Genomic DNA, 60,827 nt, shown 5'->3' on the forward strand with positions numbered 1-60,827 from the left:
ATCCATTATCCATTCACTTTCCCTACTCACCCATCTATTCACCACATATCCATCCGTCTGTCTGTCTGTCTGTCTGTCTATCTATCTATCTATCCATCCATCCATCCATCTGTCCATCCATTCATCCATCCATTCACCTTACCTACTCACCCATCTATCCAACATGTATCTATCCATCCATTTATTTATCCATCTGTCTGTCCACCCATCCATCCACCCACCCATGTATGCACTCAGACATGCATGTATTGATACTAAGCATTTCTTGTGATCCAGGACTGGTATGCATCTCCTTCCCCACCCCCATGGAAAGAAAACTGGCCAGAGCTGCTCCTTGTCCTTAAGGGACTAAAAGCTGAGTGGAACAGACACCTTGCACCTGTCTCGTGTTCAAGGACTGCCCTGAACATCATCTTATTTGATGACCACGGCCAGTATTGTTATTACAGGTTAACGATTGAGATTAGGGCTCAGAGAGGTTAAGTGAATTGCCTGAGGTCACACAGCTGCATGTCCATTCACTTGTCTGTCCCTATGATAAGGGCTGATATTCATTTTACGTGCTCAAATCCATCCAGAATGTCAAGGTGAAAATGGATTTTCAAATCTGTCCTTCAGAAATAAGCTTTTTTTTAAAAAAAAAAAGAAAGAAAGAAAGAAAAGAAAGGGAAGGGACGAATAAGGAAAGTTATTTTTCCATCTTGCTTAGATGGGGACAGTTTTGAATTTATTTTTTCAGATTGAACAATCGTTCCTCAAATGGATAGTGATAGGTGATCTAAAAAATAATCTTTAAAAACGTTGCTGGGTTGGCCATTTCCTCCGGGTGACATAACTCAGTGTGACAGAATGCATTTAAATTCACGGGATGGAAACAGCCAGGAGTGCAGCACGGGAGGCATTTGTGTGGGCTGCAGGCTCGGCTCCTTAACCCTCTCCACTCGTCAGCCTCCCTCTCTCCGAAAGGTCCACTGTGGGGTGGCAGGACCTTCACTTCCTTCAGCCCACTTGCCTGTGCAGCCACTGATGGAGCCTCGGGTAGCTCTGTTTGCTGGCAATGGAACCCAAAGCCGCACACGCGTGCTAGGCATGCGCTCCAGTGCCCGCCTGTACCACCAACCCGGGGTATTCCTTCTTAGCAGCGGGCAACTGGTGGGTCAGAGCAGAGAGCCCTGACTCCTTAAAGACCTCAGGGGAGCGCGGTGGGACCTTTCTGACGCTGGTACTATCTGTCTATTCTTGTGGGCACCGGAAGTGCAGAGGGGAGGGGCGCATCCAGGTGAGGCCAATGGGCTCCAGGGGAGATGTCCGCTGGGGCTCCAGTAAACAGTGCAGTGTGATTTTGGACACCTCCCTCCCTGGCTGCCCCACAGCCACTGCGAGTGAGTGGAGTGAGCCACTCAAGGTCTTGCAGCTTCTTTTGTGGGATGTATAGCCCTGTTTCCCACTGTGTGTACAGTTTTCTGCATTTTTATGTACCTGTGGTGTGCCCATGTGTGCAGGTAGAGGCCAGAGGAGGATATTGGTACCTTCTTCTATTGCTCTCTGCCTATTTTCTTTAGATATGGTCTCTCACGGAACCGAGGACTCCCCGCTTTTCAGCTAGGCTGGCTGCCCAGTGAGCCGCCTGGAAATTCCTGTTAGTATTACAGGTGTGCATGGCTATCCTTGGCTTTTTAAAGTCGGTGCGAATGTGTGGAATCCGAACTTGGGTCCTTGCGCCTGAGCTGCAAGCGTTCTTACCCTCGGAGTCATCTCCACAGCCCTTCATACACCACTTGATGGTAGCATTCAGGAGGCAGAGGCAGGAGGGCCAGAAAATCATTCTCAATTGCGTAGTGAATATCAGGCCAGGAGCGGGTATACCAGATCTTGTCTTTGAAAAACAAAAGAAAACAAAAAAACTTCAGTTTTTGTTTTGGATTCAATGGCCCAGCTTGAGTGCTAAGAGTCGGGAGGCTGAGAGCAAGAGGGCGGGATGGGATCCTGGTGAGCCTCGTAGCACGGGGTTGAGGCACTGTCTCTCGAGCAGAAGAAACCAGGGAGACGCTGGCTTGGAGTTCTCGCTCTTACCTTTCCAGCACCTCACCTTTTTTTTTCTTTAAAATTTTTATTAATTTATCATCATCATCATTATCATTATCATCATCATCATCTCTCTCTCTCTCTCTCTCTCTCTCTCTCTCTCTCTCTCTCTGTGTAGGTATGTGAGTGTGCAAAGATGTGTGTATTGAGGTCAGAGGACACTTCATAGCTGTGGCACTCTTTATGGGGATTCTTGAGGTTGAACTCAGGTCATAAGATTTGCATATATTTACCACCAAACCTTCTTGCTGGTTCCTGGCAACGTGTTTTTCTTTGTTAAGACAAAGACAGTTTCACAGGGAGTTTTGAGATGCAGCGAGCTGATAGGTTTGTGCCGATGGATAGCATTGAGCATATGCAGTCATTATCAAGGGGCCTCAACAAGGAGGCTGATGTGAGAAGACTTGTAACTCAGGAGCTCCCCTTGTAGCACGAAGGGAAATCCAGCTGCGTGCAGACAAGGAAAGCAGATTTAACATCCAACAAACCACAGCTCCCCCGGGGGTGAGATGACAGCCACTTAGAACCAGAGGAAGCAGGGGGAGATGTAAGGAGGGGTTGCAGGGTGGCCATCTTGAAACAGCAGAGTGTCACATTCCCGGTCCCTAAGCAAAAGTGGTTAGTTCAATTTGGGACCAGCTGAATTTCAGACCTAGGTGATGCACTAAAGCGCAGGGACTGAGCAGGGAGATGAGACGGGACTGCAATTAAATGTAACACCCAGGCAGCAGGAGAGGCACGGGATGGGACGGGCGACCATGAGGAGTGAGTGCGAGGAGTCTGAACGGTCAGGAGCTTCAGAGACTTGGGTCTGAGTGTCCACCACAGGCCAGTCCTGCAGGCTGGGGAGAGTGAGCTGGCTTCTCAGAGGCTGTTTTGGATCTGCAGGATGTGGTTCATTTCTCGTGCACTGAGAGACAGTGTGTCTGAAATCAAGCACAGAGCACAGTCAGTACTCAGCACCGTCAGTACCCAGAGCACAGTCAGCAACCATCCCCTACCTGCTATCTCCTATCCTCAGTCATCACACATGCTTGTCCTGGTTCTGGTCCCCCCTTCCCCTCCCATCTAGAGCATGTCACAGGCCTGCATGTGCCAGCCACCCAGGTGCACCCGAGCAGCCCAGGACCAGGTGGAGCACAGCTGCCAAACGCTGGAAGAGTTGGCTTGTGGTATGATCATGGTCCCAGAGCCTCCTGTGTTCTTGGAGTTTCTACGATCAGAGCCTGAGCCCAGGCAGTCACAAGGAGTCACACTGAGCCCCAGGTCTCCTCAGTAGGTCAATTAAACAAACAAGTAATGGTGAGATGCAGAGAGACAGAGATACAGAGAGAGACAGAGAGACAGACAGAGAAAGAGAGACAGAGAGACAGAGAAAGAGAGAGACAGAGAAAGAGAGACACAGACAGAGACAGAGAGACAGAAATAGAGAAAGATAGAGAGTGAGGCAGGGAGGGAGAGAAGGAGGAAGGGAGAGAGAGAGTTTCAATGTGGTCATAACTGGGAAAAGGAAGTCTATTTTTAGGGGTCCTAACATGAGGTTCAGGTTTAAATAAAAGACAAGTGCGGTGTCTAGCTAAGTGGTCCTGGTCAAAGCTCCTGCCTGTCTGCAGTCTGCAGTCTGCAGTCTTACAAGTCTGTAAATCTTTTTTTTTTTTTTTTTTTTTTTTGGTTTTTCGAGACAGGGTTTCTCTGTATAGCCCTGGCTGTCCTGGAACTCACTTTGTAGACCAGCCTGGCCTCGAACTCCTCTGCCTCCCAAGTGCTGGGATTAAAGGCGTGCGCGACACCGCCCGGCTTAAGTCTGTACATCTTAACAAGCTGCCAGAACTGTGTGAAATCTCTCTTGAAGTCAAGCTCTCTCTCTGACTGGCACCAGGCTGAAGGTTTTCCCTTTCCCAGCAGGAGAACCCCAAGAGGAAATGCACTGTCTTCCGGTGGAGAATGAGGTGGCTCTGCCCGTGCAGCGCTCTATGGCTGATGTTTCCAGCCACCAGCTGGGGGCTGAAGAGAACAAATGTGTAAATCAAGTAACGGAGAGGAATGTTGCCCTGGCTTGTGTTCCTCAGCCAGTCCAGTCTGTCTCTGTTGTCACATGGTACACCTCCCTGCCTATGGGTCTGCTCTTGTAAGGACCAGTCCAGGTGGCGTCAGGCACCCACGTGACTCCACTCGGCGCCCAGCCAGACTAAGCACAGCCCAGTGACCCTGTTTCCAGCTGAGATGAGATTCTCAGTTCCCACAGTGAACGCTGTGACAGCTCTTCTCTGAGGACACAATTTGATCTGGAATATACTTCTAATAGTTCTTCCTTTATAATTTGTGGAGGGGCAGGTAAGATCTCCCCGGAGGAGAGAGGGGGTTAATCACAGTTCCCTGTGTTGTTAGCAAACAGTTCTCTGACTTTAGGAAATACATGTTCTCTCAGGTAAGTGCAATCTCCTGGGGCAGGCCGTCCTTCACTGATGCCCCCTCCCATCGTAAGAACAGGCACAAAGAGAAGAGCAAGAACCCACTGAGCAGGGGAGCAGAGATGATGCAGAGCATTGCTGGGGGCGGGAATGGGGTGAGGCTGTTGCTATTGGTGGCACATGCACAATTATAAACAAAGACACACACACACAAAGGAGGCCAGCGGCAGAGGTACCCACATCCTCTGGAATTCTTGTTCCTTGTGTGTGTGTGTGTGTGTGTGTGTATGTACACATGTGCATGCATTCATGCAGATGCAAAAATACAAGTTCTGGTGTCATCTTTAGGAATGTTGTCCACCTCCTTTAGGCAGGCTCTCTCTTTGGCCCAAAGCTCACCAACTAGGCTGGGTTGGCTGGCCAAGCCCCAGGAGTCTTTACCTGTCACAATAGTGCAGGACTATAAGCACACACCACAATGCCTGCCTTTTTAAATGTGGCTTATGGAGGTGATTGGACTTAGGCCCTCCTGTTTTTAAGGCGGGTGCTTTATAGACTTAGCTGGTTTTGTTTGTTTGGTTTTGTTTAGTTTCGAACAAAATCTCAATCATTTATATTTACCAGTGAAGATTCGGGAGCCAGATGTTGGGGCGAAAGCCTGCTACTTCAGAGACAGAGAAAGCACCCAGCTGACCTTCCTCTTCAGCCGACATCCCAGAAGGAATCCACCCTCACATCAGCTCAAAAAACCTCCTTCAAACTGAATGTCCCCCTCTTCTACTTCCTGTGAGCCTCTCTATCCATCCCCCTGACTCCCTCTTCCTCTCTATGGTTTCATCTTAATCCTATGTTCACTTCCTGTCAGCTGGTTGCTCGCTCTGTCTTCTGACCTATGGTTGGACTTATTTAATCCTGCTTACGATATTCAAGTAGAAGGCTCTTGGGTTAAAGGTATGTGTTAAAGCTGAGGCCCACCACAACTAAAAACAGGGTTTTCCAGTAAATAACACAAGCCCGGGGTTCACAGTGTGATGATCAAATATCCTGCAACACCTGGCTGGAGGTGCTCTCTAGGAGAGACTAGATCACAGGGATTCTGACCCCATCAGTGAACAAGTCCATTGATGAGTGCGCACCTGACTGGGATGCTAGGGGCAGTATCAAGCTGGAGGAAGTCACCGGGGACAAGCCTTTGAAGGGCACACCTTGTCTGGGAACCCTTCCTCTCACGCCGTGTCTGCTTCCTTGCACCACAGAGCATCTCTGCTCTGCTGTCTGTTCCCACCATGTTTTGCCTCTCTGTGGGCGGTCTTCACCTCATAGGTCTTCAGTCTCTTTATTTAGCATCAGTAACATTTTCATTGTAGAACCTTTCACTTCCTCCGGCTGGTTTATTCCTATGTTTTCTTTTGTGAATGGGCTTATTTTCTTTATTTTTTAAATTAATGTGTTTATCATTGGTATATAAAAAGTTATTGATTTTCATATGTTGGCTTTGTATCTTTCTACTCTGCTGAACATATTTTTCAGATCTGAGATCTAAGTATGAGAATCACATCCTCTGTAAGAAGAAATACTTTGAGTTCTTTCTTTTCTCTTACTGTGTTCTTTCTATTTCTTGTCTTACTGCTCTGGCTAAGAATCCTATACTATTTTGAGTAAAAGTGGAGCGGGTGAATAACTTTGCCACGTTCTTGATTCCAGTGGAAATAGGCTTGTCATAGGCAGCCTTTACTATGTTGATGTTTATTCCTTCTAGGTTCTTTAGGGCTTCTTTAATATCCTGAAGGATGTTAAGTTTGACCAACAGCCTCCTCTGCATCCATTGAAGTTATCATATGGTTTCTGTCTCTGAGTCGGCTTATGTGATACATTGTAGTTATTAATTTGTACATGCTGAATCAATCTGAAAGGAAGCCAACTAGATCCTAGTGTATGATTTATTTATTTTTAATCTTATGTGTTTTGGCATTTTTCCTGTGTGTATGTCTTTGTACCATGTATATGCCTGACGCCTGTGAAGGGCCAGAAGAGGGCACTGGGTTTCCTGGAACTGAAGTGGCTGGCAATTTTGACAACCCCCCCACCCCCCCCACCCCCCCACCCCCCCGTAGGTGCTGGAAATTGAACCTGGGTCCTCTGGAAGAGCAGCCAGTGCTCTTAATTGCTGAGCCATTTCTCTAGCCCCAGTGTATGATTTTTTTTTTTTTTTACAAAAATGCATTGTCGACTTGAGTTTGCAAGCATTTTATAAGGAATTTTTGTATCTATGTCCATCAGTGAAATTGGTGTGTTGTGGGGTAACCCTTCTTGTGCACAGTGTAAAGGCTGTCTTTGTAGTATTCAAATGGTGATTTCTGTCCTGGCAGAGTTGAATACTGGCTGGCCTCTGGATGGTTCATCCCCTGCCTCAGTATTTTGTAAACATATACCTTCATCACCCTCTGGCTTAAAGAAGAGCTGATGGACAATACTGAGGTAGGACAGGGAGGTGGAACTTCCTGGAAGAGAGAAAGGGACTATGGGAAGAATCTGGTGCAGAAATTTTTCCCAGTGTGACACGGAGGTGGAGGGAACCGGTGCTGGGACCAAGTGAGAGTTAACAGGCTGCGTGGTAGATGTGGACTGGAATGTTCAGGCTGATGTAAGTTAGATGAGCTAGCTGGGAGATGTCCGGGCTGATGTAAGTTAGATGAGCTAGCTGGGAGATGTCCAGGCTGATGTAAGTTAGATGAGCTAGCTGGGAGATGCCCAGCTCTAGCATCTAAGCTTTTGTAAGTAAGGTTCTGTGCCATTACTCGGGAGCTGGCAGATCTGAGACAGTCTGGCAACAGCCTGTATGTTTTTGTTCTTGTGTCTTTATCTCCTTTAGGTACCAGCTATAGTGGCTTTACAGACTGACTTAATATCATCCCCTTCCCTGTCTGTCTCCTGGAATACTTTCTGGAGCGCTGTTCTTAGTTATTCTCTAAAGGTCTGATAGAATTCAGCAGTGAACCGGTCTGGTCCTGGGCTTTCTGTTGTTGATGGCAGGTCGCTTCTGCTGTTTCAATCCTCTTGTTTCATGTACGTTGACTTAAGATATTTTCATCTTTTTGGCTTAATCTTGGTGAGTTGTTCGTGTCTAGTAATGGGTCCATTTCTTCTAGACTTCTAACTCATTGGGATATGTTTTCAAAGTACTCTATAGAGATGCTCTGACATCTGTTGGCATCCACTGTATAACCTCCCCCTTTACTTCTACTTGTATTTATTTATTCATTTTGGGTCTTTGAGGCAGATCCTCGTGTGGCATAGGCTAACCTCCAACTCAGTAAAGATTATTTGGATTTCTGATGCATTTGTCTTTACCCTCCAACTTTGGGGTAGCATGGATGTACTCCAAAATGCCCAGCTTCTAATCTTATTAGTTTGCCTTTTCCTCCTCTTTTATTCGGTTAATTTGGTTAAGAGTTTGTCAGTGTTCCTTATCTTATCAAAAAAATAACTCTTTGTTCTTTTAGTTTCCGATTCATTCATTTGTGTTCTTGTCCTTATTATCTGTCTACTAGTTTTAGGTTTGGCTTGTTTGCATTTTTTTTTCTCTAAAAAAATGAGTTGAATTATTAGGTTGCTTATGTGAGTTCTTGCTGATTTTTAAAATGTTTTTATTACCACCTATTAATTATAGACAATAATGGCTTTCATTACTGCATTCTCAAGCAGGTGTATAATGTGTTTCTAGCATAGCCATTCCCCGTTGGTCCCTCCAATTCCTGCTAATCCTCCTCCTCTTTGCAATTAGGCCTGTTCTATTCTCTCGTGTGTGTGTGTGTGTGTGTGTGTGTGTGTGTGTGTGTGTGTGTGTGTGCTCGAGGGCAAGTGTGTGCATGAGTAAGCAAGTGAGAGAGATCCAGCGGTTTTCATAAAGTTGTTTACAGGAGCATGAGTGAGGGTTTGTCTATAGCACTGAAGAAAATCTCTCTCTCACACCCCAGTCAACCTGCAACTGGTATAAACCCTCAGGGAGCGGTGGGGCCCATGACTCTCTCTCCTCTTCATGAGCGGTGTTGATGGGCCTGGTCTTCTGCAAATGTTTTGCAGGTAACATCAAACGCTATGAGTTCAAGAGTGCAATAGTTGTGCCATGGCCAGAGTCAGCCTTCCACACTACTCCTGCTGACCCCTCTTTCCTGCCTTTCCACGGTTTCTGCCCTTTCTTCTGTTATGTTCGCCTGGGAGGAGGTAATACAGATGTGCCAATTGTGGCTGGGCATGCAACAGTTACTTATTCTCGGTAGTTTGACCAATTATGAGCCTGTTGCATTCATCGCTGGCAGCTACAAAAAAGTTTTCCTGACAAAAGATGATAATAGTTCTAATTGATGGAGAACAATATAGTCGTTTAAAAGGCAACTCGATAGCTACATTGTATCCATTGTATCCATTTAGAGGAAAAAAACCAAACCAAAACAAAAACCAACCAACCAACCAACCAAAAAAAAAAAAAAAAAAAAAAAAAACCAAAACAACAACAACAAAAAAACCCAAAAAACAAACAGAACAAACAAACAAATCTGCAGTAGCTTCCCTACCAGCGCTATGAAGAACTCCTTCTATAGGGACTTCTGTCCATGTTTACAGAACCAGACTTTGAATTCCTTCCTGGAGACTAGGTATCTAATCCTAGCAGAAAACGGTTGGTTACCCCTATAACGGATTTGCCACTATTGCAACAGTGTGTTCACCCTGCTTGGTCATTTTGTGTTGTTGGTATGAAAGCTTTACAGCCTAATACGATTGTTGATAGCTCCTCCCCAGCAGCCTTCACAGCCCTCTCATCATTGAGTGCCAGCCCCCAGGGAGGATGCTTCCAGAACTGGCCCAGCTTGTTTTCTCTGTATCCTGTGACTCAATATGTGTGGCATCTTCAAAGCTCTTGTTGATCACTTAATGTAGGTTCTCATAGATATGGACTACCCTCTTAAAATTGCCTCTGATATACCCCAAAGGTTCTCTGTTCATTTGTATTTGATTTTGGGGCTTTCAAACTTTCCTGATTTCTTCAGTGTTCCACTGAGCATTCTGGTATATACTGCTCATTGTCCGTATTTGTGTACTTTCTTATAGATTGCCTTATTATTGATTTATTACATTATGATCTGATAAGATACAAAGAATGATCTTTATATCTCTCAAGACTTACTTTATGTCTTAAAATGCTATCTATTTCAGAGAAAGTTCCATGGGCTGTTGAGAAGGATGTCCGTTCTGTAGTTGTTGGATACAGTACTCTCTGTAGATGTCTTTTAAATCTATCTCATCTGCATGTGAAACTTCTTAATCCTTTTGAAAACAATTGTTAAGTTATTTTTCAGAGCCAGGCATAGTGGTGCAAATCTTTACTCTCAGCTCTTGAAAAGCAGAGGCAGACAAACCTCTATGAGTTCCAGGATAGCCTGGTTACACAGAATGTTCTAGGATAGCCAGGGCTACATAGAGAGACTCTGTCTCAACTCTCTAGCATGCTCAGAAACTCCTAAATGCTGGATATTAACTTTAAAAAATCCTTGCCAATTTGATAAGCAAAAGAAGTTGTCTCAATATTTTAAGTTGTATTTCTGATGTGATTAGCTCTTTTAAAATGTGGTACGTGCTAGCTTTATTTTTTGCTTTTTAATTTATTATTATTATGTTGTGTGTTGATGTATGTGTGGGATTTATACATGGCATGACTTCATGGATCTGGTTCTCTGCCTCGATTTCTGCATGGATTCCAGGTAAAGGGTGTTAAGTTTCCCTGTAAGCACCTTTACCCAGAGAGCTAGCTATCTGGTCCGCAGTTTTTATTATTAACTAATAATAACAAAATGTCTTTATGGGCTACAGTGTTATGTCTCTGGCACTTTCCTACCTTACAGACTGATGAACTCAGGGTCCATAGGTTCATATATCATCTTAAACATTTATTATTCTTCATGTTGAGAGCATCTTCTTCCCTAGCACTTTTGAATTAAATTGCCTAACAATTAAATGCACACTGTTTCTCCCCCCACCCCCCTGAGTGACAGAACAGCAGGACTTGTAGCTCTCAGGTGGCTGTGAATTTGTCCTCAATGACAAATTTCTTCATGTCTGTTAGTTACTTTTATTTTCTTCTGCAGGCTGAATGTCCTGTCCTCTGTTCCCTGGGGACATTGACAGTGGAATGTTGCCTTCTTTGTTTTGATGGAGAAGAAATGCTAGAAATTATGTCTTTGTTATATGGCAAATACTTTTTTTGAACTCAAGTTTTGTTCATGGTGGCTCCTGCTCTACGGAAGGTTGGCAGAGTGATGTTGAAGGTGTTTGTTTCCCCATTGGGAGTATCTCCTGAGCTTTCTACTTTTCTTACTTGCAGCGCCTTTCTTTCCTGGTTGCAGAAAAAGATTACTCTATATTTTATTCTAATTTCCATGTCTTAATTAAAATAATAATTCTTTGATTCTTTCAGGATTTATTGTGATATGTGGTGGGAGGCCTGGGATTTTTTTTCCCTGCCTCAAACTGTGAATGAATTGTTCCTGCATCCTTTATTGGGCATCTTCCAAAACTTCCCATTAATTTAAATGCCACTTTAATGGATACTAAATTCTAACAGGCACTGGGGTGTGTCTGCAGGCTTCTTACTCTTTCCAAGTGATGTCTCTTCATCTATATCATTTTTTAGTAATTATTATTTTATAGCCCATTTCATAGGTGGTAGATAAAATGTATTATTTATATTTGTTAAAAATTTACTATTTGCATCGTTTATTTCTCCATTCATAGTTTAGACTCAGGTTTTTATAAGTTTCAGTCTGTTGCTAGCTGAGGTTTAATTGCAATTCCATTAAGCTTGCATATGACTTTGAGAGAATCAATAGTTCGTAGCACTCTTTTCACTGTTTCATGTGCAGGTGTGTGTTGTTACTGCTCAGGGCTCACTTACAACTCTGCAAAGTCTTGACCTGCTGCAAATGCTTCTGCTTGGGCCTCAGAGACTGTACTGGTAGGGAGAAAATCAGTCAGTCTTTCCATCCGTCCATCCATCTATCCATCCATCCATCCATCCATCCATCCATTATCTGTCATCTATCTAGCTATCATATATTTATAATCTATCATCTACTTATGTGTCAACAATCAATCATCTGTCATCTGTTCATCATCTATTGATCCTGTATTATGCATTCATCTATCAAACAATTATCTATCATCTATTAATAAATTATCATCTAATATCTATCTACCTATAATCTATCAGTAAACTTTATCTATTATCATTGATCTATTATATATCATCTATATATGTACCAATCATCTATCTATCTGTAGATCAATTCTCATCTGTCTGTCTGTCTGTCATTTATCTGTCTATCTACCATTACAGTTATTTCCAGTTGGGAACATCTGGAGCAATTCTGTCTTGGGGGGATGCTTGGCAGTGTGTGGAGATAGCTTTATCTGTCACAGCTGGAGACCAGCAACTGGTATTTGGTGGGCAGAGGCCTGTGATGTTACTAAATATCTTACAGTGACCAGTCCAATGGCTATATGAGGCTGTCCCCTGATGTCCACACAATGGCCAAAACATTCATGTACCCATATGTACACACATGAGCAGGCAAACACACACACACACTGTTATACAAACACACACATTTGGCTTAATCTTCCTCCACTGGTGGGTATTGTGTTGATTTAGTTTTTTGGCAACTGAGAATAATGCTGTTATGAACATGGATATAGAAATAGCTTCTTGAGGGCTGGAGACGTGGCTCAGCAGTTAAAGGCATTTGCTACACAAACATGAGAACCAGGGTTATGATCCCGGCACCCCTGTGAAAGCCAGACACGGCCCCACACACACCTGCAGCCCCGCCACTGAGTGGGGCAGAGACAAGAGAATGCTTCCGGTTTGCTGGCTTCCAGCTTAGCTGAAAACAGGAGCATGAGGCTCAGTATGAGAGACATTGCCTCAAAGGAACAAGGCGGGGTGTACAGTAGGAAATCTGATGCCGTTCTGTAGCCTCTGTGCACACACAAGCACACATATACACACCCCACATACAAACAATTCTTCCCCTCTTTCTCTCTCCCCTGGCCTCAGCATCTCATTTGCATGGGTGATGAGGAGCATTGCTAGGGCACACAGCAGTTCTGGGTTCAGCGCTCTGAGGAACCACAGCACTGTTTCCACCTGCAGAGCTTGTGGGCTCTGGTTTCTCTACATCTTCAGGGCCTGCTTATCATCCCACCTCATTGTAACGTTTTGAATCACCCTGAGCATCTTTCTAGGTGTGTGTGGGGCAGCCACGTATCATTTCTGTAGACATGCCTGTTTAAGCCTGTTCATTTCTGAATCTGACTTTTTCTGACTTAGGTGCTCTTTATTACATTTGTCTGTTTGTTTGATGTGGAGGACACTTGTACCAAGCTATGCATATATGGAGGTCAGAGGACAATACATGGAGTCAGTTCTGTACTCCTGCTAGGTGGTTCCTGGGCATCAAACTCAGGCTGTCAGGCTTTCAAACAAGTAACTTTACCCTCTGAGCCATCTCACTAGCCCAAGTCCTAAGCTTTTGAACCTGAACTTTAAAGCATCGCCCTGCTAGGGCTGAGACTGTAGCCCTGTGGTAGGGTACTTACCTAGGACGTATGATATATGATGTATGACTCAATTCCAGTACTGCAAAAAAAAAATCACAACAACAAAACAAAACAAAAGACAAACAGAAAACCCCCACAAAGTGAAGTAAAATAAAACAACAGAATGGGGTGTATATATATCATGTTGCATTTTCCTTTTTATTAAACTTCTTCATTTTAACTGCTGGGTGACATATCCATACCTCTACTTATCCTCCCTATTGGACACTTGGAGGATTTCCTTGTTATTGTGACAGAGCTGCAGTGAGGGTCCCTGCTTGTTTCTATGGACCAGTTTTTAAGTAGTCATGATACAATTTTTCTTTAGCCAGTCTGAGTTCTCTAGAAAGACAGTATTGTCACAGAGACAAACACTCCTTTTGTTCTCTCAAGAGTTGTGAGTCCAACCTGTTTCCAGTCATTTGCTCTGCTTGGAAATTCCAGAACAATGGTACACGACAGCAGGGACAATGACCATCCTTATTTTGTCACTGACAGTGATGAGCTGGCCTTCTGAACTTGTTTGGGTTAGATGGTCTGGCCCTTTGGGTTGAGATAAATGTTATTTTTCATATTTTAAGGTATGATCTCTTTGTGTTTGAGTTTGTTTTAATGATTTTTTTTTATAGATTAATGTCATCATCTGGATTATTATAGTAACGACTTCTTATTATTTAGTTTGGAGATGAGTAGGTTGATACCCAGCCCCGCGTGGCCTGGAGGTCACTAGGTAAAGTAGGCTGGCCTTGAACCTGTAGTGCCCTCCTGACTCCTCTGAAGGGGGCGGGGCTAAAGGCATGTGTCACTCACCTGCAGAGGTAAACTTTTACTATCCCAGCAGCTCTGTAGTTCTGAATGTATCTTTCTGGTAACTGGCTGCAGCGTTGTATTGCCTGGGTCTTCTTTAGTGCTTTCTGTACGTGGGAGACAGTAATGATGATTGGCTTAGATGAGTCATCTCCGACTTAAGTCAGAGTGACAGGAGCTTTCCTTGTTTTAAGAGGACATTATTGAGATAATTTGCATTTAGTGAAATGCACAAGGCTTAAGCATATGGCATGATGAATTTAGACAAATATGCACAGCACAGACTCTACCACTAAATCAAGACACGGGGTGTTGTTACAGACCGGGGAAGCTGCCTGGTGGCCCTCCCACTCATCCCCTAGCCATCTCCATGGGATGGGGAGATGGCTCAGTGGATAAAGAACTTGTGTACCAGGATCAGAGTTTGGATTCTTAGAAACCATGGAAAGCCGGGTGGGTGTGGCAGCTCACGTGTAATCCCAGCACTTGGGAAGCAGGGGAGGAGGTTCCTTGGGGCAAGCTGCCTAGTTAGACTAGTAGACACACATGTACCCATACGCATTTGAACACACATACACATGTGTGCATATATCATGCATGTATTCCTTTAAAAGCATTAACCACTTCTCTGATTTCTGTCAACAGGAATTTATTTGTTGCTCAAGGGCATCATGTAAATGGCCTCTGTTTGTCTCTGCGATTGGCTTCTTCCATCCCACATGACTTTGAGATGTCTTCAGAGCACCATGTCAATAGTCTTTTTAGCTCTGTGAAATGAGCCGATAAGATTTTTCACCTTTTTTTTTATAACTCCCTGAAGGTTTTTTCACGTGGAAATGATTTGCTGTGTGGAAGGCTGAGGTAACTCATCCAGGAGCTCACGGGAGGCGGGAGCCACCAGTGAAGACATCTCTTAGTCAGTTCCTTTACACTGTCCCTCTGGGTGGGACTGCTCAATCCAGGTAGACCATTTGTCCTTAAGACAATTTTTGGTACGTGATATCTTTCCAGAATATAATCCATCCCATTGCGGTTTTGAGATTATAAGCACACGATTATACTGAGTCCTCTCCGAGTGTTAGGAACTATGATTTCCCCTTTTATAACATTTATGCTTCCCTTAATGAGAAATGCAGGTTGGGTCGTTTTTTTTTTTTTTTTTTTTTTTTTTTTTTGTCTTGTTTTGTTTTTTGTTTTGTTTTTTTTAAATGAGCTCTGAAATTTTTGTAGCTCTACTTCTTAGTGACTGTTATGGTTACAAATCAATATGATTACTATCAGTAATGTGTGTTCTATGCCCCTTCCATTCTGGATCCTAAAGTTATTATTTTCATATCTTTATGTGTGCTTTGTGTGTGTGTGTGAGTTGCATGTCCACGTGTGTGAGCGTGGGCATGGGCATTAGGTGCGGAAGCCAACATCAGGTCCTTGCTTTTCACCTTGTTTGATACTGACCGGGTTTCTTTGTCCCTCACCTCTGGATTCGCTGGATTCTGGATACTCTCTTGTCTCTGTCTCCCCATCTTGCTATAGGAACGCTGAGATTACAGACATGTGTCACTGCCTTCAGCATTACATAAGCCCTGGGGATCCGAACTCAGGTTCTCCTGTGTCCCCGTCAAGTCATCTCATCAGACCCTAGTGTATTGATTTAAGATAAAAATAAAAAACGCCAGCAGGCTGCTATTCCTTCTGGAAGCCCTGCTGAAGAATCCTTTGTATGCGTATGCATGCATGTGCATATGTGCTTGCGCACATATACATACATGCCCCTGTGTGAGTCACAGGGCCAGAGGCTAACTTCAGGTTTATTCCTCTGGAGCCTTCTACCTTTGTTTTGAAGCAGGGTCACTTTAATGGGACTCGAAGGTATCTGAGGGTACCTGACTAGGTTAAGATGACTGACCAGGGAGCCCGGGGCTTCTCCCTTCACCAGTCCCAGGGCTGGGATTGCAAGTGCACACCACCACACCCAGCTTTCATGAGCATGCTGGAGTGGAGCTCAGCTCTTCCTGCCTCAGTGACACTAACTGGCTGAGGTATCTCCCAGCCCCAACTCTTGCCTGCCAACTCATCCCTTTGCGTTCCAGTCTCTGCTCTCTCAGACCCATTTCTTTGTTTTCGGCTGTATTTTCAGCTTCTTTTCTCTGGATACTTTTATCTTTTGTATACTTCTATTTTCTTTATATCATTAGTTTTTGTTTTAGTTAAAGTACAAGGTGACGGGTTCCACATTTCATTTTCTTCCTTCCTTCCTTCCTTCCTTCCTTCCTTCCTTCCTTCCTTCCTTCCTTCCTTTCTTTTTTATTTAAGATTTATTTATTTTATGTAAGTACACTGTAGCTGTCTTCAGACACTCCAGAAGAGGGTGTCAGATCTTGTTACAGATGGTTGCTCTCTCCAGCCCTGCTCACTCGGCCCCGCTCACTCTTTCCCAAAGGTTTATTTATTTATTATATGTAAGTACACTGTGACTGTTTTCAGACACACCAGAAGAGGGCGTCAGATCTCATTACAGATGGTTGTGAGCCACCATGTGGTTGCTGGGAATTGAACTCAGGACCTCTGGAAGAGCAGGCAGTGCTCTTAACCACTGAGCCATCTGTCCAGCCCCACAGTTCATGTTCATGCATACTTTGTTTTGTTGATCCTCTTGCCCCCTCCTGGTCCCACCGCTCTCAGGATCAGCCCTCCTCTTCCTCCGTTAGCCTGCCTATGCTTTCAGGTCACGTGGATTCTGTTTCCCTCCTTTCCACCCCAGCTCTTAAGACCTGTTCCTGATCATGGTCCCCTTTCTAGCCTATGGCCCCCAATATACACATATATAAAAATTAAAGTCTAGACTCCACATACAGGAGGACGCATGTGACATTTGCCTTTCCAAGCCCGGGATACTTTACTGAAAATAGTAATTTCCAGGCCCATCCGTTTCCCTGTAAATGTCACAGTTTCATTTTTTTTATAGCTAGATAAAATTCTATCACATATATATGTACCATGTTTTTTTTTTTTTTTTTTTTTTTCATCTATCTGTTGATGGGCACCTAGGTTGGTTCCATTTCCTGGCTAATGTAAATATTGCAGCATACTTATTACGATTATCATATTTGGTGTTCTTTGAGACAGGGTCTTGTTATGTAGCCTAGGCTGGCCTTCAACTTCAACGAAAGAGGTCCTTTTGCCTCATTTCCAAAATGCTGAGATTAGATATATGTGTTATTACCACGATGGCCTACTTTAATCTTTTATAGAAAAATTGAAAACATAGTTTAAAAATATTTGTTATTTTCACTTTTCTATTACAAAAGTGTGTGAATTTAAAACCTTATTATAATTATAGTAATTGCATTAAGCCAGTCTCAGAAAGACAAATATTGTCTATTTTGTCTCACACGTGGTTCCTAGACTTTATAAAGCTACATACAATCCTATGTGTATCTATGATATGAAAGTAGAAACGAAATTATCTAGGGGAATAAAGGAGACTAACCAGAGGGGAAGATGGCAGAAGGGGAGAGTGGTGGGGGGAGGCATGGGGGAAAATGTGCTCAGTGTGTGGAGACTAACGGGGCGGGGGGGGGGATGGAGGAAGATGGGGGAGGGGAGAGTAGAGGTGTGGGGGCATAGGGGAAGCATGCTCAGTGCTCAGTGTTTTCTTACAGAAAAGTCTTTACATAACAGAGCTCTGTGTACAATGAATCTACACAAAGGAAAGTAGAAAGAGAAAAAGAAAAAGTATTTTTAGTTGTTTTGCTTGAATTAGGATTCAAATAAGGCTCCCACGTTCAGCTCACTGGATTGTGTCTTGTAGCTCTTTCCTTGCTTTTGAGTCATTGGGGGAACCACGCCTTTTGTTCCCAATGCTTCTTCTATTTAAACATAAATTAACGAGGGTTGTGGACACGGCTCAGCAGCTAAAGCACTTACTACACGCATGAGAGGTCTGGAGTTTGGGTCCCGAGAGCCCACTTAAATGCCAGGTGGGCATGGTAAAGCTTGCAGGTGATTCCAGCCTTGGAAGGCAGAGGCAGGGGGTCCTTGGAGCAAGCTGGCTATTGGGAGTAGCCATGCTGCCAAGCCCTGGGTTTGTCTGAGAGACCCTGCTTCAAAGAACAGAGGAAGGGTGATCGAGGAGGATTCCTGACATTAATCCTGGGCCTCGCACACAGGCACATGCTTAGAAACAGTACATAGAAGCAAAGGCAGAAAACGGGAGAGAAAAGGACAGGAAAACGAGTGGAACAACAGGAGCGTCAAGACGCAGACAAAAGGAGCTGAAGGATGAGGACGTGAAAATCCGAACGGGAAACATCACAGGCGTCATTTGGGGAGGATGTGCAGAGGGGTGTGGCCCTAGCAAATGCTTAATGAAATAGAGCCACACAGTGTTACCTGTATGGGGGCGGGGGGAAAGGGAGATATGCACGTATGTGTACATGCATGTATGTACCTGTATGTGTTTGGTGTAGGACACAGAGTCTGCCTCATTCCTCCAAGGCATGGTATCTTGCCAAACTTGGGGTTTGCTCTTTTTTTTTCCTGGCTGGTCTGGCTGGTCAGTGAACCCCAGAGATGCCCTGTCTCCACATCTCCAGGGCTGCGATCACAGGTTCACTCTGCTGTGCTTGGGCATTTACATGGGTGCTGGGGATTCGAACTTGGGTTTTCATTCTTATGCAGGAAGAGCTGTTAGCCACTGAGCTGTCTCCTTCTTTTCCCATGCCTTTGAAAAGGTTTGTTTGGTTGTTTGTTTGTTTGGTTTGGTTTGGTTTTCAATAAGGATCATACATCTGAAAGTTTGGCTTACTTAGAAGAAACTTGATGCCAAGGTTGTGCAGAGCAAGTTAGTTAGTGACTTGCATATGGCCTGGCTGCAAACCAAGAGACTCCCACCTTGTGTGATAACAGGACAGGGACAGATGGGCCCCCACTGAAAGCTTGTCAGTAGAAACATAGCAGCCCACTCTTGAAAGTATGAAGAAGGAAAACATATTACTTACTATATATATATAGTTCCTTCCTTTCTTTTTGTTTTTTCTTTCTGTTTGTTTTTGTTTTTTGAGACAGGGCTTCTCTGTATAGCTCTAGCTGTCCTGGAACTCTGTAGACTAGTCTAGCCTCAAACTTAGAGATCCAACTGCCTCTTCCTCCCAAGTGCTGAGATTAAAGGCGTGTGTCACCACTGTCCAGCCATATTAATTACTTTTTTATTTAATTTTATTTATTTATTTTTGTTTTTTCAAGACAGGGTTTCTCTGTATAGCCCTGGCTGTCCTGGAACCCACTCTGTAGACCAGACTAGCCTCTGCCTCCCAAGTGCTGGGATTAAAGGCGTGTGCCACCACGCCCGGCTATTAATTACTTTTCTATTTCTGCGATAAAACACCGTGACTAAGGCAACCTACAGTAGGAAGGCTTTATTTGGGCTTACGATTTCAGAAGGATGAGGGTCTATCACCATCACAGTATGGAAAGCATGACAACAGGGCGGCATGGCTCTAGGAGAAGCTGAGAGCACACTTCTTGAATGGCAAGCACAAAGCAGAAGAAACTGGAAATGGCATGGGTGGTTAAACTCTCCAGGCCTACTTTCAACTAGGCCAGACTTCCTAAACTCACACAGCACCACCAGGCAGCCCACTCTGCAAAGCGTACAGAAGGAGAGCATATTACTTACTATGTTTGTCTTTCTTTCTTTACTTCTTTCTGTTGTTTTATTTATATTTTTTGAGACAGGTTTCTCTGTACAGTTCTGGCTGTCCTGGAACTCACTCCATAGACCAGGCTGGCCTCGAACTCAGAGATCCACCTGCCTCTGCCTCCCAAGTGCTGGAGACCAAATGTGTAAGATTATGGGGACATTTTTCATTCAAACCATCATGCTTATGACAAATGTATTACTTATTATGTGTGTGTTTTTGAGACTGGTCTTATTGTGTAGCCCAGACTGTCCTTGAACTTATAATTTTCCTACCTCAGCTTCTTTATTACTTTATTGAATTTGTTTTGGGAGTTATGTAATTTATAAAGCACTATCCCTAAGGTGATGAGATCATTCAATTAGTGTGTGTGTGTGTGTGTGTGTGTGTGTGTGTGTGTGTGTGCATGTGTGTGTGTGTGTGCGTGTGTGTGTGCATGTGTGCATGTGTGTGCGTGTGTGTGTGTGTGCGTATGTGCATGTGTGTGCGTGTGTGTGTGTGTGTATGTGTATGTATGTGTGTATATATATCTGTTTGTGTGTGCACCTGTGTGTGTATGTGCATGTGTGTATGTGCGTGTACATGCATGTGTGTGTATGTGTGTGTATATGTATACTTGTGCCTACAGGTACACCTTCACATGTGTGCACACATGAGGACTCAGAGGTCTATGGTCTATGCTGAGTGTGTTTTTCAATCATTCTCTACTCTTTTGAGACAAGCTCTCTTACTGAGCATGGAATTCACCTATTCAGCTAGACCGTCTTGCTACAGAGTCCCAGAGACCCGCTTGTCTCCACCACCTCAGAGCTGGGACTATTGGAGTGCTCAGCTCCACTCAGTGTTTTCACACGAGTAACACATGCGATCACAAACCCTGCAAGGCAGACAGTGAGCTCTGAGAGCCCAAGTTCAGAATCTACTGGGGCTGGGATTTACATGGAAGGCTCTGGTTCTTTCAGCCTTGCCCTCATGGTCATCTCATGGTCACAGGATGTCCGAAAGACAAGGTGAAGAACACAGGGGGCAACGAGCCAATGGCAAAGGATGACATGTGCCAGCTGAGTCTCCACTGTGTTTAGTGACACTTTTCTAACACCCACTCAGTAGGTTTTTTTTTTTTTTTCACACCAATCACTTGCCAGACTTGGCTGTGTGGCCTCCCCTCTTGGCAAAGCAGCCAGCAAGGGTAGCATTTTAGCAGGGTATATCGAGTGGTACCAATGTTCTGTTGGGAAGCAGATTGGAGTGGGTACCAGGTTGTCTCTGTGGAAGGTGGGAGCCAAAGCAGGCGACATGTGCTAACCAGACACTGTTTACACGGATGGCTGAGTCTCCCTTCTCTTGGCTTTGGAGGCTGTGAATTATTTCCCTGGAATGGGATTCAGCTTTCAACATAATGCATGTATTTAATATTTAAATACCATGAGTTAGCTGGCTTTTTTTTTTCCTCTCCCCAAGTCAAAATTATGAGGATGAGACCAAATCTTGTTAAGATATAATCTGAGTTGCTCTGCTAATAAAAATAAATTAATAGGGGTCTGGGGAGATGGCTCAGTTGGTAAAGAGCTTGCTGTACAAACACGACGACTGCCTGAGTTCAGTTCTCCAGTGCCTATGTGAAAGGCAGGCGTGGCGGTGCGCAGCCACACTGCGGCACTGGGAAGGAGGGGACTAGAGGATCCCGGGGGCTCACTGCTCAGCCATCCTAGCCGACTCAGTGAGTTCCAGGTTTGGTAAGATGCTGTCAATCAAAAAAAAAAAGGCATAGGACTGGGAAGATGGCTAAGTAGGCAAAGGACTAGCTATACAAGCCCGAGAAGCTGAGTTTGGATCCACAGTATAGGTGGCAGTACACTAATCTCAGCACTGAGACAGGAGGATGCTGGGGACTCAGGGGCCAGCCAGACTAGCCAAACAGTGAGCTCTGGGTTCAATGAGAGAATCTGTCTTAAAAATTAAGATGGAGATAGAGGAAGATGCAGGTTTAGGCTTTTAAAAACTTACTTTAATTATTGTTCTTTAATGCTTCAACCATCTTTCTAGCCCATGACCCACCTGAAGTGGGGGAGGGGGAAGGTTATTAGGAAACAGGGCTTGTGGACCTATTTAGAAATAGTTCTTTGGGGTGATTCCAATCTTCACTGTTAGCAGTTCAATCCATTCACAAACACCAAACATGAATCAGTAGCAGTGGGGTGATCTAGAAGAAACCACGAGTCTCTGCCAATCTGCATGAGTCCACAGTAGTGGCAAGAAGCAGCCGGAATACCACCAGAAGTTCTTTGCCTTTCTCTCTACAGAGTCAGGATAAGTGAAGATCAGTGAAGAAAGCAAGGCTAAGCAAAGCAAAAGTGTCGTCAGCGAAGGGTTGCAAGGCGAACCAATGCAAGAGCATTGCCCACTGTCGCTTGGGTTAGACTTACACTTTCCCCATACATCATGTGCCTTCTAAAGCATCCACTCCAGCAAAACATCACATGCCCTCTCCCCAGGCAGCTCCCAGCAGAACACCATGTATCTGTTCTCAGCAAAACATCCTCTCATTCATTTCTAGGAAAACATCACATGACACAACTGAGCCTCTAAGGAAACCAGAGATTCCCACTTCAGGAGTCACACGACGTTGGCCTCTGGCATGCACACCTGTAGACACATGTATGTGCACGCACACACATACCCAAGTGACGGCATTTAGGTTTTAAAAACTCCCTACAAGTGCTTACCCATCCGTTTCCAGACTTTTCTTTCCATGCTGCTTTTCTTTCCTTCTCATTCTCAACTCATCATTTCAACTGCTGTCACTTTTCTTTTCTTTCCAGAGCTGAGGATCGAACCCAGGGCCTTACACTTGCTAGGCAAACGCTCTACCGTTGAGCTAAATCCTCAACACTGCTGTCTCTTCTGATGGACACTTTGGCCCACAGAATGCTGGAGAGAACTCGTAGTTGGAACTACTCATGCTGCAGAAGGGGAAACTGAGGCACAAGGAGTCAGGGAACTCTCTGATAAGTACTAAGTCCTTTACCCTCCTGTTTTTTCCAAAGCTGGGATTTAGATAGAAGTCTCTGATTGTATTAGCCCTGCCCCTTTAGATGGAAGTCTCTATCATTCACAGTCACTCCAAGGCCAGAGGATGTCTGCAGCATGGGATGAAAGTCACACATATGAAGAACTAAAGTCAAAAGATGGTATGTGCCAGCCCAGCCTGTTCTGTGCATAGTGACACTTTCCTGAAGACCACCCAGCAGTTCTGATGTGGTCACCTCAGAAGGCCAGTCTGTGTTTCATTAGAATCTCCATTCAGATGTTGGGAGAAGCCTTTGTTCGACTCTGGGAAGGAAGAACTAAGCTTAGCTAGGGAGGTCGCCAGCCAGAGGGTGTGGTTTTGCCTTGTACAGCCATTGTGGAGGATGCTCTAACAACTCTACTCACACTTGCTGAGCCCCCTGACTTCAGGGAAGGAAAAAAAGAGAGGGGGCGGGGAGGGAGAAAACAGCCTTTAATCCCAGCACTTGGGAGACAGAGGCAGGTGGATCCCTGTGAATTTGAGGCCCGTCTGGTCTACAGAGTGAGTTCCAGGACAGCCAGGGCTACAAAGATGAGCCCTGTCTCAATAAACCAAACCAAAACAAAAGTAAATCAAGAAAAAGAAAAACTCCTTTTTCTGTATTGTCAGGCATCCCTGAGGATTATACCTATTAAATTGTTATTGGTCCAGCCTTACCAGTCACCTCTGTTTGGAGCAGATGTCAAATCATGCATCTAAGACTTACTTATGAGGGCATGGAGGGTAAATCTAGACTCTGTAGTGTCCTGAGGCTTCATGGTCTAAGGCAGGTTAAGTCCCTCCTGGTGAAAGTCTTGGGTTTTGGAAAGATGTAACAAACCTTGTTGGAGCCAGAATTCTCTTCCTTTTAAAAATCGTTTTAAAATTTGCCATGTATGTGCCTGTGCCAAAGTGCATGGGTGGAGGTCAGTGGACAACTTTGGGGAGTTGGTTCTATCTATGTGTTTTCTGGGAGTCAAGCTCAGGCCATAAGATTTGGTAACAAGTATCATTACCTGCTTGGTGGTCTTGCTGGCCCTGGACCTAGGACTTTCTGCAGGTAGATTCAACTGTGTGGAAGGAAGCTTGGCTAGTCTTCAGGCGCTGGGGACTCTAAGACCACGCTCCATAAGAATGCCTATGGAGCTTGTCCAGGGTGCTGGATAGATTTCTGTCATCTTGACACAAGTTAGAGTCACCTGAGAGGAGGGAACTCCAGTTGAGAAAATGCCACTAGAGGCTCCTGCTGTAGGCAAGCCTGTAATGTAGGGCATTTCCTTAAATTAGTGATTGATGGAAGATGACCCAGCTCACTATAGGTGGTGCCACCCTTGGCTGGTGGTTTTGGGTGCTAGAAGAAAGCAGGCTGAGCAAGCCAGTAAGCAACATCCCCCCATGGCTTCTGTGTCAGTTCCTGCCCTGAATTCCTGCACTGACTTCTCTCAGTGATGGACTGTTACCTGGATGTATAAGCTAAAAACAAAAACAACAACAACAACAACAACACCCCCAACTCTTTCCTCTCAGAGTTGCTTTTGGTCATGGCGTTTTTATTACAGAAAGAGAACCCCATAAAAGACACCCAGCTTATCTGTGTAGTCAGTTTGTCACATTTCCACATGTGTCCTTGAGTTGTCTCCATGGTCAGACTGGGCAAAGGCTGGGGACCAGACAAGGAGTCTACTCTGTCTTATTTGGCAGCAGTACACTACTATAGGGGTGGCAACGGGTGTTGGTTTAGTTGAAACACAGAGGGTCCTCCTGCCTCAGGCAACTCAGCTCAATCACCTGCTTCAACAGGAAGAAGGGAAGAACTCAGGTCCTAGTGCAGGACCAAGAGGTTTCAAGAAATCCAAATACCCACCCCAGCCGCACAGCACCCCATAGCACGCAGGATTGGCTGAAGCATTCCATCAGCCTGCACTTGCCGGAGCTTGGGGGCTGGGGCGAGGGGAGAGCAATGTTGTCACTTTAATTGCATTGGCATAAATATTTGATATTCAATAAATTAGATCTGGAGCAAGGAAAACATTCTTGCAAATGGATTTTTTACCTGGAGCCCAGCCCCATTAGCAGAGGAGAGGAGGGCAGCCTGCCCCAGGGCCGGTAATTAACTCAAGTGGAGCAGAACTAAGCATTTCTGACAGCCTTCCTGGTCTAGAATTAACTGTCATCTCAGAGGGAAAAAGAAACTGTATTGTCACATTAAGGTTTTCGCGAGGCTCGGCTGCCACTGCTGGGCTGGGCTCCATCTCCTCCTGATGCCCTAAGATGTGTTTTCATCATTAGAGACAAGTTTAAAAGCGACTAATGATGTATTTTATATCCACGTACCTGAATCACAGACTTCACCAAAAGAGAAGACATTAGCATGGTAATTCAATTTTTTTTCCTCCCTTTTGGCAGATGTAATGAAACAAGATGCGGTGGGTGCCGTTAGAAGTCACAACACTGTGATATTTGAAGATAGCACCGTCTGGATTTTTTTCCCCTCCTCTCCGTATCAGGACTTGCCTATAATGAGCAATAGCTCAGCCCGTGTCTGTCTTCACTATCTCCCCTTCACCCCCACCCCCAACCAGCGTTTATGAAAGTAGCAATTGCTTCTGAGAAAAAGAAAACCGCTGGAGCTTGAAGCTCCTGCTGGAAGCCACTGCTTGCCTCAGTCTGTGGAAACCCAGACGCTAGAAATCGGAGTTTTGCCGCGCTTCACCTTGCCAACGTGTGCTCGGGAGTTTTATTTTTATAAGGTCAGAGAGTTCTCTGCAAGACTCAGCACACTGGCTGGAGAGGGATGGCTGCATGCCCCCCCCCTCTCTTTCTGTGTGTGTATGTGAGCTGTGTGGGCAGGTGTGAGTTGTGTAGCTGTTTACACAGGCTACACACACCTGAATCTCCTGGGTTCGGCCCCCTTTTGTTAGTTATTGGCACCATTTCGCCCCTGAGTCTCTAGAGGCTCTCCTTTCTTTCTATCTGGCTGGCCCTCACCTTGGCCTGGACACTGCCTTCTGTCTGCCTTTACTCCCTGTGCCATGGAAGGTGTGACGCTGTGACTTCCCCACCCCCAGTTTTCCTCCTGGTGTGAATCTGTGACCCTTGCCACTTCCCACCAGCTTTCTTCCTGGCACCCCAGCAAGTGGCTCCCTGACCTTGGCTGCTCATTAGAATCTTGAGATCCTGTGTTGAATAAACCAGAACACACATCATGGGGTCTAGTCAGCTTGGACGTTCTTTTGGGTGACTTCCCCTTTGAGTCTTAGAAAACACCAATCTTGACCACACCCCTTGGATTTCTTCTCCACCTCAGCTCTTCCCCTGGTTAACTTCCAGGGTCCTCTAAGACCCACCGAGACGTTACATTCTCTGTGAAGCCTTCCCTAACTCCTGTAGTCTGAATTACGAGTATTTACCCATCCATCCACCCAACCATCTATCCATCCACCTATCATCTAGCTAGCTAGCCATCCATCCATTCATCCCTCTCTTCAGCAAGTACTGAGTGCTTTCTGGTATCTTGTGTTGGGTCATGGAGACAACTTAGCAGAAAGAGATTTGAGGAGTCTCTGGCATGGCTTAGGGAGACAGGAAAGGGTCTCTAGAGAAAATGGAATTTGGGGGTGATCTGAAGGCTTGCAGGAGTTAGCTATAGAAGGGGTGAGGGCAGATAAAGGATTGAGTTGTGTCATAGGGGAAGGGTTAGAGGAAGGAGTGAGGTTCTGCCCCTTACAGCATGGTGTATCTGCGAGCAGAAGCTACTCAGTGTGCATTAGTTCAGTGAAAAGCCACGGCTAAAGGGCTAGTGGGAGTCTGTGGAACACAGTGGGTGAAAAATCAGAGGGTAGAGAGGATGATGGGGCGTCTCCTTGTGCTTCCCAGAGAATATAGGTAAAGAGGAAGCACAGAGCCAAAGAGGAAATGAGTATTCCCATTTCCCAGATGCAGAAAATGGATAGCTAGTATGTCTAGCAGGAGATTGTCAGGGCTGGCATGAACACAGGCAGGTGGCTCTGGAGTACACATGTTCAGCCAATGAACCATGCAGCCTTGGCCCAAGCTACTGCCTAACCAGAGCTGGATGCTCCTCTGTGCTCTCTCTTAGCAGCCAAGCTCTGGCTTGGGTCTGACTCCTCAGGCTATAGGAGACTGGGGGACCAGGGAGAACTGAAGAAAGATTTGAATTTGCAATAACATTCAAGAGGAAGGAATTTCAGTAGGAAATATTTTTTTTAAAGGGAGTTGAGAGTCTTTTGAAGAATAACAAGTCTTCTACATTGAAGGATACAAGGGCCGTGCCAGTGAGCCTTTCTTGAGTGCTGAGCCTGACGGTGCAGCCTTGAGTCCCGGTGCCTCCCTCTGTCACTGCTACCTATGTTCCCAGACTTTGGAAGCCATCTCAGATGCCTCGCCCCTCATCTCCATGTTTTACGAAGGTTTCACTTACAAGTGGTAAAACGCACCGGTTTAAGCATTGAGTGTTACAACTGGTTTTTTAAACAGTAAATCCTGGGTGTTTTTGTTTTTGTTTAATCCGGAGTTTCCATGTTCTCTACACCTGTTTTTCCTTGATGTTAATGTCTCTCCCATTACCATAATACACATGCATGGTACGTAAGACACTTGCATGGGCACGTGGTTAGGAGCAGAGTTCCAGACTGCATTTGGATTTTACTAGCTTCTCCATGTGCAGCTCTGTCTGTTTCAGGACCCCAGGCTGCATTCAGATCTCATGACTTCTTAGCCTTGTCTGCTCTGTGACAGTTCTCCGTCTCTTCACTTGTTGTGATCTCGACAGCCATTTTTGCCAAGTGTATCTCCATTGGGGGTTAACTGGTGTTTTGTTTGAGATCAGACTGGAGTTACGGGTTACGGGGAGGAGACACAGACATCGGGAGCACATGGTGTCCACGTGACTTCCACTGGGGATCCAGAGCACTTTTGTATGTTTTCATGTGTGTGCAGATATACATGTGTGTGCTGCTGCCCGTGTATACTGGTCAGTTTTTATTATCCAGTTGAAACGAGTCACCTAGGAAGGAGTGATCTCAACTGAGGAGTTGCCTCCATCAGATCAGCCTATGGTCGTGCCCGCGGTTTTCTGGACTGCTAATTGATAGAGCAGCCCAGTGTGAGTGGTGCTGTCCAGGCAGGTGGTCCTGGCTTGTATAAGAAAGCTGACTGAGCATGCTCTGTAGGAGCCGGTGTGCAGCGGGTTTCTGAGTTAAGTCCCTGCCTTGAGTTTCTGCCCTGACTGACCTGGAACTATCAGATGAAATAAATGCTTCTCTATCCCAGTTTTGTCTGGTCATGGTGCTTTTCCCAGCAACAGAAATCGAAATGGAACTATGCGCATGCGTGAGCCTGAGGTGCCCTGAGGACAACCTTAGGTGTTCCCCAATCACAATCCCCTCCCTCCCTCCCTCCCTCCCTCCCTCCCTCCCTTCCTTCCTCTCTTTTTCTCTTTCTCTCTCTTTCTAAATAGATTTTTATTTACTTTTATTTTATGTGTATGAGTGTTTAGCGTGCATGAATAGTGTGTGCACCATCTGCATGCAGTGCCTGAGGAGGCCAGAAGGGGGCGTTGGGTCCTCTGGAGCTAGAGTTACAAATGGCTTTTAGCTGCCATGTGGGTGCTGGGCAATGAAATGATGCTCTTAACCTCTGAGCCCAGGCCCTAGGTTTTGTTTCAGCTTACTTGCTTGCTTGCTTGCTTGCTTGCTTGCTTGCTTGCTTGCTTGCTTGCTTGCTTGCTTTGAGACCGGGTCACACTATGTAGCCTCGGTTGGTGCTTTCAGGGTTCCTCTGATTTGAGTGCTGGGATTAAAGGGGCGTGTTACCATGTCAGCCCCACCTTGTTTCCTGAGACGGACAGGCAAGGCTGTCCGGCCAGGGAGCCCTAAGGATCCATCCATTTCTGTCTCCCAGTGCTGGGATTACAGGCGCAGGCCACCATATTCAGCTTTCACGTGCGTTCTGGAGATCCCAAGGCAAGCGCTTTACTGGTTGGAGCACTCCTTAGCTCCAGTTTCAGTTTTTCTGAAGCTCTTGCTAGGTAGCTCAGACTGCCCTCAGACTTTTGGTCCTCCTGCTTTCCCCTCCCACCACCACGCCCAGTTGGATGACACACCTGCACATGCCATCACTCAAAGCTCGATGAAGGAGATTTCCAGCTTTATCCAGAAAGGTTATAGAATCTTCCTAGATTTCCCACGTGTTTCTCCCCATCCAGTCTCTGCCCCTGCACAGATAACTGCTGTGTACTTTTCTCCCGCTATGAATGGCCTTGATTGTGGGTGAGCTGCATAGGGGAGGAATCTTTCTCTCTCTCTCTCTCTCTCTCTCTCTCTCTCTCTCTCTCTCTCTCTCTCACACACACACACACACACACACACACACACACCCTCTCGTTCACCTGCTGTTTTGGTTGTCTCAACTTTTGAACAGCAGAGTGCTTTTGAGACACACCCCAGAGCTGATGGACATGTGGGTAGGCCCAGCCCTGTCAGGGCTGTTATAGATGGAGTTGCCTAATACACTCCTGTGCACTTTCTTTGTGGACATTTTGTGCTTTTTGACTTGGAGAGCCCAAGAGGTGGGGGAAACTTTCACCTCTTCTCTTTAGCTCCCCTCCCTCTCGCTCCTGAAGACTTTCTAAAAATACCTGCCTTCGTGCTCTCTGCAAATGGATGACGGAAGAATAAAAGCCTTTAAGAGGAGCAGAGGAAAAAGCTCTTGCTAGGAGCCAGACATTTTGTGCATCAGCACATCTCAGCTTAGGCTCCTGATAGTGTGGCACTGTCCAGGTCCTTGTGTCCATTCTGTCCCTCCTCACTGGGCTGAGGGGCTCCATTCTATACTCCTGACCACCCCCAGAGCCTTCGCTATGCTTTGGCAAGAGAGGTCTTTCCAAAAAAGTAGCCAAGCTCCAAATGGCCATGTGGCATTGCATCCCGCCCCCAAAGCTTTCTTCTCTCTTAGGAAGACCCTGCAAGCCCACCAGCTTGCCTCATCCTCCACACCCCGGGCTCATCCCAGCTTTAGTGTCTGCATTGACTCTTTCCTCTCCCAGGGAGGTCTGTGTGGCACACTCTGGTTCTTAAGGACTCTGTTCTGTTGTGTCTCTGGGGAGGCCTTCCCTGACCACAGTCCAGGAGTCAGTCCCTCTCCCCCGTCCCCGACCCATTCCCCCTCCCCCTCCCCCATGCTGCTTTCTGTTCTTATGGGTATGCCTTTTCTGAACCTTTCAGATGAGTAGGATTATACAATATGTAGCTTTTAGCCTCTGGCTTGTTCCTCTATCTCCTTCCATCCCCCTCTCCCTCCTTCCTTTATCCTTTATTCCTTCTATAATCTGTCTGTCTGTCTGTCTGTCTGTCTGTCTGTCTGTCTGTCTGTCTGTCTATCCCCCCACCCCTTTGACAAGCTAGGGATGGAACCCATGGCCTCATACACATTATACAAGGGCTCTAACCCCGAACCTCATCCTCAGTGCTGTGCCTGGCTACTTTAATGAACCAAAATGCTTCCAGAGCCCAACCAAGGCAGAGTACAGCCAGCACCCAGTCCTTTCTATGACTGATAGTATCCTACCACACAGCTGTGATAGTATTCTTCACCCATTAACAAATAAATCCACTCTGGAGCTCTCGTGAGCTTACTGCTCTGGGTGTTTTCGCCTTTGTTTCTATTCTCATGGATGTGTGCATAGGATGAGACTCCTTAGTCATGCAGCAGTTCTAGGTTTATCTTTTGGAGCAACTGCCAAAGTGCATCCAGAGCAGCTACACGATTCTACATTCTGACTGCCAGTGTGTGCGCCCATTGCCATGTCCTTGTCGACACTTGTTATTCTCTGTCTTGTTTTTAGCCACCTGAGTGGGTGAAACTGTTTCCCACTGAGCTTTTGGTTTGTATTTCCCTGGTGACTCATGGTGCCAACCGTCTTTTCAAATGTGCTTCCTGGCCATTGTAGAAATGCTCATTGAGACCTTATGTTCATTTCTAAAATTAGACTGCTGATCTTTTTGGTTTTTAGTTATAATGCTTTCAAGTATTCCAAATATTTGTCCCTATGAGATATGACTTACAAATATCTTTTCCTATTCTGTAGGATTGTATTGTTCTGTTTCTTGTAGATAGAAACTCTTAAAACTTGGGTCTAAGTCTTTCTGAAGTCTATTATTTATTTATTTTAATAGAAAAAAATTATGCAGTATATTCTGATCACACCCTTCCTCTCCCGCAACTCCTCCCGGGTCCTCCCCACCTCTCCACCCAGAACGCAAAACCAGAAAACAAAATATCTAAGCAAAATACCCGGAAAGAAAACAGAATGCCCCCAACAACGCAATGCATGGCGTCTAATTTTCGTTAAAAATACATTACTCGCACATTTGATGCTCTTTCTTTTTTAAAGAAGGGTTCTTTTAAAATTTCTATTTCTGTGTGTCTCTGTGGACGTACGGTGCTGGCGAAAGGCTTCAGCTCCTCTAGCGATGGCGTCCCAAGTGGCTGTGAACGCCCGCGCGGAACTCAGCTCTTCTGGAGGAGCAGTGCATGGACCTAACTGCTCTCGTTTTGTCTCTAAGAAGCTGTGGTCTAGTCCAAGGCTACACAGACTTATGCTTAACTTCCTTCTAAGAGTTGAAACTTACAGCTCTCATCCGTTTCAAATGAGTCCCCTTACACAGAGAAAAGCAGGGGCTTGGCTTCATCCTTTTGTTGGTGGATAGCAAGTGATCTTAGCTTTTGTTAGAAAAGAGTATTTTCAGGCTGGTGAGATGGCTTAGAGGCTCTGCCACCAAGTCTGATGATCTGGGTTTGATACCCAGCCCCGCATGGTGGAAGGAGAGAACCCACTTCTATTAGCTGTCCTTTGACCTACACAAGTGTATTGTGGCATCATACACACACACAGATACACACACACACAGACACACACACACACGCACGCGCACACACACACACAAACTATATGCACATAGATAAAGAAAACATTCCAGCACTGATGCTGGGTGGCTTACCACCATAATTCCATTCCCAAGGGACCCAGTGCTTTCTCTGGGACTTTGCAGGTGTGTTCTCTCTCTCTCTCTCTCTCTCTCTCTCTCTCTCTCACACACACACACACACACACACACACACACACACACGCACACACACACACACATAAATAAATAAAAAATAAATAAACAAACGAATGAATACATCTTAAAGGTTAATCTTGTGATAACTTTACAGGGATCGGCAGATGGGTTAAGTTATGACAATTCTCTAAGAGAAGAGCTCTGTGAAAGTGCTGGCTTGCTCCAGCTTTTCCAGTGTCTGTTGCTCTCTTTGAAATTCAGCTTTTTAAAAGATAAATTTCAGGGCCTGGGGAGATGGCTCAGTTGTAAGCACAAGGACCTAAATTCAGATTCTCCAGCACACCACACACACACACACACACACACACACACACACACACACACACTCACACAATGCCAACCATGGTGGCATTGAACCCTCAGTTCCAGTTCTTAGTGTCAAAGAGGGAGGCAGAGACAGGAGATCCTTGGAGCCCCTTGGCCAGCCAGCCAGCTTTGCTAGGTCAGCTCAGTGAGAGACCCCGTCTCAAAACAATAAGGGAACAGTTAAGGAAGATACCCAGTGTTGACCTCTGGCCTTCATATGCACATCTATATATGTGCATACATACCTACACAGACATGGGCACTATATACATTAATGTACCCATTAGCATGTGCATACACACACACAGGCTCACACATGGACACACATTACAGCACTTGCTGAGCTGCATTCCCCAGCCCTGGCTTATGGTCTTTTGTTATAGCAGCCCAAGTGGGCTGGAGATACAGGCAGGGTCTGTCTATCTATCTATCTATCTATCTATCTATCTATCTATCTATCTATCTATCTATCTATCTATAATTTATTTATATGTGTGTATTGGCACATGTGCATGCCACAGCAGGTGTGTAGAGGCCAGAGAACAATCTTCAGGGGTTGACTGTCTCCTTTTATCATGTGGTTCTGTAGACTGTACTCAGGGGTCATCAGGCCTGGTGGGAGGCACCTTTACTCATTGGACCGGAAAGCTGGCCCAGCCTCAGCGTCTCTAGTTACCCTGACTCTGGTGCATGCGCAAGACCTAGGGGGCCCGCGAGTACAGCCGGATCGCGATCATCGCGTATGAGAGAGCCTTCCGCTCTGTGCCGCCAGCTTTGCCCGGTCTATTTGGGTAAGAGCGGCTTGGGATCAATTATGGATGAGGCTCTGCAGGAGAGGAGTAAGAGGGCTGTTGTCTACTTTGAAAAATTAATGGGAGCTGATTAATACGGAGCACAGACCCTTCTTCCTCAGCACAGAGAAGCTGCGGTCTCGGCAGGAGCTGGGGCGGGGGCAGCATCCTGCGTGTCTGTGTGCTGCGGGGTTCCACTCTAGACTCCTCTGAAGGAAACTGTCCCGTTGACCCACAGGGACGCTGAAGCTCATCAGACCTGAACAGTTTGCCCAAAGAACATAATAGTGAGGGTGCTCACTTATTACCATTTGTAATTTACGATGTTTAATATAGAAAATTAAAGCATTTACACAAGCTGATATGTAAATAGAATGTAACTTTTTTATGAGACAAAGTCTGAAGCAACCCAGGTTGGCCTCAAATTTATCTGAGGCTAGACTTGAACTCGTGATCCCCCTGAGTGCTGACACTGTAGACACGCACCATCACATCCGTTTTGTCTCCTCCATGTCCATAAGGAAGGGGTTGTCCCTGCTTCCTCTCTGTGTATATGTCCGTGTCGTGTATGTTCATGGATGTGTAGGCTTGTGTTCGAGCAGGTGCCTGTGCGTGCATGTGTGTGTGTTCACCTGTGGAGGTCATAGGTCAATATCAGGTGCCTCTTTCAGTTGCCCTCCACTTTAGTTTCTGTAGTTGTATCCCTCACTGAACCTGGAACTCACTAGTTTGACTAGGATGGCCATCCAGTGATCTCTGAGGCTCCTCCTGTCTGTGCCTTGCCGATGCTTTTTACACGGGGTGGTGGGAACCGAACTCAGGTCTTCATGCTTCTGTGGCAATTAACCCTCTGAGCATCTTCCCAGAACTCCTGCTTCCTTCTGACTTACCATTTTAAGTTTTTCATCTGCTGGGAATCAAACCTAGGGCCTTGCCATGTTAGGCAAGTTCTCTACTACCAAGCCCGTATGAGGTAGGTACTCTACTACTGACCCCACACTAGGTAAGCACTCTACTACTGAGCCGCAGCCCCCTTTTCTCTAAGAACACGCTTTAAGGCCTCGGAGAAACTGAGGTCCTGTTTAAGTGGGGACATCGCTTTCCCCTGTGGAGTTCGTTCCAGCTTCTCAGCTGGCTGGCTCCCTCTGACGTGTTCCCTTGGATCTGGCTCTCTGCATGGAACCTGACCCCAAGACCCACCTCCAAAGCAGCCCTCGATCCGCAGGCTGTTGCAGCCGGATCATTATTCTGGGTCCTCCCACTCTGTGATATCAACCCATCCGACTTTATGAAGAATTGGAAACTGTACAATCCATTAAGCTTTGTCTCGTGTCTCAAGCATCTTCCAGATAGTGGGGCCTCACGACTGGAAGAGCACGGGAGGAAAAGGTGGGACCCTTCCCCTCAACTTCAGCTGGGTGATTGAGGGCAGGCTGGGGCTCAGGAAGCCTTTTTGGTTTGGAGATGACTAATCTGGCTCTGGCCTGAGAATAATTCCAGTCTGGCTGGCTGGACGGCCCGTTTCCATGGCGACGGTTGTTATTGGTAACTGAATAAGCATCTCAGAGAACAGCATCTCTGGAGTTGATGGTTTTCCCTTCCAGTTGGAATTGAGAGGAGCCAGGCTTGTGCTGACGATCCTCTGCGCGGACTCATTGCTGCAGTGTGAGGTCTGCCGAGCCGAAGCCACCTTTCCGTTTCTCCTCTGAATTCTGCCTCCACAGAAGATGGCACAGAGTAACTTGTTCTCTGTTTTCTAGTGTCTTCAGAGATGCTGAGGAACACAGGGACATCCAGAACTTGAACCCTGACTTGGCTGGTCCTGAGTTGCTTGCTTTGTTGCTGCCCTGCCTCTGTCCCCCCTCCCTCCCCCCCACACCTGGTTCCCCCCCCCCCCCCCCAGCACACCCAGAAGCCTTATCAGACCCTTCCCAGTGACACTGTCAGCCTGCTCGGTTATGTGTGGGGACAGTTAGCATATCCCATAGTGACTCCTAGCCCAGAGGCTATGCTAGAAAGGGCTATTCAGGGAGACTCCCTTAGATGAGGTGGCCCCATAGTTATCAGGGAAGCAAGGCACAGGGAAGCTGCAGAGATCTGATAGCAAGGTCCTGACTCAAATCCCTTGTGGTCCCCTCTACGTTTCTTCTCCCTCCCAGTGGAGTGGACCTGTGTGCTGGAATGGCAGCCAGACCATGAGGCAGAAGGCGTGGACTCTTCTCCCCCTCTCTCTCCCCCCTCCCTGTCTCCTTCTCTCCATCCCCCCTCCCTTCTTCTCTCCATCTCCCTTTCTTCCTCCCCTCTCATCTTGCTCTGCAAAAATCACTTCAGCCCTGTTCCCCTTGTTGCTTTCCCCGTGAACTGGAGTATCGGTCAGGCTCTGAAGCCCGTGGGGAGTGGCAGCTACACTTCCGTTCCGGAAGCTCCTATGGCAAGAAAAAGAAGCCATGTGGTGCTGGCTGGCCACCTCCGTTCAACCTGTAGTACACTTCTTTGGATGGGCATTCATCTGGACCTGTCTCAATGGCTTCTGGTGGACCTGTCGCCTCCTCCCACTGTGAAAGTGCCTGTCCTGAGCTCTGGGACCCTATGGGGTTTTCCTTTGTCTCTTAGCTGTTCCTTCATGTCTCCACGTGCTTCCTTTTCTCCCTGGATGTGATCGTTGGGGTGGCTCCAAGCTTGTCCATAGGTGGCACTACCTACGGCTCCTTACTTCAGGTCTTACCTATTCTGCAGCAACTCAGAGGGATCTTGCCAGCTCCTGCCTCTGCGCCAGGCTGTAGACCTGTGTCACTAGGGACCAAGCCATAGCTCCTAGATGACTCCAAGTCCATTTATAGTTGAGTACTGTTCTTCCTCATACAGACTCTAGACTCCTGTGTTAAAGCATTGCTCCTTGGTGTAGCACTAGTAGGCCTGAAGGGACCTTTAGAAGACAAGGCCCAGTGAGAGGGCTTTAAGTCATTGCAGGCATGTCCTTGAAGGGAATTATGGGATTTTGGCTCTGTGCTTTCTCTCTCTTCTTGGCCAGGGGGTGAATGGTTTTTTTGTTTGTTTGTTTGTTTGCCACCACACAAACATGATGGTGTTTTTTCTTCACTGCAGACCACAGAGCGATGGGACCATGACCGTGGCTTTTAATTTTTATTTACATTGGTGTTCTGTCTCCATGGATGTCTCTGCAAGGGTGTCATATACCCTGGAACTGGAATTACAGACACGTATGAATTGCCATGTGGGTGCTGGGATTTGAACCTGGGTCCTTTGGAGGAATAGCCATTGCTCTTAACCGCTGAGCCATCTCTCCAGCCAGACCAAGGCAACTCTTATAAAGGAAAAACATTTACTTGGGGCTGGCTTACGGGTTCAGAGGTGCAATCCAATATCATCATGGCAGGGAGCATGGCAGTGTGCAGGCAGGCATGGTGCTGGAGGAGCTGAGGGTTCTCCGTCTTGGTCTGAAGGCAGCCAGGAGGAGAATGTTCAACGCTGGACAGAGCTTGAGAGATAGCAGACCTCAAAGTTCACCCCTACAGTGATATACTTCCTCCAACAGGGCCACGCCCACTTCAATAAGGCCACACCCCCAATGATGCCACTTCCTATGACTAAGCATTGAAACACATGGATCTAAGGAGGCCGGACCTATTCAAACCGTACAGCAGGAATGGGGGCTCTTCCTCACACTTTCTTTTCCTCACTCCTACATCCGACTCCTCGCCAATATCTGCTAGTTCTTTCCCGAAAGACCTTAGACTCTTCCCATATGCCATGCCTTTGCACGGTTGCCTTAATCCGAGCGTTGTGCGCTTGCCTGGAACTGTTATGCATCCTTTGCAGCCCCTGACCATTGATACTGTAGTTAGAATGTCTTTAAAGTTCAAACGAACCTCCCTGCCCCTGCTCTCCTGTCTACCACCTCCCACACGTCGTTCCGCTTCTGTGGGGGAGGACTGTGGTGGTTTTAAGATATGGGGGGGGGGGGGGCAGATGGGTCCACTGCTTTCCATCTAGACAGGAACCATTTCAACTCGGGTGGCAGGGCAGTCATAATCCCATGTGACTCATGGGGCTGAGTCAGCAAAGTCCCTGGGCTCAAAGCTCATAGGGCTTTCCTGACTAAACTCCCTCCTGTTCCTGTGGATCAGCTGTGATGTAGGCCCGGGCCCTGTGGGTTTCTGGTGTGATGGTATTTAGAAAGAACCAGAATCTCTTTGGGTAAGGAATGTGGTATGAAAGCAGGCAAAGCCCTTGGTGGGTAGGGACCCTCTGACCTCGCTGCTTTTATAGAGTGTTGAATAGGTAGGTGCCCAGTTAAAGTCTACTCACCTCTGTGGGTCTCTATGTAATGGCATCTGAAGGTCAGCAGGAGGCTCATGGATGGTTCCATGATGCAAACACTGGAGAGAGGGATGCCATCAGAAAATTAACAGATGACAACCTCCACGCATCAATTTCTAGCCCCCTTGGAAGGATCTTTAGGCATCTAATTGACACATTTCAAGAGACACACTGACTAGTTAGACATCAATTGACACCCTTATTAAATATCAATTAGCACATTCCCTAACTTGATATTTAATTAGCTTGCCGGAGCTGTTCTTTTAAGGGCCAATTAAACGCCTGGAATATTTGTACATGCTGATCCCACTGCTAAGCAATTGCCCATGAATCTTTATCATAAGTCCTTCGAAGCAGGTTTCCAAATATACGCCAGGACCGACAGTCAGAATTTTAAGATTGATCAATGCACAACTAACAAGCCGTATTCTCACCCATAGTTGTGAAGGAAAGTCACCAACAGTTCTTGCACTGTGGTTAACTATATTTCCTGGTTGTAGAAACTGTTAAGGCAAACAACCCAGATCCCTGCCTTCAGGCAGAGTTGTGACTCACTTAACTGTGGTAATATAAACTATATATACCTATCATATACTAAAATACACTGTAGAGGACACCATGAGGTCACTGGGACAGATCTACAGGAAGCAATCATGTTGGCCAGGATGAAGTGGGGTAATTCGTCAAAGAAGGATCTTACATAGGGGTCCATTGTTTTCTGCTGTCCAAGGATGTCTTGTGGACTATCTTAGATTAACTTCAGACCATAGCTTAGGCTAGCCTGTGGATATTACAGGGTTCATATGATAAAGATTCTTGACTTAACAGAGTCTCAGTCATAAGGAGACGTTACTGCAGATGATAAGGTCCTTGTCACCAATAGGGTGTGGGAAGAAGCTAAAAGCCTGTGTCACTTCCCGGGGGGAGCAGGATCAGGCTCCTAGGATTTATCCCTAGGGACTTAACTCACTATTCCTCTGACTGGAAGGCTTTGCTCTACTATACCTCCTGTGTGGCTTTACCGTTACTGTCACCTCTCAGAGAAGACTCCCTGGATCACGCACTCAGGGCGAGGCCCGTTATCTCCCACCCACCAACTTCAGATTCTTAGGCATGTAGAAAGCCACATGACACTAACAGATGATAAAACTGAGGTCAGGTAAACAGCGACATGTCCAAGGTTTCCAGCAGAGACCAGACAAGAATATTGTCTTTTTTCCCCCCTCTGCTAGAACATCATCAGCCTAGCCCCAAGGACACGTGCCGGAGAATAGGATTTAGGGTTAAAATACCCACAGTGCTCCCAATCCTAACCTATATTTAACAGGCCTAATTTTGTATGAATAGTGTCCATTAAATAATTAACGTTCCTGAAAATAGTCGGGGCTCTTTTATGCCTTTTTATTCCTGGAACATCAAACCCTTTCAGATCATCATTAATTAAGACTCTCGATGTCCCCGAGAGGTAGCCAGACACCTGCAGAAACTTGGTAATTGGTTCTGAATCCCGAGACAGTCTGCATTTCAGAGTCTGCCTGATTCCAGGGGCCGCCGAGGCCGTTGGGAAGGGGATTTAGCAGGAAAGATATGGGCATGGGTCCGGTACACTTTTCTGTCCACTGTCACACCTGTGCTACCTGACCTTGTGACAGACGGAATCCTCTCCTATGCGGGAGGAAAGCGTCGGTAGCTCAGAAGTGTGACGACTGTGGCTGATCCCACACATTTCTCTCATGGTGTAGCCAGTGCTTAACTAGCTTAGCTGATGTTTTGAAGCCAGTTTAGCTGGGGTGTACCAGGAGGGAGTTAGGGGGTCTGCTGATCTGGCATCTGAGGTATGACTGAGGCCAAACTCCAGAGAAACTTCTTCAAGTTGTCCAGTTACGGACAGTTTCTGTTGAGGTCATCATCATCATCATCATCAACATCACCACCACCACCACCATCATCTTCTTCATCATATCATTTTGTTATTTTTATTTTGAATTATATTTTATTCTCTCTTTCCTCTCTCTCTCCCCCTCTCTCTCCCTCTCTCCTCTTCCCCTATGTCTACGTGCATGCACATCACACCATAATTGTCGAGATTAGGAGACACCTTGCATAGTCCTCTCCTTCTACCGTGTGTGTTCCAGGGTTCAAACTCAGGTTATCAAACTTGGTGGCAAGTGCCATTACCCACTGAGACATCTTTCTGGCCCCTGTCATTTTGTATCGATTTTGTTTGGTCTTGCTATAGAGCCTGGCTACTCTAGAACCTGTGATCCTCCTGCCTCAGCATGCTGAGTGCTGAGATCACAGTGTGTGCTGGGTGCCACCACACCGGACAGTGAGTCTTTTCATGCTCTTCCTATCCCTCAAGGCCTGCGTGACAATCCTCTCAACCACCCCTGCTATTCCTTAATTCAACCAGTATTCCCTGAGCACCTACTATGTGCATTGTGCAGTTTAAGGCACTGGAACCTTGGTGGTGACACAGAGAAGCCCATCTGTGAGTGATCTTCTATCACTCTTCACTTGATCTTAGCCAAAAGGCCAAGAAGCGATCTTCTATCACTCTTAAGATGCGATCCAGGTTTTTTTGTTTTTTGCTTTTTTGGGGGGGGTCTTTAGGCAAGGGTGTCCATGGAAGAAGGCCTCTCTGAGAGAGACATTTAGGGTGTTCGAGTGTGAGGAAGGCATGCACTAAGGTTTAGAGGGGAGGAAGGCTTGCTCTGCACATGGAACTGAAGTTCATGACTGAGTGTGGAAAGAGAGAGTTGGGTACCTGAGCTAAAAGGAGGCCAGGCAGCTGGAGCAAGGCGGGCATCGTAGCCTGGGGAGGAAAGGTGCGTTCCTTTGGAAGGGGAGAAAGACAGGGTTGGGGGTGAGGCGGCCTTAGGGCCTGAGGCGAGAGTGTATTCATTACCAGCGTGTTAATCACTTTAGCATATCTGAGAAAATAGCTGATAAAACTAAGGAAAGAACATGTCTCTTGGCTCACAGTTTCAGAGGGCTCCGGCCATCACGGGGGTGGGGTGGGGGTTGGTCGATCATCTCACATGGTGGCAGGAAATAGACAGGGAGACAGGAAATATCCAAAGTTAATTCTCCCCAGCAGCCCCACTCTCAGAACCCTCTTCTTCAAGCTGTGTCCCACCCCTAAGTTTCCAGAGCTTCCCACCTCTGCCCCCCCCGCCCCCGCCACCCCACGACCCCCCCTCCCCTCCCCCGCAAACCAGCACTGTGCTGGTATATGCTAAAGTAATTAAGTCTTCAGGCTGGCAGACTCTTAAAGATTGCATTTCAAAGTTTGCATACCACAGAGATGTTTTTATTCTGAGCCTTAAAAAAGAAGAGGAGCCATGTGATTAATTTATTTTGAATTAATCACCTAACACATCGCACAGTTTGTTGACAAACATCAGTGAGTGACGCATCTCTGATTGAGAAGGAAATACATAGGGGATCACGGGTTGGCATTTAATCATGTTCCTCACTGAGACTGAGAAAGCCCGAGCCTGGGGTGTGACGTCAGGGACAGGCAAGTGTGTGCTTTGTGCCTAAAATAAAGTCTTTGGCTTACTGACTAATTTCAAGAGCTTGTTCCAAGTCAACCTTAGATAGGGGCCGACGGGAAGGACCTGTTTAAGGAGCGCACAATGAGGCCAGTGCGCCCCCCCCCCCATCCTGCACATGAAATGCCAGGTTGTGTCATGTCCATTGCTGTCCCTTCCCCTGCAGTTGGGGTTTGAGGGGTTGAGGAACCTGGAATGTTTTATAAGGACGCTGATCAGATGGCTCCTGCAAAAGGCAGGCGCAGCGAGTCCTCTTTTCAAATGTGCTCATTAGCTCGCGCCTTCGTGTCCCCGTGCTCAGGGTTCCTGTCCTCAACCCGCGCACTACGCGGATGTAAATGAAACAGGGAACAAGAACAAATGTGAACACTCTGAACTGTCACAGACGATGCCCTACAAACGGCAGCAGAGTCACAGCAGCGACAAGGATTGTTCTGTGTTCTAGTGAAAGCTGGTATCGGCTGTAGTGACAATGACCGCAAAAGCTGTTAGAAGTGCTAATGCTAGGTGTGTGTGAGAGTTGGCCCGAACAGAGGGCTTTACATCTGAGCTGCTGTGTGACCACGAGCGAATTGCTCACCCTTTCTGTGCTTCATTTTCTTCATGCATCAGTCTCCCACATCTGCTCTGAGGGTGAACTGAAGTTTCATTACACGAAGTGGTTAGACTCTTTAAGCATTTAAAAATGTTAGTACAAAAGTCATTTGGGGACTGGGGAGATGGCTTGGCGGGAAAAGTGCTTGCTGTGCAAAACAAGAGGATCGGAGTTCAGATCCCAGCACCCGTGTAAGAAGCTGGGTGTGGCAGAAGTGCCAGGGATACAGAGACAGGAGGATCCCTGCGTCCTACTGGTCAGCCTAGCTCCTGGCCCAGTGAGAGATTCAGCCTTTGAAAATAAGGTGGATTGCCAGGCGGTGGTGGCGCATGCTTTTAATCCCAGCACTTGGGAGGCAGAGACAGGCAGATTTCTGAGTTCGAGGCCAGCCTGGTCTACAAAGTGAGTTCCAGGACAGCCAGGGCTATACAAAGAAACCCTGTCTTGAAAAACTCAAAACTCAAAAAAAAAAAAAAAAGAAAGAAAGAAAGAAAGGAGAAGAGAAGAGAAGAGAAGAGAAGAGAAGAGAAGAGAAGAGAAGAGAAGAGAAGAGAAGAGAAGAGAAGAGAAGAAAAGAAGGTGGAGGATGCCCGAGGAGACCAATACCCGAAGCTGACCTCTGACCTCCACATGCACATGCGCATGCACACCTCACCCCCACACATCCACACACACCATTTTATCACCACCACCACCATCATTATGGGTTATGGAAACCCTTACTGAGGAAATGGCTTTGTGGTGAACTATGAAAGAAGTTTAAGCTGCCGTTAGGCAACCGTGGAGAGAACAAGCATTCTTGAAGGATTAGTATGTGCAAAAGCCTTGTGGCGGGGGGACTTGTGGGGGAGACTTGTGATGCATTTGGGGAGCTGAACAAAGCTGGTGGGGCCTGGGCAGGCTGATCCTGGGGGGATTTGATTCGAGTAAGGTCAGAGAGACAGGCTGGAGCTTCTGCAGTTAGGATCTATGCTCTGTTTCCATCCCAGGCGCAGGAACTGGCAATGAAGGGTTTGAGTAGGCAGAACTAACATCTGCTTAGCGGTTTGAAAGTCTCCTCTAGTGGCTTTAGAAGCTGATGATGGTGAGCTACAGGTGGGGGTAGGAGCCCTAGAGAAAACGGTGAAGAAGCTAAGAGGCAGACCCCACAGGAGTCAGGGATTGTAAGGCGGCCAGCGGGGAGTATTTTGGTTGCTTTTCCAGTTACTGTGATAAAATAATCCGATCAAAGCAATTTAAGAAGGAAAGTCTATTCTGGCTCATGGCTCCAGGTTACACTCACGGCAGCGAGTTGCAGTGGCAGGAACTTGAGGGAGCTGGCCACATCACATCCACAGCCAGGAGGTCAAGCAGCAGAGAGTAACTCATGCCTGCTGCTGCTTAGCTTCCGTCCTCCATTCACACAGCCCAGGATCTCTGCTAGTGAATGGTGCCGCCCACGGTGGGCAGGTCTTCTCACCTCACTCAACGAGATCAAGATAATCCCCCACAGGCATGCCCAGAGGCCCATTTCCTAGGTGAGACTATAGTCTGTCAAGTTGACAATGCTAACCATTGCAGTGAGGGAGAGAAAGAAGGCCAGGATGGTGCCTCTCTGTTACTCTGCTTACCCACGGGGTGCAAGGACGGTGAGGGATGGGCCTGAGCTTCAGTTTCCTCATGAACACACACATGAGAGCAGTCAGCCCACGGCCTCTTCCTCTAAGTATCACAGTGGCAGCCGCACCTCTGCTGTTAAGACCTAACATGTGGCTGGGCAGTGGTGGCACACGCCTTTAATCCCAGCACTCGGGAGGCAGAGGCAGGTGGATTTCTGAGTTTGAGGCCAGCCTGGTCTCCAGAGTGAGTTCCAGGACAGCCAGGGCTACACAGAGAAACCCTGTCTTGAAAAACCAAAACCAAAAACAAACAAACAAACAAACAAACAAACCCTCTAACATGTACATCCTATCCATGTGCACGAATCATACGTGTACACACTCCTGACAGTTTCCTATCCCAACATATAAATGCACTCACAAAGATTCTCAGTATCCAAATCTGCACGTCCACTGAGACAGGCGAAAGGAGACTTGGCTCGGAACCGAACACTATTAAGTTCTACAGGAATGTTTATGTCAGGTCAGGGGATTAGCTTAGTTAGGAAGGGGCTTACTGCACAAGTATGAGGATCCAAGTTGGATTTCAGCACCCATGAAAAGGTCTCTAGTCACATAACCACTCACGTATGCATTTATAAACACATACACACCCTACAGAAAGCATGTAGATGTTAACCACGGGGTCTTTTGTTTGTTTTCGTTTTTTAACATTTTCTTCAAATGAGCTAGGCTGTTGGGGGCCCAGCCAAGTTCACTTTTGCCTTGACAGCCGTCAGATCTTTCACTTATACCTAGCTGCCTTGAACAAGAAGCAGTTGCCAATCTAGCAACGTCTCCTTTGATGACTGACTGGAGTATTGTGCTTTGTATGCTTAACGGGCCCATTGGGAAGACCCTTCCTCAGTACCTTGTGGGACAAGTCCCTAGCAACCTCAGCTGCTGGTGAAACCGTAGCAGCTCCTTCAGGAGACCTTGCTCCCGTCGGGGCTGCTCAAGGCAACTCACACTGGCTTTGGAAGACTCCACGCTAGGCCAGCCTAACCTGGAGACCTGGACACCACTGTTCATCCCACAGCCATCCTCGCTCAAGATGAAAGGGGAACACTTCCCAGTGCGACCAAAGGCCTGTGGCTGTGGGGCTTGTGACTGGGTCACTTCCAAGTGCCTTGCTTTCTCCTTTCTTAATGTGATAAAATATCCTGACAGATTTCCTATCCTCTGCTGGAGCTCTCTGGAATACAGCTGTGCCCTTTGATGAATAGGAGTGAAAGATAGGATTTCCCCACTTTCTTTGTATTTTAATTTCTTCAAGGACTATGTTTCTGTAACTAAAGGTTATGAATATGCACAGCTGGAAGTTGAATTTGTCAGAGCATTTTGGTGACTTTTGGGTCCTGTGTCATATCTAGCAAGACCTTTCTTGTTTAATATTATAAAACAATTTACTTGACTTTTTTTTTCAAATACCTTTAAGGATGATGCTCTGGTTCCATTGCGGTTTATCTATATAGAAGACATGGGAAAGAGAGTCAACTTATTCAGGTTTTTTCTTCTTCCCTGGTTTTCTCATTCTCACTAAATTTAATGTTTCCCTGGTGAATGGAAGGAGGTAGCAGTTCTGCATCCCCTGAACCCCACTGTCATGAGAACCCTTGCTATGGTTTATAGGCAGGGTTGATCTGTCTGTTCATTAGTAACCAGGTATTCATTGCTGTAGTAACTAATATGTTAGTGAAATTTGTGATATTAAAAAAAAAAAACTCGGACAAAAGCAATTTAAAGGATAAAGGGTTTGCACCGGCTTGAAGCTGCAGAAGGGTTATGGCGGCAGGAGCATGAGGGTAGCCTGTCACAACCGATCAGCAGATGGGATATAGGGAGAGAACAGGAAATGGGGCCAGGCTGTAAAACGTCAAAGCCTGCCTACTAGTGACATTCCGGCACGGCTCTGCTTTCTAATTATTTTTGTCTTTTTTTCTTCATGAATTTATATATTCACTTTACATCTTGATCGCAGCCCCCCTTCTCCTCCCAGTCCCCCCTCACACAGCCCTTCCTTATACACCCCCCTCTCATCTGGTAAGGGGGAGGTTCCCCCTGAGTACCAATCAAGTCACTGCAGGAGTAGGCACATCCCCTCCCACTGAGGCTAGACAAGGCAGCCCGGTTAGGGGTTTGGGATCCACGGGCAGGCAACAGAGCCAGGGTAAGCCCCAGCTCCAGTTGTTGGGGGACCATTATGAAGAACAGCCTGCATATCTGCTATAGATGGCCTGCTTTCTAATTTTTAAAAAAAGATTTATTTTACTTTTAATTACATGTAAATGTGTGTGTGAGAGAGGTTGGGGGATATGCACATGTGCGTGCAGGTACCTGGCAGAGGCCAGAAGTGGACGTCAGATTCCCTGCAGTTGGAGTCACAGGCACTTGTGAGCAGCCCAGTGTAGGTGCTGAAAGCCAAACTTGGGTCGTTTGCAAGATTAGTACCTGATCTCAATTGCCGAAGACTTCACTTTCTACAGATTCCATAGTCTTCCCACACAGAGGCGCCCCCATGGGGACTGGATGTTCAAGTACACGAGCCTCTGGGGGAATATTTCGCTTTTAAACCCTAACTTCAAGGATTGTGTTTACTACACTTGTGTGGCTTGTGATGGGCGGACCCAAAACTTCGCATGTGCGGGTTGTGATTGGCAGAAATAGAATCTACGCACGTACCAGAGCTGCGCATGCGCGGGTTGTGATTGGCAGGATTAGAATCTCTGTACCCCTGGTTTATAGAGGCAGACTGTGTTGGATTAGTCAGTCAGCTTCTTTCCTGTGTAGAATTCCCACGTTGAAACATTAGGTCCAATATAGAGGCGTCTCCCGCGTAGTCTCTGCTTGGTTTGTGCTGTCAACTTGAGAAATCTAGACTCATTGGTAGATGAATGACCCTCTGGGCACACCGTTCAGGGGTTATCTAGAACGGTCCAAGGTTAGGGTTTCAAACGTCTGTGAGGGATTATCTTGGTTACTTTAATTGCTGTGGGAAGACCCATCTTAACTGCGGGTGGAACCATTTCCTGGGCAGGGGACCCTGGGCTGTGTGAAGAGGAGACGGCAAGCTGAGCGTGCCTTGTTCTCTCTCTGCTTCTTGTCCACCGGATGCAGTGTGGCCAGGTGTCTCAAGCTCCTCATGTGACTCCCCTTCATGGTGAACCAGAACCGTAAACTGTAAGCCAGAAGAAGCCCCGTCTTCCTTAGTTCCTTTCATCAAAGTATTTTGATCACAGTGACAGGAAAGTAACGAAGACAGTGTCTGCCTACTGTGGTCTGTACCTGGGTAGAGCAGGCTTGGCTAGCTGCTGCCGAAAGAGCAGCTGCTGATAGGCCGTGGTGGTGGTGAGCAGGCAGTTAAAATGCCGGAGGTGGTTAGAGAATTCCAGACAGACTTATATATTAAACAAAACAAACCAAAAGCAAAAGCAAAAGCAAAACTAAAAACACCCAACTGTCTTAGTTACTTTTCTATTGCTGCGATAAATCACCAGGACCAAGAAAACTAACTTATAAATCAAAGTGTTTCATTTTGAGTTTACAGTTTCAGAGAGTTAGAGACCAAGACTATCATGGGGAAGAAGGCAGTACTCAGGCATGGTGCTGGAGCAGTAGCTGAGAGCTCACATTTTTGATCTACAAACATGAAGCAAGTCTCTCTCTCACTCTCTCTCTCTCTCTCTCTCTCTCTCTCTCTCTCTCTCTCTCTCCCTCCCTCCCTCCCTCCCTCCCTCCTTCCCTTCCTCCCTCTCTCTCTCTCTCCCCCTCCCTCCCTCCCTCTCCCTCCCTCTCCCTCCCTCTCCCTCCCTCCTAACCTGGGAATGGTGATGTCTTTTGAAACTTCAAAGTCGCCCCCAGAGATAACACCTCCTCCAACAAGGCCACTCCTCCTAGTCCTTTCCAAAACAACCTATGGGGGCCATTCTCGAGATTCTCATTCAAACCACCTAGGCAACCCCATAGATCAACAGTAGGAGACAGCTGAAGAATCCCAGAGAGCAAAGAAGACAGTACAAAGACAGGATAATGTTTGCAAACCTTGGTCACTGGCAGATTTCAGAGAGCCACCAAGGGCTAAAGCATTGTGGGTCCTGACATCAACACTCAGAAGCCCTAAGAGGAGCTGTGAGTGCTGGCATTCTGTGACCAGAAGAATAAGTTCCTGCCTGAGCAGGAAGCCACAGGCTGGGGGTCCTGGAGCTACTACCAGTCTCCAGGTCTGAAGGCTCACAGCCTGGATCCCCAGGGTTTGGAAGCTCAGCTCAGCAGTCTTTGGAACTCGGGGCCACCAACCCGAAGGGACTTTCTCTGTGCTTACCAGTGATTCCTTTCTGGGCAGAGTGAAAAGAACCTGCAGCTAGCTAGCTGTGGCAAAAAGAAAAACTCCAGTGTGGAAATCTCTAGGGCAAAAGCCTGCTGTTTATTGACGCAGGATGCTTACCACATCCAGAACTTTATAATCTCGGCAGCTCTATTAAAAACATACAACGAAATGTGAAATGGATTTTAGCACCACATTCTATTTATTGCAACACACTTAAAATATCCTCATTTCAGCATGCAATCCGAGTAGAAATTTATTAATGAGATCTTTTCTGCTCTTGTCTTTTGGTAGTGTCTGAGACGACTCCTGTATATTTTACCCCGATGCTGCCCACAGTCGGAGTGTTTAAAAATGAGTGGTTGTCACCTTTGACAGCACTGCTCTGTGGTCTGAACCTGGGTTCCACTAAGACCCAGTGACATGATCTGGGGAGTGAGTCCCGCTGACAACGCTTGTCCCCTCCCTCATCACGTAGGCGTGGGAGATGTGCAGGTTCTGGTTCCACTCTGCAGAGTGGCCCCAGCCGGTCTCCCGGAAGAGATCCTGCCCTTTCACTCAGGCAGGGATGGCTGCACAGCTTCTAACCTGGTCTAGGAGTGTCAGTGAGCGTCACTAGGTTCCTGGTAGGGAGAGCTGGCAGCCTGTCCCTTTTCTTCCATCTCACAGAGTTGTCTGAAATCACTCAGAAGCCAGGGCAGGCTGAGATGGGGTAGCATCGTGCTTCCCTAGGGAATGCAGGAGAGGCAGACACCGTAATGGGGTCAGTGAATTCATTCTGCCTGATTCTGGCATCAGTTGCTGAGGTCAGAGTTCACTGGCAGTGGGCAGATGACTCAGATCCTACCCTCTTCCAGCTATGACAGCGTCTGCTAATCAGCTGCCACTATCTTCTCTTCAAGGCTAATGATGAGGTAATGAGTCTGCTAGAAAAGTGGGTCAGAGGCCCATTAACTCTTGCTCACCTGTGGCTGCAAGCCTGCTTCACCAGATGGCTTCCAGTACAGCGGAGAGCTGGAAGGTGGGACCCTTTGAGAAATGGGTTGGAAGACCCAGCCTTGCAACTCTGAGAATTTAGGGTATAGAGGTGAAACTGGAGCGCCCCCTCCAACTTCCTGGACGTTTGTCTCTTACTCTGGCCCTTGGGTAGGCGGCCAGGTGTCAGCCATATAGTTAGTACACTAGATATGACTTCATTTAATCTTCTGGACATCCCCATGGTGGAGGCTGTGCTGTGACTGCCCCATTTTACAGATAAGGACACTGAGGCTGGGCAAGGAGAAGGAGCCCACTCCGAGGGCGTCTAATGTTTGCACCGTGCAGACCGTAGCCCTTTTGTAAAGGTGGTTACACTTCTCCCTTCCAGATTTTATCTGCATGGTTAAGGGGTCAGAGTGAGGGGGTCAGAAGTAAGGTCATTTAAACCTTTGTACATCCTGTTACATAGTCACTTCTCTGATGGTGGCAAACCCCTTTCTCTCTCCTCATAGACACACAGCTGGGGTCCAGGGGTACTCCAAGGAGTAGGGTGAGCAGGAGGCATCCGCATGCTTAGGAGAAACTGAGGTGTTTTGTGTAAGAATTCTGTGGGTGAAGACATAACATAAAAACAGGCAGCTGAGTGACAGTGGCATTCTTTCTCATGCTACCTAGCTGTGCTCCTATTCTGTTCCCCTGGCCTCACAGCATCTGTAGACAGGAGGGGACATTCAGGTGAGACCAGCCAGTGGCTCCTTAAGTTGTTCACCTTGACCCCGTCTTGTAACATCATACCCATTTTATGGATAGGGGAACTAAAACTCTGGGCTCTGCTGGCATCACCTGAAACCGCACAGAGGTGGATGGAGACCTAGAGATCCATTATCTTGGAGGTCTCCTGAGGAGTGTAATGCAGGCAGGCAGGCTGTGTGTTCACAGGAAAACAACCTGGCCAATGAGATGGGGGATTCTGGGATGCTGCTAACTGATTCCCTGGCTCCCTGACCATCAGGCCAGTCAGGGCATCTGTGAAACGTACATTGGTCAGAGGCTGCAAAAGCAAATGCCTACAAGGGACCCAGAAGACAAAATACAGACATGGCCTATTGATAGAGAAGACATATTGCGAGCAGCAGGGCCTGGACCCTGGAGAGAGGTTGTCCTGGCTAAGGGTCGGTCTGTGCCAGGTGTGTTGGTTACATATTGTGTCGCCATGGTTACATACACATCATCGTGAGCACAGCATCTGACACCTAACTTGAGGCAGGAAATGTTTATTTTGGCTCCTGTTTTCAGAGGGTTCAGTTCATCCTGACAGGGAAAGTATGGTGGGGAAGCTCACTGCACGGGAGCAGGAGTGTGTGCAGGAGCTGGGGAGGGATAAGAGATGGGTGGATGAAGAGAGAAGGAAGAGGAGAAGGAGAAAGGAGAAGAGGGGAGGGGAAGAGGGAAAAGAAAAAAAGGAGAGAGAAATCCAGAGAAAGAGACAGGTTTGCATGGGTGCACACACAAAGGGAGAAGGATAGGGAGAGGGAAAGGGAGACAGACAGAGACACAGACAGAAACAGAGACAGCGGAAGCTGAATACCACCTTCCAAGGGCCACCAGCCAAGGCCTGCCTCTAAAGTCCCTACAGCCTCCCTAGCTAGTGCCACCAGATGTAGATACACCATGTGGGGACCATCTCAGATCTAAGCCCAGCATTAGAGCTGGATCCCGGGAGCAGAGGCAGACTCAGCATCGCTGGTGGCTCTTGGGAGCAAGTGGAAGTGCAGATTTTCATGAAGGAGGTGTTGGGTTGTAGAGTTGGGGGTGAGGGAGGTTTTGAGGTCTCCTGGGAGCCCTGATCTTTTGCACCCTTCAAGGCCAGAGATTCCTTTCTGAGTGCAGGATGGTTTCTCCGAGCAAATCTGTTCAATCATCTTTCTTTATTATAATTTATAGCATTGTGCGATGTGTATGTGTGAGTGTGGGCACATGTGTACCACATGGGTGTGGAGGTCACAGAACAACTTGTGAGAGTCAGTTCTGTCCTTCCGCTTTGGTACACAGACTTACATGCAGACAAAACAAACAAACAAACATAAAGCAAATGAACAAACAAATACAAGTTAAAACAATCTGGGCTGAGTGGCTTCTACCTATAGTATCTGTATCCCGACGCCTGGAAGACAGAGACCAGAGGGTCCCGGGGCTTGCTGGCCAGTCAGCCTAGCCTAATCATCGAGCTCCATGTTCAATAAGAGACTCTGCCTTAAGAGATAAGGTGAAGAGTGACTGAGGAAGGAGAAAACCGTTATTCAAACTTACACAAACACACATACACACATGACCATATACATACATGTGTACTCACACGTGTATATGCACACATGCATGCCTATGCACATGTGCACACACATGCACACATGTGCGCACACACACACACATACAGATATTAAAAGCGGTCTGATTGAGTAATTGATGCTCTTGTTTATTAGCATACTAAAAAGCTTACAACAGGCCAGGATCAGGCCTGATTCATCTCAGAATTCGGAGGCAGCGATGAGTGTTCACAATCTTTTGAGGAGCAGCAGTGACTGTTCAGTTTCTTGCAGAGAAGAAATCTAGGGCACTGCTGATGGGGCAGCTGTTGATATCCACGCCAAGGGTAGGCCGTTAGTGAAGTTAGACGTTAGTAAAGGGGCATTGGTATTCTTTTGTATTCTTTGAGTTCACCAGCCTCTCCAGTAAGATCTCTTGTTATGGATGAAATTAGGGTAAACCAAGAAGGGGGTGAGCCCTGGGGTATTGGAGCATAGAGAGGTGCTGGTGACCTGTGTATCCTCCATGATTAAACTGGGGCAGTACGAGCTGATTTCCACCCAGGCCTTGGCCATTGAAGAGGAAACCCTGCTGGGCTGCCCTTTCTTCCCCGCTGCACTGGAGTCCCAGGACGTCCTTTCTCAGGGAGACCAAATATAAACAACTGGGGATTATCTTGAGAACAAGATGTTTGTTTGCTTTTTAAAATTGCAGACACGGCAAAGTGCTGAGGCCCACAACTGCAATTAATAATAATTTTGGTCAAGTTCTCCGAGGACGGAACTACAGCTCAATATTCGAGATCTATTTTTCCCTTGTTCTGTGTGTTCAGGTGACATTATGTCGGGTTTTTTGTTTGTTTGTTTGGTTGGTTTTTTTCTTTTTAGTTCACCTTGAGTCATAGGAATTTGTATGACTTTACCTCCCTAGGATCTACAAACAATATATACTTAGTTTAAAAAAAAAATTCAAAAGTTCCAAAAAGGACTGTCAGTAAGGAGCAAGGACACAGAATGCCGAATCTGTAGTTTCTGAGTGTGCGCTGACATCATAACCACCTTGCTTGTTTGCTAAACAGCATTGGGAGAAAACACTCCACAGAGTCGGTAGGGCACTTGCCTAGCAGGCATGGAGCCCTAGGTTCAATCCCAGCACTGCATAAAAGGGGTACGGTGGTGCTGATCTGTAATTCTCTGAGGGTTCGGTCACCCAAGGTCATCCTCACTATATAGCGAGCTAAAGGACAGTTTGGGAAGCATGAGACCCTGTCTCAAAAACAAAATCATTCTGTAGCCGGCACCTTTCACTTAAGATGGCAAGAATATTGCGCATATGTCTGCGTCATCTTTGCAGATAAAACATGCATTTCCAGAGGAGTAATGCTGGGCTACATTAATCCTCATGCAGCTAACACCTTGTAGTAATTTATATATAATCACATATTGCTGACTAAATGAATGCATATATGAATTTGTTTTTAAAAAAACATATCATAAGCACCCTTATACACTCATTGAACAATATGTCAATGAGTCATAGGAATTTGTATGACTTCACTGCCCTAGCATCTACAAACTGTATGTGCTTACTTTAAAAAAAAGAGAGAGAACCAAGTCACAGGATGTGACAGGCTTTCTTAATGGTTGTTTCCAATGCTTCAATCTCATTTTTGTTATGGACCAATCAGCCTAATGTTTTCTTTGTCTCACATATTCTTTAGACTCTGAGTAAGACCTGTCTTGAATGGCAATTGTCATGGTGCCCTTTATACCAAATTTAACCTCTCTACAAAAAGATCTCTGGTCTGAAACTAGTATTGATTTTATTATTCGTTTATTTGGCACTTTAAGCATACTTTAGTCAACAAGAAACAAATCCATTTGAAATACACCAATGGTACTTCCCCATTCTTTCTACCAAGCTATCCCAATATTTTTGGGATGTTTTATTATTTTATGTTGTAAGCTTTGGCGGGGGGGGGGGCTGGTGTGTGCATGTAATCATGTGGGTGCCTCCCATGTATGTGCAGAGGCCAGAACAGGACACCAGGAATCTCTCTCTATCCCTCTCTGCCTTAGAGCCTTGGAGCAGGATGTCTCACTGGATTGGAAGTTTACTGTTTTGGGTGGGCTGGCTGGTCGGAGAGCTCTTGGGATCTTCCTGTCTCTGCTATCTGCCCCTACCACCTTCTCTCCAGTCCTGGACTTATAGGCACACGCAGCCATGCTATTTTTTTTTAAAATGGGGATTTGGACTCAACGTCTTAAGGATGCAGAATAAACATTCTTAGCAACGGAGCCCTCTCTCCAGCCTATTGGGGAACGTTTTAAAGGGTATTGTGTCCTGAAATAATTTCAATCTTACAGAAAACTTTCCAGGACAATAAAAGAAACATTCCCACCTCCCCATTCCATTGTTATCTTTCTGACTCTGGAAGGCAAGCTGCAGACCTAAGACCCCACCCCATCAGCTCTACACACTGCTGCGTGCACTTCCTCAAACAAGGCGAGACCGTTCTCTACAGAACCACCACACACAGCCCTCCAAAGGAGATCAACACCCAAACGAGTACCAGTGTCTAAGCTACAGACACTGCTCAACTGTCTCAACTGTGCGTTCTCTTCCTTCAAGTACAGAATTATCCCCAAGGATACACACTGTGTGTCTTGGCCCTTTCCTGCATTCTACCTGTCTTGTGAATCCTCCACTGTCTTGAAGGTTTAGGTCTCCCATTCTCCAGCATGGCCCTCAGCATGGGACTTTCTGTTTCCTTCTGCCCAGATTCAGGCTGCCTTTCCTGGATTCAGAGATCAGAGGTCCTGGGAGCTCCTTCAGGCATTAGCATCTCAGGAGACACAGGGGGCCCCTGCCTTGCCCACAGGTGTTAACCCTGATGATGTGGCGGTGCTGGTGTCTGTCTGGTTTCTCCCTCTTAGACCCCATTTCCCTTTTGTAATTGACACAGCTGTCATAGGCAAGTGTTCAGAGATGATGCTGACATTCTGTCCTTGTTAAACCTCCTCGGGGACTCCTGCTGATGAGCTGCTTTTGAGATGGTTGCCAAGTGCTGGCTCCCTGCTCCCATCATGCCTTCTATCTGTTGTTTACTTGTCTACTGCGCGGCAAAGCTTTTCCAGTGCGTGTGTGCCTGTGTGTACACGCGTGTCTATATGCACATGTGTGTACACGCACGTGTGAATTTATATCAGCGAGAGCTCATGCATGCCGGCTTTATAATCTATTCTCATCATTATTCGTTTGATGCTTGCATGTTGAAGAGTTGGCCCTTCCAGAGCTCAGTGGCTTCTGTGTCCTGGCAGGCCTTTATCTTTCATCAAGCACATCCTAGCTCTCTGGCACAGAGAGATTATCCAGGGTCATCTTGTGTTTTCTGCCTCTGCCCTGGAATCAGCCATCCTTTTGAGGAGATATAATGTATTTTCATGGTACTTAAAACTAAGATCTGGGCACCCAGTCTGTTTGCCATAGCTGAGGGGCTGGTGCATCTAGGCTTCTGCGTGCCCACAGATGTGTGCCCACACGTCTCCACCCATAAGTTATCCCTGTGTCCATTCACATGTGTATGTTATAGACCTCTAGTTCATACCAGTGTCTCCTCTGCTGATCCAGAAGCTCAATTATTAATTACTTAGCTTCATTTTTATTTGTAATTTTCTTCTCAGGTCCACAGGACTGCACAGATGAAGAGTTTTGAATATTCCGTTGATATGTTTGTGTCATGCTAGGTGTCTGGAAACTAAAACTGCAGCAGATGAACCTCAGTGTGAGATGAACCTGTTTGCCTTTTTGTTTTGGAGACATAGTCTCACTCTGTAGCTCAGGTTGTCATTGAACTTGTGGCAATCCTCCTGCCTCAGCTTCCTAAGTGCTAAGATGACAAACACGAGACACCACATCCCACTAAAACTCTTTATCACTGGTCACAACCTTGAGCATCTTTCACGTTGGCTCTCATTTCAGTGACCTGCTCACTTATTTCATTCTTTGTTTTCTAAGCAGCTTAGCATTTCCTTATTGCAGTTTGTACAAAAGAGATTTTTGAATCTTGCTTGTATGCTATCGTTTGTCTTTAATTTTGATTATAGTATTTGTTATCATTTTAATATCTGTTTAGGTTATCTAAGAACCTGGGTTCAACCTCTAGCAATACTTTCAAATACTCATGTGACTAAAACAAAACTTTTTTTAGAGTGTTATAATTCCAATTTTTAAAAGATGTATTTATTTTTATTTCATGTGTATGAGTGTTTTGTCTGCATAAATACCAGTGCACCACATCCCTGCCCGCAGCCTGTGAAGTTTAGAAGAGAGGGTCAGCTCCCTGGAACAGGAGTTACAGATGGTTTTGGGGTGCTGTGTGAGTCCTGGGAATTGAACCTCAGTCTCTGGAAGAGCATCCTGTGCCCTTAACTGCAGAGCCAGCTCTCTCTCTCTAGCTCCATTTCAGGTAATTTGAAAACGAACCTCTTAGAATAATTTGCTCATTTGATGCTGTATTTCAGAAGTGGCTGTAATGAATATTTGGGGTGCATTTGTAAATCACTCTGTCCTCGAATTGTCTCATTTAATTCTCTGACAGCTCACTGAAACAGGTGTGATTATGCCCATTTGCTCGTGGCTGTCACTCCTCTGCAGCAGGCGAGATGCTGCGGACCAGATCTGGTGACTTTGAATTCTGTATTTTTCCCACTGTGGCACACTCCCTTTCAACAAATGAAATAATAACCTCCTCACATGCTGGAGAGGGCATTTGTCAAGGAAATTGGATTCTACGAGACGCTTCTCGCCATATCTACTCTAGCTAAGGGCATAGTTAATTGAACTTAATTGTAACGACTACCCAGAGTCTTTAAATTTTATGATTATTTTTTTTCATCTCAGTCTTTAAATTTTATGATTATTTTTTCCATCTTGCTGTTAAGGAACTGCAAACAACAAAAAAAATCTCACCAGCATTAAAAGCAGGTGCTGCTAGAATTGTAATTATGAACAAACAGGGGTTCCCTCCCCTGCCTGCCGCAAATGGAAAAGAGAAATCTAGCAAACCTGTTAGCTCATCATGGTTTGAGTTTTCAGCCTGTACCCTTTTCCTTTCCAACTGTGAAGCCGGACGGTCAGAATTCTTGCCACAGAGGCAAGAATGCAATGATTGTAGCTCAGCTCTGGACCAGGTGCAAGTTACCCAATTACCCTGGGCTTCTCCTCCCTTGGCAGAGAATGAATAGAGTTGCATACTTTCCCTGCCTTCCAGCTTTCGTGCTCAGGAAATCAAGATCTGGGAACGGATCCTGGGCCCAGGCCCAGGGGTTGTGCTATCTGTAGGTGGCACTGGGCAAGTGACTTCCTTTCTCAGTTTGTCCAAAGAACTTAGCTAAGAAAAACGTACGTTTTATCCCTATACCCAAGGAATGCAAGGAACTGGGAAGGAAGCCAAAATGCCAAGCTGGGCCTTCCATGGTGAAACTCCAGGGAAAGGTTAGGTCTGCAGAAACTGTTTTATTGTCAATAATATTCTGAGATATCCCTTCTCATATAGCTTCCAGAAGGAGATTCCTCTAACATTGTTAGAAACAGAGATGTATACCTTTTAGCATCCTTTAGGCTTGTATGAAATGGAAACCACATGCATACGCATAAGCAACAGGTTTTATTTAGTGTTAGGCATTGGATAATTTTAATGGTGTGAAGGATCCGTCATTATGAATATCAGTGTGACCCAGTGGTGTTGTAAGGACACCGGGTGATGGGACCAGCCCTTGGCCCCATTGATGATGACCCCCATGTGAGCATGCTCCTTTAGGCTATTTGTCTTCTATGGTCCCCCTGCCATGGCTCTCCTGCCCAGTGTCCTTGCTCCTCCTTGCACTGAAGGCCCATACAAGGCTCCGAGAGGGATCTAAAGCACAGGGAGACGCATTCCCAGAGAGCATCCTACTTTGCTTTCTGTTGCTGTGATAAAAGCCATGAGCAAAAGCAACGTGTGGAGGAAAGGGTTTCACATCACATTTTTGAGTCACACTCCATTACTGAGGGAGTCGGAACAGAGAATCAAGGAAGAGCAAGTAGGAAGCTCAGAGGAGTGCAGCCTGGTGCCCCATCTGTCTGTCTGTTTGTTTGTCTGTCTCTGTGTCTCTCCCAGATTTTTAAATATGTCCCAGACAAGCCTGACTAAGGATGCTATTACTCACAGTAAGCTGGACCCTCTTACATTACTCAGCTATCAGGACAGCAATCCATTGATCAGTCTGACCTAGGCAATTCTAATCGAGATTTCTTCTTCCCAAGTGACTCTTAGTTGTCCCCAGTTGACAATACAAATTAATCAGGAAAACATTCCTCTTGTCAACTGGACATACAAACCCATCATTGTTAAACCTTAGCCCTTCCTTTCTTGTTTGTCCCCAAGATATTATTATGTAAATATCGTGATATAAAATATAGTACAACTTTATAAATCCCACACTCTTTAAAACATTTCAACATTTAAAAGCTTCAAGGTATCTAAAAGTCCAACGTCACTCAACTGTGAGTTTGTGTCAAGGTAAAAACAAACTATGTACTTCTTATTCCCAAAAGGGAAGAACAGGGACACGGGAGCAACCATATTAAAGCAAATGCTTAATTCCAGCAGTATAAAAGGCCCAGTGTCTGTCATCCGAGACCCACTCCTCAGGCTCAAAGGCGTAGGCATTTCCACTTCATCAGATCTGCCACCCACACATAGCCTGTCCTGTAGGCTCAAGCTGGTTCCACTCCACACCTGCTGCTGTCCTAGGTGGGCATGCGAGGGTCCTGGTATCTCCCATGACCTGGGCTCTTTACTGGAAATGAGGCTGCGCCTTCACTAATGGGCTCTCTCCTCTCTTCAGCGGTTCCAACCCTGTTGCACAATGCCAAGCCTCCACTTCTCTCCACGAAGCCTTTGTGTCACCGAAACAAGCACCACATAGGAGATGCCCACGGGGTACCAAGTTTGGCTGCCTGCTTGATACACAGCTTTGTCCAACTCCTGGACCACAGCTTCTCCGTGTTGAGAAACTGCCTCCCAGACTATTTCACTTCTTTTTTTTTTTTAAGATTTATTTATTTATTATATGTAAGTACACTGTAGCTGTCTTCAGACACACCAGAAGAGGGCATCAGATCTCATTACGGGTGGTTGTGAGCCACCATGTGGTTGCTGGGATTTGAACTTCGGACCTTCGGAAGAGCAGTCGGGTGCTCTTACCCACTGAGCCATCTCACCAGCCCCCGACTATTTCACTTCTAATGATGCTGATCTCTTGTTGATCACAGTTGGTTCTTTAGCCCCAGCTGACCAGTATCCATTGTTCTAGTGACAGAGACGTGGGTTGCGCTCCCATAAATGACCCCGATAGAATCTTTTCTTCCTCTGAAAGTCTACACGCTTTGCTTCCATTTTCTGCATTTCCTTCAGCATTTTTGTCTTTTAAGCTCCCACCAGAAGTGCTGAGCACCCCAACTGCTTTTTCAGCCCTAAGGTTCAAACACGTCTCTGATCCTCCCACCAAAACAGCATGGCCAGGCTTGTCACAGCTGTGACCCAACTCCTGGTTCCAGTTTCAGTTCTCGGTTGCTTGCTGGTGCTATCATAAACACCACACCCAAAAGCAACTTGGAACGAAGAGTATTTCCTTTGGCTTACACTCCCAGGTACAGTCTCCGGTTGAGGGAAAGCAGGGAGTAAGACGATACGGAGTGTTCCTTTCTGGCTTCTGTTCAGTTCCTGCTTGAGCTCCTGCCCTGATTTCCCTTAGTGATAGACAATGTCCCAGAAGTATGTGTTGAAAGAAACCATTTTCTTCCCCACGTTGCTTTTGATTGCGGTGTTTATCACAGCAACAGAAAGCAGGCAGACACTTCAGCAGTGACTCCTTTTCCCATAAAATTCCTTGTCTCCACAATGGCACGCAGGACACCACAGCGCCACAAATTCTGATCCACTCATCTTCCCCAGCTTCTCCATTCAATCGGTATCCTGCCTGGTCCTGGTTCTGCCCCGCAAATGGTCCAACATGCTTTAGCATGCCCCCAAATCTCTCCTGGACTCAGTTTCCCCAAGAAGGAAATAAAAAAAAAAGGGACAAAGATAAAACGAATCAAGTATTCCCTGGGCTCCTTCCCTTGGATTTAAGGACACTCAGCCTCTCAGAATCAGGAATTCCACATCAGCCACGTTGTATGAACTGCAGTTCTGTTTCGCAGCTTTGTGTCCTCCGTAGATGGGAGCATCCCCCATTCTGGGAGGCTTTCTTCATCTCTAAAATGGGTAACACTCTTTACGGGATGGAGGAAGACCACAGCCGTTTTGTTACAAAGCCAAGTGAGCTGTGTCAACCAGCAAGGCTTCCTTCCTTTCTGGTTCCCTCCCCACCTTGTGGAGTGCTGCCCACCCAGCTGTATTTCTCTCCCCCCCCCCCCCCGGAGCCGTTCCTCCTCCACACGTGTACATTGTTTGGGAATTCAGGCTGCAAGATGCAAGATGCGAGCTGAGCGGTCGGTCGGAAACCCATCAGCTCCCCCAGCTTCCGTCTCTGGCCTACAAATGTCACGTTCATCCAAATAGCAATTTCAGGGCAAGCTTCTTTCCTGATTTGTTGGTGCTTCTGAAAAATTAAATGGAGAGAACATCGAGGCTCCAGGGAACACACTGAACTCTTCACAAAAGCTGTCAGCTCTTTCCATCCCCCAACACTCCAAGCAAATCTCCCCATAACCCTGTGTTCTTTCCCCCAGAGCAGAGGTGCTCCCTCTTGCTCTGAGGATCTGGGAAACCGACAACCCACAGGTTTGGGGACAGATTCTTAAGTTTAGGCCAGAGTTTCTGTCCTCTGTCCCCTTCTTCACGTCCATCTGGAACTGGGTGCTATAGGAGAGGCTGAGGGACCAGGGGGACAGTAAAGCATTTGTCAGGCACTTGTAAGGACTGGGTTCATGATTCAATCTTCATATAAAAGCTAGGTGTGGCCACACACACCTGCATCTCAGTACTGGGGGGACAGAGACAGGAGGATTCCTGGAGTTCAATGGCTAGCCAGTCTAGCCTCATTAGTGGGAAATTCTATTTCAGAATATTTGTGGACCCTCCAGAAAGGATACTCAAGGTTGACCTCTAACCTTCACAAACATATACATGCATGCACACCCACTGCCACATATGAGCACACACACATTCACACTCATACACCATCAACTGGACAATAATCTGAAAGCGGCAGCTCAATGAACCTTAACCAAGTCCACATTCCTAGCACGGCCATCACAAGCAATGCAAAGACGCATTTGCAGCCCACTCCCACCCCAGCAATCTCTCCTTAAATTCAGAAGCCTTACAGCCACCCAGAAACAAAGATTGGGGGTAGAAAATAAGGATGAAAGGATTTAGCAAATATTACAATGTTGCCGGGTTTGCTTTGGTTCATCTTCGTTGTCACGCTCCCCTCCCCCACACTTCCTCCTCATTCTCTTATTAGGAAACAGAGTGAGAGTCTTTTAAAAGAAGGAAATAAAACAGGTACAGTTGGAGCAACCCTTATCCCAATCCCCAAAGGCAACCACAGTCAGCTCTGTGTTTGAAAGGAAACATTGTCTCCCCCATATTTGAAGAACTCCTGCATTCTGTATGCTTGGGAGTAATGTGCAGTGATGCCGGGCAGGCTCTTGATATTTGCATAAAATAATGCATAGAATATGTGTCTCTTTGCAGAATAGCTTTACTCAATGTACAGGCTTTAAGATTTATTCACCGTCTTACAAGTAGATACAGACCATTTACCTTCATATACCGTCCTAATGTAGGGATGTTTTAAAATCCACTCTCTCACTCTTGAGTATTTCCATTGTTTCTTGCTTTTCCCTTGCTATGGGCTGAACATCAACTGTCCCCCACCCCCAAATGATGGTGCTATTTTTGAAGGGTATGGGAATTTTAGGAGGTGAGGTCTTGACAGATCACTGGAAGTGTACCTTTAAAGATTATACCAGGAGCTGGAGAGATGACTTAGTTAAGAGCACTTAAGCTCTTCCAGAGAACCCCAGTTCAGTCCCCAGAGCCTACACTGGGTGCCTCACAACTGCTTGTAACCCCAGTTCCTGGGAGACCTGAC

The 60,827-nt window shown here is 46.4% G+C and overlaps 1 long non-coding RNA gene across 1 annotated transcript; it reads left to right on the forward strand.

Moving 5' to 3' along the window:
• The first annotated feature begins 4,255 nt into the window (after nt 1–4,255).
• On the forward strand, nt 4,256–27,994 carry Gm11454 (predicted gene 11454). The gene is made up of 3 exons (NR_166402.1): nt 4,256–4,419; nt 22,477–22,845; nt 25,110–27,994. It is a non-coding gene; the product is annotated as a predicted gene 11454 (long non-coding RNA).
• The last annotated feature ends 32,833 nt before the right edge of the window (nt 27,995–60,827 follow it).

The sequence above is a fragment of the Mus musculus genome, chromosome 2 (assembly GCF_000001635.26).
Source record: "Mus musculus strain C57BL/6J chromosome 2, GRCm38.p6 C57BL/6J".
NCBI lineage: Eukaryota > Metazoa > Chordata > Mammalia > Rodentia > Muridae > Mus > Mus musculus.